Source organism: Lissotriton helveticus, chromosome 9 (genome assembly GCF_964261635.1).
Source record: "Lissotriton helveticus chromosome 9, aLisHel1.1, whole genome shotgun sequence".
In the NCBI taxonomy this organism is placed as follows: domain Eukaryota; kingdom Metazoa; phylum Chordata; class Amphibia; order Caudata; family Salamandridae; genus Lissotriton; species Lissotriton helveticus.
In genome coordinates, this window is record NC_136070.1 from 400,368,012 (window position 1) to 400,440,100 (window position 72,089).

General features: G+C 45.5%; 1 protein-coding gene across 1 annotated transcript; it reads left to right on the forward strand.

Annotated features, from left to right (window-relative positions):
- The first annotated feature begins 22,298 nt into the window (after window positions 1-22,298).
- LOC144781364 (extracellular tyrosine-protein kinase PKDCC-like) lies at window positions 22,299-58,332 on the forward strand. Its single transcript, XM_078660154.1, has 7 exons — window positions 22,299-22,919; window positions 27,625-27,747; window positions 32,915-33,186; window positions 49,104-49,183; window positions 49,276-49,380; window positions 52,349-52,525; window positions 57,184-58,332. The coding sequence occupies exons 1-7, from the start codon at window positions 22,368-22,370 to the stop codon at window positions 57,285-57,287; spliced, it is 1,413 nt and encodes a 470-aa protein (XP_078516280.1). The 5' UTR covers window positions 22,299-22,367; the 3' UTR covers window positions 57,288-58,332.
- The last annotated feature ends 13,757 nt before the right edge of the window (window positions 58,333-72,089 follow it).

Consider the following 72,089-nt stretch of genomic DNA (forward strand, 5'->3'; position numbering starts at 1 on the left):
TCTATATCCAAACACTCTGTGGAGGTATGGGATCTTATCTCCTCGCAACTACCTGATTTATGTTTTTTTACTGAAACCTGGCTCAAGCCCCACGCAGTGCCCGCTATTACAATGGGGATCCCAGAGGGGTATAAAATGGTTAGATTAGACCGCCCGATCAAGACAGGTGGTGGCATAGCCATAGTTTATAAACGTGGCATTAATGTCTGTGTTTTGGAATAACACTGCACTTCGGAAATGGAACTGATGGTTTTTAAAATTAGCACCTCGTCCAGGAACATTTGGAAGGGAGCTTTGGTATACCGCCACCCCCGGCCCGTGTGCTAACTTCCCTGTTTCACTGATGGAAATACTGGCCCGCATGTACTCCCAGGAAGGGATTTTTTACTTCTGGGTGATTTTAATATTCACAGCGAACGACAGGACATCGCTGAAGCCCAGACATTACTGGTAGATCTCAGTCTCTTGAGTCTCACCCAACAAAATGTAGGCCCCACCCATCGGGCTGGGCATACTTTGGACCTTATTCTTACAAATTCATCAAAGGTTGTATGCCCCCCCCCCCAGGCAGGTTCATTGGACAGATAATTCTGTTTTAAAATTCTTTATGTCCCATTCGGACAAACCTTCTAGTTTACCAGTGACCCTCCCTTTGAGGCGGAGACAATGGCATAAAATCTCCCATGAGACTTTCAAGGAGGCGTTTGTAGAGCCAATCATTACTTCCACTGCAAACATTGACCTTGCCCTCTCCCAATATAATGATGCCATCCAGAAGGCGGTGAACTCAATTGCCCCCTTGAAACTCTATAAACCACGCTCTGCACAAAGGCAGGAAATTTGGTTTTCAGAGCACTTGATGTCCCTGAAACGGGCATGTAGGAAATTGGAAAAAGTATGGAGATCATCTCACCTGGAGGCCGACAGAATTAGTTACTGGACAGCCCTGACCTCTTATCATAAGTCTATAAGAGTTGCTCGCAAAAAGCATATTTCCCTACAATTGGAGGCAGCAGGCAATGCCCCTAAGGTGTTGTATCAGATCTTGCAGACCTTCACTAAACCAGTGGCTTGTGAAAGTCCCGATCTTTCATCACAACAATTATGTGATGATATCTCTCACTACTTTTCCAACAAAATAGACAAAATTTATGAGAAAAAAGCCGTCTCTAATTCTTCTCCCGTCAGTATCCCCAGGACGCTACCTCAGTATAATAAGCCTGATAATTTTGTAATGCTCACTGGGTTCCCTGCCATCTCACTACTTGAGGCGGAGGACCTTATGGGTCAAATTAAGAGTGGCTGTCCATCAGACACTATCCCTGCTAGAGTTATGCCGGTGGTTGGCAAGGTGCTCGGTCCTATGATCCAATGCCTTGTCAACCTCTCGCTTAACGAGGGCCAAGTGCCACTGGAGTGGAAGAAGGCACTAGTGAGGCCCATTCGGAAGAATTCAACCATCCCATGGTCAGATCTGCCCAACCTCAGGCCCATCTCCCTACTCCCGTACTTAAGCAAGCTTACGGAGAAGCACGTTAATAATCATCTTTCGAGCTTCATCGAATGTACGGATAGTTTAGACTACTCTCAGTCCGGTTTCAGGCCTCTTTACAGTACTGAATCGGCTCTGCTATCCGTAACAGACGATCTCCGTCTGTACCAGGATAAAGGACACTCGGTAATCCTGGTACTATTGGACTTATCGGCAGCGTTCGATACCATATCCCATAACATCCTGCTCGAACGTCTTGCCGATATTGGGCTTACGAGTATGGCCTTGGCCTGGATCCGGAGTTTTTTGTCTGATCGAACCCAAAATGTCAACATGGGTTCGTTTCATTCAGCAGAGGTGGAGATTACCAAGGGGGTGCCACAGGGCTCATGTCTGAGCCCCACTCTTTTTAACATATATGTGGCACCCCTGGCTAGGATTATGAGACCCTTTGGTTTCATCCCGGTGTCATACGCTGATGACACTCAGCTTCTCTTTCCCTTTAAATCTCTGACCTCTGAGACAATAAGGTCATTCTCCGAAGGTATGAAGGCGGTCGCACAATGGATGACCTCGAACTTCCTACAGTGCAATGTGGGGAAGACAGAGGTCATGCTGTTCGGTGACGCCAAAATACTATGGACCCCGGACTGGTGGCCTCACGATCTAGGCCCAGTCCCCCCGCCGAAGCAGGTGGTAAAGAATCTTGGGGTTCGACTGGACCAGAATCTGTCCTTTAAAGAGCATGTGAACTGTGCAGTGGGTACCTGCTTCCATGTTTTAGGGCTGCTTCGCAAAGTATTCCCTCTCCTTCCTGATTCAACTAGAAAAACTCTGGTGCAGGCCCTGGTGCTAAGCCGGTTGGATTATTGCAACGGGTTGCTTGCATCAGCCAGTGAGGGGATACTGGGCAGGCTCCAAGTGGTGCAGAACACTGCAGCAAGATTGGTCCTAAATGCTCCCCTGAGATCGCCTTCAAAACCCTTATTAGCAAAATTACACTGGCTTTCCATCCGCCAAAGGGTTAAATTTAAGATCTGTTGTACTGTCCATAAAGGACTGCATGATTTAGGACCTTCCTACTTGGCCGAAAAATGTATCCCCTATAACCCCTCCCGTAATTTCAGGTCCTCCAACCAGCTCCTTTTTCAGGCACCCATTGTAAAGAAGTTCAGACAAGGTGGAAGAGCCCTGTCCTCTGTTGGTCCAGCACTCTGGAACAAAATCCCCTTGGTGCTCAGGCAATGCAGTGATCACTTAGCATTTAGGAAAAAGTTGAAAACCTTTTTATTCCAATGTTAGTAGCTCCCAAATACACTGTCCTCTTGTCTGTAGACCACTCCACAAGGCACATGGCGCGGAGATGCTCCTTTGGGAGTCGGATTCCAGCGCGGTATAAACTCACAAATAAATAAATAAATATGCTTTTATAACTATATCAATTTTGTTTTTAATATTGTATGGTTCAGAAATGTTATGTGATTGATGATTTTGTATTATGTATTTTTATGATGGTTTTTAATCATCGAAATAAAAATTTACTGAACTGAACTGAGTAATCTGTTATGTTCGTGATATGTGAAAAATCAGTAATCCGTGGAGGAAGTATGTCAATAATAGCATTCTATGAACAGTGCCAACCATCCAGACACTACAGGAGGCACCTCACTCCATGCAAACCACACATCAACACAGAGCCATGCAAAGGCACAGACACACACTCACAGTTTGACAGGAATATATATAGATGGAAACATACACACCAACACATGCACAAACACATTTGCGCGCAAATACAAAATAAACAAAAAATAGAGTGGCCTCAGTTTACAGAACTAGGAAATAAGTAAAATGCCCACATTGCTGTCGTCCACACAGCACAGCGTAGCAGCCGCCACATCGTGCAGTTTTAATTTCAATTGCGAGTGCTATAACCCTGATCTCCCCTCCCATTCTCCTTTAAACTGCACAAGGCAGGACATGTGCATGATAGTAAATGGTCAGTAAAGCAATTATGTGCATGAAAAAAAGATTGCACGAGACTCGGTCAGCTCCATTTTTCGTGTCTAATTACACTGAGCATAAACTCGCATTTCCAGGAACAAATATAAAGGGGAAAGGTTAAGGCATGCAAAAAACCCGGAAAAATAAACAAATGGCTATCCTAATGCCCTGAAATATAATTCAAGAGCTAAATTCTAAACCATTATCTTCTCAGTGTTGCTTCTCATGTTTTCACAGGCACATGTAATTTGTAAAATTTAACATCTTGCCAATTGTTACAATTGAAATGGAAAAGTACTCAGGTACTCAGTCCAGCATGTCATCACCCTACTTCGCACCATCAGGGGCTTTCTGCTTGTTCCAGAGGATGGCTGGACACAGTGTAAGATAATTAATTGTGGCTGTGTGGGAATGCAAAGCCAGCTCTCAAGGAGCGAAAATAGCTATTGTAATAATTCCGAGAGAATATGAGCGAACGTCAGCTATCGTTTCTCCGATAAGCACTCTTTGATGACACCCGCTGTTTGATTTTGAAGCCTGGCAATAGTTTGAAAAAATATTGATCATAAAATGTATTGAGAGTCGAGTTTTGAAAAGCATTTTGCTGGTGCGCGCAGTAAGTGTAAAACAAGTTACAGTCAAGCAGATGTGAAACCAAAAGTCGTCCGGAGCTGCTAGCAAAATGAAACTAGCCGAGGAATGATAATTAAAAACAAGGAGGGGGGGCCATCACACGCTGTACAGTGTGATGGCCAAACAAAACGTTCTCTGAGTGAAATCACCAGGGAGGGAACTAAGCATGCAAAGGAGGAGCATTTACACAAATGCACCAATAACAAGCCAGCATTTCTGAATGCCACAGATAATAACCAATGGCAACCAGTGGGTTTGCCAAAATCTCACAGAAGAGATACAACAGGTCAAACCTCGACCTAAAAATGGGCTAAATAGTGGTTTGCAGCACAGAATTAGATAAAAAGCCATAAGCTTTACAGGGACATCAAAAGGTGTAGGTACCAATTAAATTTGGCTTCATAGTATTTTCCTAAATGTATAGACTATTCTGTCAATTTTGTGTTCTACTTTTTTGCATTTTCAAATCCTGACCTTTCGTTATAGTTTACTAGCAGCCCGTCCCGACGTTTTCCGGGTATGAAATAGAATGTGTGTAATGCGTGTATTTGGCAAGGGCAATTTATTTTAAAATCTCGCGGTAGACAACATTTTTTGTTTCATTAGAATAGGGAGGGAGAAGGCCCAGCTGCAGCCCTGGTTGATGTTAGCAGGCGCGTGTAATTGGTGTAGTGATCCGCCGCCTGAGCCCAGCTACAGCCCTGGTTGATGTTAGCAGGCGCGTGTAATGTCGTTGAATGAGAGAGTTATCAGCCGCGGGTAAATCCGTTTAATGAGAGAGTTGAGTGACAGCGAGTAGGAGAGGCTGCAGTAATTGTCCCCGCAGACATGCTCATTTGCGTGTTCCCCCCGCTTGAGGCCCAGATGCAGGCCTGTTGGATGTTAGCAGGCGCGTGTTCCCCCGCTTGAGGCCCAGCTGCAGCCCTGGTTGATGTTATCAGGCACGTGTAATTAGTGTACTGATTCGCCGCCTGAGCCCGGCTAAAGCCCTGGTTGATGGTAGCAGGCGCGTGTAATTTCGTTGAATGAGAGAGTTCAGTAACAGCGCGCAGGAGAGGCGGCAGTAACGTTACTTACCAGGCCTCCAGGTGAACGCGTTTGTCACGCCCTCAGCACACAGCCACAGCAGACGATCTACTGATTAATGTACGACCCACATGGCATGAAGGGCGGAACGTAGCACACGCCCCCAGCGTGCCCCTTGATGCGGCGCAATTGCGTTCACATGACATGAAGGCCGGACATACGCCCCCAGCGTTTCTCACGCCCCCAGCGTGTCACGCCCCCAGCGTGCCCCTTGATGCTGCGCAGCAACGTAATTGGTGCTTGTATGTACGACTCGCATGGCATGAAGGGCGGACACACGCCCCCACCGTTTGTCATGCCCCCAGCGTTTGTTACGCCCCCAGCACACGCCCACAGCCCACAATGTGATGGCTGTACCACAAGCCCCCAGCGTTAGTCACGACCTCAGCCCACAGCACAACGCAGACACGCCCACAAGGGACTACTTTGCTGGCACGGTTCTTTTACCTTTTAAATGTATAGAGGAGTTGGCCTAACGGCTAAGGCGCTCGACCTCGGACCTGGGGATCTGGGTTCGAGTCTTGGTAACGACGCCAAACATCCTGTGATTCTGGGCAAATCACTTAATCTCCCCGTGCCTAACAAAAATGAATGTGTGTCCTCATGTAACGTAACTGGTGCTATGTAAAGCGCTCTGATACCTGATTCAGTTCGGGTCAACTTCGCGCTATATAAAACTCTGCAAAAAAACATATATATATATATATATTCCACAACAACATGGCTCCTGCTGACAACCCCTCGTCTTTGGCTGGGGTGCCTCGATCCGGCGCAGCAGCCGGCAATAATACCCTCGTCCAAACAGCGTTCCTTAACGAGCACTCGGGCAACGATAGTACAAACCACAATCCACAAACAAGTCCAAAAAAGTTGAGTTTATTGCTCCATAAATCAACGTGACGCGTTTCGCGCTCCACAGAGCGCTTGATCACACAAGTTGCTGTCGCCATTGACCATGTTTTATGTTTACATGATCGTCAAAATCAAAAGCAGACTGCCTGTGCGGGTACCGCCCTATCAGTAAGTGTGGATCCCGCCATGTTGGAACAGTATACATATAAGGTCTCAACATAGTAATGCTCTTCTAATTATACACTTATAAAATAGTGCTATAGCTTAAATTATATTATTTCATTTGTCAAGTATGCGTTCACAATAATCATAAAAATTCGCATGATTCTATATGCATCGTAAAGATACTAGTTTACCTTAGAAATACGTATTGTCAAAAGTAATTGTCCTCATAACCAATTCGTAAGGATAAAACCAGCATAGGTCTGCTAGTAGTAACTCAAATTCATTTCTAGGAGCCCGTGCTACCACGCGTAGTCATGGTAACCGGGTCGCCGGAGAAGAGCAGACCGCTCAGCCGGGGGAAAAAATAAAACTCCACCGAACGTAGAGCTGCTGTATTGAGACATAGTGTCTATTTCTAAGAGATTTTGTCATGGGACTTCCGACGTATGTGAGAGACACAAAAGATTTCCTGGACAAAATCAACAAAATTGTCATTGACAGAGAATGTCTTCTAATAACTATGGACGTAAATGCCCTGTATACTATAATTGAACACAAACAGGGAATGGAATCATGTGCTAGATTCTTTAAAGGGAGAGACATCAGATTTTTGGGACATACTACAATGTTACTAGACATGATCAAACACTGCCTAGAAAATAATTTCTTCACGTTCAATGGTAATATCTTTGTACAAGCCCATGGTACTGCGATGGGTACTTCTTTTGCACCGAGCCTGGCAAACCTCTTCATGGGAGCATGAGAGGCTGACATCAAAAATGATGTACAATTCAAAGAGGACTTTGATAAAGTCCAATTATGGCTACGGTACATAGACGATATTTTTGTCATTTGGAAAGGTGGGAAAACACAGGCCTCCGAATTCATAAAGAGGTTGAACAATAATACTAGGAACATCATTCTCACATATAACATCAGTGACAAAGAAGTAGAGTATTTAGACACTAAAGTCCAAATTAGACAGAATACCATCCAAACAGTACTCTTCAGAAAAAGCACAGCAGGCAACTCTCTGCTACATGCAGAGAGTAGTCATCCTGAAAACCTCAAGTGGAGCATCCCCTTTGGGGAGCTACTAAGGGCCAAACGAAACTGTAGTAATAACCAAGATTACCTAGCTGAAGAAAAAGTGATGACACAAAGATTTCTCAACAGATGATATCCTATGTGGGTGATTAAAAAAGCGAGCAAAAAGGTGACAGAAATGAAAAGAGAAGATCTATTATCTGTAAGAGAGAATGATAACAAAGATGAGGACGAAGGAGGCACTACTAGAGTCATTTTAACCTACAATGGTAACTCCAATCAAATCAAGAGAAGCCTGGTTAAAAATTGGAACTTACTAACTAATGATCCCATTATTGGTGATACATTACCCAGCCGACCTAGTATAATGTACAAAAGAGGGCGGACCCTTAGGGATTTACTTGTGCACAATGACATAAGCATAAATGCAACCCCTAGGGGAATCAACCTACAGGGTGTTTATCCATGTGGCCATTGCAAGGCTTGTGCTAATAGCCACATGGTGAAAGAATACTGGAACCCTAGCAACAAAATGATGCAACAGATTAAACAATTTCTAACGTGTACCACCTCCTTTGTCATCTATGCACTGACATGTCCATGTAAACTAATTTACATTGGTAGCACAACACACATGGCGAAAAAAAGAGTACTAGAACATACACGTGCTATAAGTAATCTGGATCAGCAATATCTAATAGCGCGCCACTTCGAAAGTCACCATTTTTCAGACCCCAAAAAATTTGCCTACTATGTATTAGAACAAGTAAATGTAGGCCATAGAGGTGGGAATGGTCTCATGAAATTGAGACAAAAAGAGTCCAAATAAATTATAAGCCTATGTACCCGTTACCCAAAAGGCCATAATATGGATGAGGAATACAATGTACATTTGCAAGAATGATATATGGAATATGTGTGTAATAGGTATAGCTATGTACTGTAAACTTTTTATTTCAATTACATGTATATTGATCTTCCTGATTTCTGTCTCTCTCTCCTTCTTTCCCACAGATACAAAGGGAGGGATGTGTCTAGAGATTCATGACACGAATACCCTAAACCTTTCACTGTGGTCTTCCTCCATCTGGACGAAAGTATTTGGTTTTAAAGTTTTCTCACTTTATTTCACAATGAATGAATCAGTTGCATATGTTGCCTCTCCAACAAAGAGTCGGATTATATAGCATGACAGATTTATATTCGTATTGTCGGTTCTCACATGAATGAATAGAATAATATATACTTATACAAGAGTCCTTAACCGAAACTTAAAGAGTGAAAACCAGCGATGTGTCTCCTTTCCTTCCAATTGACTAGGATTATTGCACTAACAAGGATATGACTATTATGTTTATCGCACTATTTGCGACAAATCCCGAGTCCATGTAATCCCTGGACATGAACCACCTAATTTGGTGTTTCCGAATAGACACTGTGTCTCAATACAGCCGCTCTACGTTCGGTGGAGTTTTATTTTTTCCCCCGGCTGAGTGGTCTGCTCTTCTCCGGCGACCCGGTTACCATGACTACGCGTGGTAGCACGGGCTCCTAGAAATGAATTCGAGTTACTACTAGCAGACCTATGCTGGTTTTATCCTTACGAATTGGTTATGAGGACAATTACTTTTGACAATACGTATTTCTAAGGTAAACTAGTATCTTTACGATGCATATAGAATCATGCGAATTTTTATGATTATTGTGAACGCATACTTGACAAATGAAATAATATAATTTAAGCTATAGCACTATTTTATAAGTGTATAATTAGAAGAGCATTACTATGTTGAGACCTTATATGTATACTGTTCCAACATGGCGGGATCCACACTTACTGATAGGGCGGTACCCGCACAGGCAGTCTGCTTTTGATTTTGACGATCATGTAAACATAAAACATGATCAATGGCGACAGCAACTTGTGTGATCAAGCGCTCTGTGGAGCGCGAAACGCGTCACGTTGATTTATGGAGCAATAAACTCAACTTTTTTGGACTTGTTTGTGGATTGTGGTTTGTACTATCGTTGCCCGAGTGCTCGTTAAGGAACGCCGTTTGGACGAGGATATATATATATATATGTATGGTGGCCGTCTGCATAGCCTATGTCCTTCTGCTGCAACTGCCCTTTCCAACGCTGTATTGGGTGTTGTGATTGGGGCTGTGGTTACTGAGATTACCCGCCTCAAAGGTTTGGGCTCTCTCTTTATAATATTAGTATGGATTAATCATCGTATATGTTTCCAGATATAGTTGGCAGGATCAGGAGGCAGAATTGTAATGGTATGAAGATTTCAAAACCTCAGGCTTTAGGCAGCAGAACTAGCCCACAGGTAAGGCAGAGCTCAGTGTATAGAGAATGCAGAGGCTTAGAAATCACACATATCACTTTTGTCACACAAATCCTACGTTGTTAATTTCACCAGGTATCACTCATATATAATTATAATAATGCCATATAAAGCTGTCAATATACACCATAAACTGCTTTTACACGAGAAATGAACAAACACTCAAAAATGTTTGATTTAAGGAATGTACCATCATTTCATGAGAGTTAAGAAATTGATCTCTTACAAGCAATATACAATGTTCTGAAATTATTGATTTTGATAGAAGATAACTTGTTTTCCATATTTGATAAATAGATTAAATGCCCACAGCATAAATTGGCCATTTTTTGACAATACACCAATTACAGTGTTTATCTTCAAATACTAGTCTTTGGTTGTTGGTAAATAAACATTTTGTCCCAAATTCCCTCCTCACTTGTATGTGAAAAATGTGCTAACTTTATCTTAAATGCCAACTTTTCAATTTTAAACTGTATTGCTTGCCATTCTCTGTAAATATACTTGTTACACCCTTTTAATTTTTTTTCAAATTGATTTATTTATTCCTCTAATATCATCATACATTTCAAAACATATATAGAAAATCCTTGAAATAAGTAAAAACAGTAGTAGTAGAAAACGTTTATTTCTGGCCGATACTTCATAATATACATAAAATAAAGTACAATTCATAAAGCATAGTAATTGTATACAGGGTACAAAATGCACAAGATGTCAGCTCAGTCACATAAAAATACAATTTATCAATCAAAATGGTCGCCCCAATTGTTTCAGATGTATCAATACAGAAAATAAAAATGTACTTAGGTCAGACACGATTAAAGTATTTGTGTCATACCTTAGCACTCGTGGGCCAGCTCATAGTGATGAAACCCCAAATTACAACAAAGGGGCAGTGTCTATTTTCTTCTTGCTGTTGCATAGATAGGGCCAAAGAACAAAACATGTTTAATATTGTCCTCCCTGTTACCACATGCCTTACACAGACTGCTGCTAATAATGCTCCACATCAAAACTTAATATAAAGCATTTTAGCCCTTTAGTAACTATTTCATGTAGATGTGATTCAAAGGTAAGAGCTGATTTAATACACAGAAATCTAGCCAAGAGGCTGCCAATATTTGTATTCATTTGCCATTAATCCACAACATGGAGCCAGTAGGTTTTTTTTTAGGTCTCGCATGTACAGCAAATGCTCTATCTCTTCAAGACATTTTGTTTAATATTAGTGGGCTTGGAGCTCTCCTATTACTGACCATTGGGGGGCTTCAAATCCAGTCCTAATTGCTTGCTTCCTGCTGGTCAGTTCTGCGGTTGGCACTTCCCTCTTCTTGCATGTGACCCTATCCTAGAGCATGGCCAATTATTTGAGTCCTTACACTGCTCGCACTTTTGGGACTTTTTGTTGTTGTTGTTGTTGAGGCACTCTACAGAGTGCATCTTTCCTAGCTGGCTCTGTCATTTGCTTTGTTTTTTAGACTGTCCAGCTTGACTTTGTTTCTCCAATGAATACTCGCTATCAGTAAACCAACTTTTAAATCTTGTTCTTGTCTCATTTGCTGTGCATTCAAAGACAGAGATCAAATGTCAGGCTTTGTATTATGAGGAAACTTGGTGTTTACTTTTCTTTCACTGACTTCAAAGTGAGAGAATTTATGTAACATTCCATCCTGCTAAGTACCCATGTGAGAGGACAGGCTGTAGGATGTTATCTTTTATAGCACAAAACAAAAATTAACTGTGCTGATAGTTCAGAATACATCAGAATGAGAACGGTAGAAATGAAGCACATTTTGGGAATTTTGAAGTTTAGTGGAAACAAATATTTTGATACGATCAAAACAAACCAATACACCTGGTGACGACAGTTCCACACATTATCATTTCTGCATAGTAAAACTGTATTGCTGTGCACATGTAATGGCCATTTTTAATTGCAAATGTGTTGTCTGTATTGGCAGTGCTCTATCACACCATGCATACTCCTCCCTAAGCCACTTCATTTTACAGTACTCCTCTCTACAACACTCTACACCACTTCACTCTACAACACTCAGTTCCACTTTATGCCCTTCCAATCTATGCCATGCCATTACACGCCATGACCCTCCACTGTAAGACCCTCTACGACACGGCTCACAACTCCACTCCACACCCCTCCACTCTATGCCCCTCCACTCCACACCACTCCACCCCCTCCATTCTAACCAACTCCACTCCAATCTACCCCAACCCAATATACCCCAGTCCAATATACCGCACTCCACTTCGCTACAATCTACCCCACTCCACTCCAATCTACCATTCTCTAATCTACCCAATCGATTCCAGTCCAATGTACCCCATTTCACCCTAATCTACCCCCACTCAACTCCAATCTACCTCACTCTACTCCACTTCAATCTACTCCATTTTACTCCAATCTACTGTTAGATTTGAAATGTTATTTCCGTGATGCACAGAACTGAAATGCTCCCTTTGCTATGCCCGAACTCTATTCCCTGTTAAGTTAGCATTCATGGCTCAATCTTTATTGACGCCATCTTGTTCTGTAACCAAGATCGAGTTTCTGTCTAATGATTCTTGCCTCAGCAGAAAGGCTGCCCCTGCGCCTCCAGCTTGTACTTCTCAAGGTTGAAGCTTCACTGCACTAATGAATGTACTATCTATTGTTGCATACCTTTTCTGTGAAATAGACTTGTTCTCACATCTTAGAATGGTAGGCACCGGCCGAACGGCCTTGGGGACGAGATACCATGTACCCAGCCCTATGCCATGGCTCATCCTTGTTGGCCTTCTTTGTTTGCCATGGTCTGAGATGGAAAATTCCAGTTTGAGCGGGACTCTAGAGGTGTTGGAAATGTATATTTGTGTTACCGTATGGACGGGGGTCAGTCCCTTGGCTGCTATTCGATGAGGCTGGTCAGTCCGGACTCCGCTGCAGCGTATTACCAATAAACTAACTGATTTGAATTCTCTACTGTATGACTGACTCTTCATTTACTGGGAAGGCACAAAGGCGGCCTTCGGTGACCCGGGTGACCCTAATTGGGCCACTTCCTTCACTACCCTACTCCACCCAATCTCCCCCAGTCCAATCTACCCTACTCCAATCTGCCCAATCTACCCCACTCCACTCAACCCTACTTCATGCCACCAAATCTACCTCTCTCTACTCCACTCCAATCTAGCCCACTCCACTCTATCTCAATCTACTTCGCTCCGCTCTACCCCGATCTACCCCACTCCACTTCACACCAATCTATCCCACTCCAATCTACCACACTCCACTCCAACCTACCCCACTCCATTCCAATCTACCCTACTGTAATCCACCCAATCTCCCACACTACAAGTACCCCGCTCTACTCCAATCCGACCCATTCCACACCAACCTACCCCACTCCACTCCAATTTACCCCAATCCACCCCACTACAGTCTTCCCCAATCTACCTCATTCCAATCTACCCCAATATACCTCACTTAGCTTCACCCCAATCTACCCGCGATCTACCGCATTCCTATCTACCGCAAGCCTCCAGTCGCTGCCGGCATTAATCTATGCGGGGTTCACATGGGAAGGGGGATGGGGGTAAATGTAATATTTATTTTTTTTAACTGACCTGTCCGCTCGCCGGGCTGGGCCCCGCATTTTCACAGCTCTGGCTCTCCTCTTCTGCCTCCGGCACAGGAAGCAAGCAGCCTTCCTCCCCTCAGACAATCACAATGCTGCCATTGGTGGGGATGCCGCTCAGCCAGGCGCCTATAGGGAGGCCATTCTCTTCATGTACACTGTAGGCTGCTGGGCAGGGGAGGAGTGGGCACACCACTCCTCCCCTGCCCAGACCTGCTAATAGAGCAGCCCCACCTGCCCGCAACTAAACACTTCTGCTTTCTCACAGTGCGAGAGGCAGAAACATAAAATGGTTATACCATTTTATGTTTCTGCTTCTCGCACTGCAAGAAAGCAGTAGGCCGACACTCCTCCACCCTAATGGAGGAGCTTTCCCTGCAAGCCATCCAAATATACTCCTATCTACCCCATCTACCCAAATGTACCCCACTCCAATATACCCTACTTCTTTCCACTACCCCACTCCACTACAATCTACCCCACTACACTACAATCTGCATTATACCACTTGAATCTATCCCTCGCCACTCAATCTACCCCACTCTACACCACTAGAATCTGCCCCACTACAATCTACCCCACTCCACTCTAAACCCATTTACCCTACTCCAAGCTACTCAAATCTACCCCACCCCACTCTAAACCAATCTAACCCACTCCATGCTACCCCAATCTACCCTACTCCAGGCAACTCTAAACCAACCTACCCCACTCCATGCTATCCCAGTCTACCCCACTCCACGCTACTCCAATCTACCAATTTGACTCTAATCTATCCCATTCTAATCTACCCCACCCCACACCATGCTACTAATGTTTAGCCATGCTGGTGTACAACATGGCTGAAACGCATTGCCAATAGTTATCGCATAGGCGAGACCTATTGGCTTTTCCAATGCTTGTTATAGAAACTCTTGCTGTCAATTCATGGGAGTATGGTCAGACCACATTCTTTCCAGCCCCAGAGTGCAAAGCCAATACTTACTATGGCATGACCAATGCAGTTTGTGATCCCTAACTAACCTTAGGATCTCCTTTAGTCCATTCCCAAAAGATTCCAATTCTGGTGTTACCCACAACTCACCCCAGTATGATAACCGCCTAAGCGCAGCTAGATTGTCTGCTCTTTTAAGAGAAGTGTCGAAATAGAGTAAAGGGACTGGAGTACTCTGTAGTAAATTGGGTAGGGATCTAACAAAGTGATTTTCCCTAGTAGTGAACTCTTTGGTGTTATCCATACCCCAAATTCCTGTCCCATAAAGGACTGCCAATTGAGCTGTAGGGTTATAGACCTCTAGTGCTGGGGATACTGATTTAGATAATGTTTATCTCTACAATTTTAAAATAGATGAAGCTCCATGGAGAATTATTGTTCTAATGTTCTCAATGTGCGGAAACCAGGTCAATGCGTTGTCAACTCTTATACCCAAACAAACAATATCCCTCATTTATGGGATCTAATTGCAGTAAACATTTATGTGTATGTGTATTAAAACTCCCATACTTACACCTAAATGCAATTCACATAGGTACAAGTGTCGATCTATACCTACGCCAGTCCTGGCTCTTTAGGGCAGAGTTCTCTGAGGAGACAGAGAACTCCACATACATAGTCTTGCATTTTAGATGTAAATGTGGGAGTAGTGGGAAAATGAGGTATATCTATTACATAGTGAGAGAAGTTAAGCGGAAGAAAATTGACATAGGAAGAGACATGCAAATACACAAACACACTACGTGTAAGTCAGTTAACTAAATTTACATTCACATCTTCTTCAGAAGTACTGCATCCTAAACAGGCTGAAATCTATAACAGTGAAGCTTATGCACCTCAGATGGGTACTCCCTGATACTGCATAAGAATCACACATAAATCAATGCAGGTAGGGAATAATAGTCCCAGCAAAAACTACAAGACTGAAAAAACATGAATTGAAACTGTCATATATATGTTAGATATTGAAAATACCTACACAAATAACATTTTTTTTAAAGAAATAAAAAATGAATAAAACAATGTCAATTGTTGTCAATTGGTCACCTAAACTTCGGCATTGCATACATCCACATTATAAAAATGTGAACAAATTACAGATGCTTATACAACTCTCCATATAAAAATGTAAACATAACATTCTGCACATACATAGAAAATTAAAAGTAAGTAATTTGTTAATAAGTTATTTAGTAAAAACACAGGACTCGTCTTACATCTAACACTACTCTACACAATCTCAAAGGTACATGCCTCACACACATGCACACAAACAACGTAGCATATGTCTGGTGTCCTCAATCTTGCATTACCTCCTCGTCCTGTCTTCCTCGCCACAGTAATATACATATGAGCCTTCGGCTCCACACAGAACTCCAAGTAAAATAAAAGAGCAGCGCTCTAGTCTCCCCTCCCTCCTCCAATATGGCCCCAGAGGCTTCCTCCAATCACATAAAAGGACACATAACAAGCAGCCCAGCCTGTTCTTTTTTTCTGCACTTCTCCGAGTGCTGTGTTCCCTGCTGGTCAGGTGAGTGTTTGTTGTTGTTTTTTGAAGGCTGGGGTCTTGCTTGAGCAGCCCCTTTTTGGCCTTGGGTATTTCGGTGGGGGATGTGATGTCGTTTCTATTGTTTCTGAATCGCTATGTTTCATTTTGTGTTTTACATGCTTTTATTCCCCATTCGTTTGCCTCCGCGCTCCGTGTCCTGCTGTAGCGGACCTTGGGGGCGTTTGTTTGTTTGTGCTCGGTCGCTTTGGACCTCGCGCTTTGTAGGGGCTCCTGTGGTCCTGCTCAGCGGGACCGTTTTCGGGACTGCTCTTTCCCGGCCGCGCGTCATGCTGAGCTGACTTGACGCGGCCGGGTGCGGTGACGGTTCCTCTTCCCCTCCGCTTTCCTTCTGACACGTCTGTGTGTTTTTGCTTGTCGATGGACGGGATGTGCTCAGACGTGTGTTTTGGCTAAAAACATATTGGGGGCGTGTGTTATGGTGATTGGGACGGTTGCCTAGCGACCTAGGGTCCTTTTTTACCGTGCGTGTAGTTTTCACTTTGCCTGTGTTTGTTCGAGTGGACATGGGGCGTGATGCTTCTGCCGTACCTGATCCTGGCTCCTTCTCAGTGGGTTCTCCTTCTGGGCTGGCGTTTCCCTTTATGGGGTTGTTGCAGCGCTTGTTTGGCAATTGCTGTGGCTGCTGCTTTACGGTGTCAGGGGCCGGTTCCTGCGGTGCAGTGGGCCTGTGTTGATGACGCTTTGTGCATGGGGCCGTTCTTGCGTTGGTCCTTGAGCACTTTCACAAGCATTTGGTGTTTTCCTGTATCTGTGTCACCTCTTGCTGATGTTTTATTCTTTCCGTGTCAGCGCCCTGAGCCTGGATCATTGCCCCTACATTCTTCAGTTTTGAGGGTTCTGGAGTTTGTGTGGTTGGTTGTGTACTTGGTTCCTTTCCGTGTTTTTTGTGTTACGGAAACCCCTGCAGGATTTGCTGTGTACTGCCCCTCCTCGTTGAGGGTTGATTCCTTGATGGTCAGCATGTCTTCTCAAGGGACTGTTGTTTCAGTGGTTTCTTCTGCTGTCCCGGTTACCCGTACAGTGGATAGTGCGATGAGGCTATGAATTTTTCTGTCTGGGCTGCTGCCTGTTCATCTTGCACGTTCCAGCCTTTGCTACTGGATTTTCGGTCTGTGGCTATGTGTTGGATCAGGGGGAGGATGCTTCTTCTGATCTGGAACTGCTGGAGCGGCATGTACGCCTGATGTCTGATGTTCCCTTTGATTCATTGGGGGCGGGCGGTTTCGGCTGCTAGGTCTTCTGTCGCTACCAGGCGTCGGTTGTAGACTCGTTCCTGGAAGGCTGACGCTGCGCAGTGGTGTCTCCTGGTGATGATCCCTTTTTCGGGTGTTCTTTTGCTTGGTCCTCCTTTGAATGTCATGGTGATTACTACTGTGTTGGGCCGTAAGCTCATTGCTCCTGAGCGTACTGGTTACTTCCGTGCCTTTTGTTTCCCGGCATGCTTTTGGTCGTTCTGGGAGGGGACGTGCTGGGCTTACAGGTCGTGTCTGGATCGATCCTGGTATTGGTCCGGTAGGGGGTCGCCTCACTTGATTCGTGGGCTCTTGGCATTTGCTGTGTCAGTCCTATGGGTTCTTCAAGTGGTTTCAGGGGGTGTACTTCTTGGGTTTACCCGGCCTCCCCCGGGCTGTTTCAGGTCCGCGACTTGTCCCTGAGCCCCTCTGAGGCGGTTGATGCTTTGGAAGGCATTTGTTTCCCTCATGACCAGTCGTGCGGTGATTCCTGTGCCCTGCGATCTGTTCGGTTGGGCGTGTATTCCTTACTATATTATTGTGTTCGAACGCACCGGGTATCTTCATCCTGTGCTGGGCCTGTGGTAGGTCGGGGTTTTTCGTCCCGCGCCTGTATTTAGTTATGGTTTCACTGCAGTTGATCCTTCCTCTGGTGTCTCAGGGTGTTTCCTGGAGTCTTTGGTCTTGAGAGATGCTTGTATACATGTGCCTGTTTCTTACCGTCTCTCAGCGGTTTTCTCCGGTTTGCGTCCTGGGTCGTCATTACCGGTTCCTGGTATTGCCTTTTGGTTTCTGCTCTTCTCCCGGGTCCTTTACTATGGGTCTGGCTCCTCTTGTTGGACTCTTGGGGGGGGGGCATTTGTGTGTATTCCTTCTCTGGACGACACTTTCATTTCTGCTTCTTCTTTTCTGTGGCAGAGTTTCAGGTCCGGGGTGTGTTCCATGTCCTGGGGCATCTCGGTTTCCTCGTGAAATTGTGTCGGTGTCCTTCCTGGTTCCTACACGGGGATTGGCTTTCGTTGGGGTTCTGTTCAAGACTCATTTGGGGTTGGTGTTACAAATCCCTCCCCGGGTTCTGTCCCTGATGTCTGCTGTTGATCCCCTGTTGTTGGGGGCATTCTCGTCCTGTACACCTGTGGTTGGGGATTCGAGGTGTGATATCGGCCTCTTTATTATCGGTGCCTTGGGTTCGCCTCCACCTGTACCCGGTGGTGTTCCCACATTTGGTCGCGTCAGGTCCCCTGTTCCCTCGTTTTGGGTGTTTTGGTTCACATGTCGGTGGTTGTTCGGGTGGTCCTGAGTTGGTGGTTGGACGGGGTCATCTGTCCGGGGTCCACCCCTTTCTGGTTATTCCCACCCGCGTGGTCACTACCGATGCCCGCCTGCTGGGTTGGGGTGCTGATCTGGGGGATTCGGCGACTCTGGGGGTTTGGCCTCTGTCGGTGTTGTCGTGTTCCTCCATATGCGTGGTGCTGAGGGCCGTCTTTTTTGGTCTGCTGGGTTCTCGGATCTTCTTCGGGGTATCCATGTGCTTGTCCGGACGGACAGTCCGGTGGTGAGGTCTTATGTGGACCGTCGAGGGGGATGCAGGGTTCTTTCCCTCAGTTGCCTCAGCCGTCTGTTTTGTTGTTGGGCGGAGGTGACCCTGGCGTCCCTATCTGCCATTTGCCTGCCGGATCCGGCGACCACTGTGACGGATTTTCTGAACCTGGTGTTACCTTCCATGGTGTCTTTGTCCCTCACACATTTGATGTTCATGGGGTGGCGGTGGTTGTTTGGGTCTCCGTTTGTGGACCTCTTTGCTTCCCGGGCTGTTGCCTGAATCCGCTGCTTTTTGCATGATTATGCCTTGCGAGGATGCTTGGTTGGGGGACGCTCTGTCGTTCCTTCGGCCACGGGCCTGTTGTATGCCTTTCCCCCTGTTCCCCCTGTTTTCCGGCGGTCTTGCAGGGGATCCTTTATACTTCTAATTGCTCCGGATTGGATCCGTCGCACTTGATATCCCCTACTGTTGGGTTTGGCTGTGTCTCCGGGGTGGGCCTTCCCATTCGTGCCTTACCCTCTGTTGGGTCCTCTTCTTCCTCTACCTGTGTTACGTTCCATGGGTCTGTGGGCCTGGCTCTTGTGTGGGATTCTCTGCGGCTTGGTGGTTGTTCTAGGTCTGTGGCTGGCGTCATTCGGCTGTATCGGAGGCCTTCTACTCTGAGGTCCTACGCTAAGCATTGGGATTTCTTTGCCTCTTGAGGTGTGTGTCGCTGGCTGTCGTTGGCTTCCTTGGAACCTGGTCGGATTCTGTGATTCTACTTCATGGTTTCCTTTTGGGCTTGGCCGTTTCCACTCTCGGGGCTCATTGTGCCGCCATTCGGGCATTTCGTGTCCTGCCTTTGGTTTCCATTTCTCCGTTGGTTGCTCGACTTTTTAAGTCTCTTTTTTTCCAGCGCCCCCGTCCTGTCATGTGTCCTCCTCCTTGGGACCTGCCTTTGGTTTTGCGTTCCTTTCAGTTGGCTCCTTTCGAACCTTTGGAGTCTGTGGTCTTGCAGTTTTTGACTCTCAAGGTGGTGTTTCTGGTGGCGATTGCCTCTGCCAGGCGTATGGGTGAGTTGGGTGCTTTCCTTCGTTCTGCCCCGTTTTTGTTGGTTTTGGCGGACCGTGTGGTCTTGCGCCCTCATCCCACTTTTGTTCCTAAAGAGATTCTTTTTTTCACCGGTCTGCCGAGGTGGTTCTTCCGGTTCTGTGTCCTGATCCCTCCTCGGCTGAGGAGTCCCTTTTGCACCTCTTAGATGTTCGGCGTGCCTTGCTGATTTACTTATCTCGCACTACTTCCTTTTGTTGGGTTGACTGCTTGTTTGTGAATTGTGGTTTGTCGCGTCAGGGTATGAAGCCCTCCCTATCCGCGATCAGTCGGTGGATTACGGAAGCCATTCTTTTGGCTTATGCTTCGGTCTCTGTGGTTCCATCTCTTCCTGTTCAGGGTCGTTCCACCGGGTCTGTTGCTGTATCCTGGGCTTCTTTCGAAGGGGTGTCTATGGGGGATGTTTGCAGGGCTGCTACGTGGTCTTCTCCGCATACCTTCATGTCCCATTACCGCCTCCAGATTGGGGGTGGGGGTTCTGTTTTCGTTTGCCTCTTCTGTTTTGACTGCTGGGGTGCCTTAAGAGGTTGTCCATTTTTTGGGTTGTTGTGCCTCTGTATATTGAAGTATGTTTCGCTACACTGTTGGTGTGGTCTGTTTCCTTACATGAAGCTGATTGCTTTGGTATCGGCTCATATGTATATTACTGTGGCGAGGAAGACAGGACGAGGAGGTAATGCCCCGGTTACTTACCGGTAATCTTCATTACTCCGAGTCCATGTCTTCCTCGCCACAGTATAGTTTCCCTTCCCTCCCGGCCCTGGTGGTGGCTTCATGTCTGCGGCTTGGTTTTTCAGGCTGGGCTGCTTGTTATGTGTCCTTTTATGTGATTGGAGGAAGCCTCTGGGGCCATATTGGAGGAGGGAGGGGAGACTAGAGCGCTGCTCTTTTATTTTACTTGGAGTTCTGTGTGGAGCCGAAGGCTCATATGTATATTACTGTGGCGAGGAAGACATGGACTCGGAGTAATGAAGATTACCGGTAAGTAACCGGGGCATTACAAGGAGTACAGGGCAAAGTACAGGGTGTGGGCTCCATGTATTGGCTCCCAGTAGTAATGTTTGTAAGGAGTATATATTCTTTTCATATGATACCTGTTTCCTTGTTCTTTTCAGTTCAACATTCTACATTTCATTGGCAGAAATATCCGCCTACACAATGTTGAACTATATTTTGTAGTTTAAGGTTTAAATTATGACCATTAAGTTGCCTACAGTTGTATTTTGTATTGTATTTGAATGTCCCCAGTCCTCTCATTAAGTGGCAGTTGGTGGTAGTGACACGTGCTCCTACTACTAAGTATAAATCTCCAGCTGGAGTTGCTGAACTATACATCAGCCGGGATTTACACCCAGGTGTAGGCGTAAATCCCTGTTAATGTCCCTGTAAAAATTGTACTACTATTCCTAAAAAAAAATGTGCGACGAACACTAGATTTTCCATACCCAAAACAAATTATGAAAGCCTGCTAGATTGTTTTAAACAAAATACACATGTAGGAACTACGTTAGAATTTCCACATGCAGGACAAATATTGGAATTCCCAAAACAAATATACGTGTAGGCAGTGCATAAGAATATTCCAAGCACGAAGTGTAGGAAGACAAGAGTGAAGTGCATTAGAGTATAGGAAACCACGAATGAAGTATATTAGCATTTCCAAATACGCATAGATGAAGGCCTAGTGTAGTATTTCTAAGAAAAATGTTCCTGTAAGAAGTGTGTTTAAACCCTTAAAGCACGTGCATGCGTTAGGAAAGTACTAAAAGCATGAATATGGCCAGAGCAAAGTGCAAATGTCAGAGGTAGAAATATATTAGAACAACCTAAACAAGCAGGTAAGCCGGAAGACCTCTAAAATATACAAAACAAGTAAACGTCAAGTACTGAAGTTGTGTAATTTTTCCAAAATGTACATGTCTAAACCTGGAAGTGTTCATCAAAACCCCAAACTAGGTACCGGTAGGAAGTATTATAGAACTCTAGACCAATTTCGTCTGCATCAAATATACCCGAATTTCCAACACGATCAAGCGTGTATGAATTCGAAGTAAAATGGAATTCTCTAAAAGCGAAGATGTATCGGATGTGTATTAGAATTCATAAGAGGATTAAGCGTACTGAAAAAATATTTGATTTCCAACAAAGACTCGTGCAACATATAGAAAGTCCATTAGTACTAATTATATTCAAAGCCATTAAATAAATCAACTAATGATGCATTCATAAACTAGAATTTCCAACTCGATTATACGTATAGGAAGTGCACTTTGACTCCTAAAACATGAAAGGGGTCATGTTTTATGAACAGTAAGAGGTGTCAAATTAAGGCCATTTTTGACACCGGGACTCGTTGTTTTATTAAAAGAGTTGTAATGGCCCATTAGTACACTGGTAGTTCGATGTCATCACAGGTGGGATACACATCACGCATGTGTATTCGTTTAGCCACTAGAGGGCAGTGCTGTTCCTCGTTAGCCTAACGCCCAGATAGAACAGCAGTCTGGGTTGAGAGGGGGACACTGATGCTGGTACTCCGTGCTTCTATCTGAGACCCGCCTCGTTGGGCGTGATCTGAAACCTGGACCCCGCCTATTCAAGCCGGCCCTGATAGCTCGAAACAGAAGCCAGAGAGCAGCAATCAATCTTTGGTGCACCGGCGCTGCAGCATGGGAGCGCTGAGTGTTGGTGTGCTCCTGGGCATTGCGCTGTCTGTGGCCGCCCTGGCACTGGTGAAGCTCTCCATGCCCTCCAATGGGACTGGCAATGGGAGGCACAGAACTTTCCTGGACTCCATGCACCAGGGATTGCTAAAGGAGATCGAGAAAAGGCACGCGGACCTGGCACTGTACCACCGAGAATTACAGAGAGGTCAGAGGTCAGGAGGACTGCGGACCCCGGACTATGAAGTGGACCTCCGAAATCTGGATTTGGAAATGCTCCAGGGGCCCGAGACGGACCAAGAGGGTCTGGGCTGCCAGGAACTCAGCGCCTTGACGCAGGTGGACTACCTGGGTGCCGGCTTCACCAAGTTGGTGCTGAAAGCGACGCTGGCCGACGGGCGAGCCGTGGCCCTCAAGTCCGTCCACGGGGAGGGCAGCGACCTGAGGGGGTGCATGCAGCTCTACGGGGACCCGGCGGGCTGCTACCGGCTGGCTACCAACAAGCTGCTGAAGGAGGTGACCCTGCTGAGGGGGCTGCAACATCCGGGCATCATCCAGGCATGTACATACTTTATGCCCTCATGTATCGTATACACTCTCATATATACCTCCCTCATCCCTGTCAGTGCCTTGTCAGTGCCCCATCTCCGTCACACCGCCCCTTCCTTATGCATTTATACAACCTGTCAACTGTCCTCTATTCACGCTCCCCCTGAACCCTGCGTGCACCTATTACCCTCCAATTAACGCCCCATTCTTCGGCGCGTGGCTGAGTACACTCGGTTCTTGTGTATTTCAATCTTGCGAATTCGATCGCTTCTAGGCGCTACTATGCACAGCAGTCTCCCCAGTATATTAGACGTGTATGGCACTGGAGTTTTAGCTCTCTGGCCTTTTGCTAAGCCTTTACTCTTTCAAAGGCATTCATCTAGTGCATGTTGCATCAATGCAATGGCAATATTTCACTTAAATTGATCTGTGTAATTCCCAAAGGCCGCTGTCGATATTTCTTTCCACAGGTTGTGCACCGAGTATTCTCTCTTCTCTTTCTAGTTTTATTCCAGTTCTTCGTGTAAGTGTTTGTTTTCGGCTTACGTCTTGACCTCTTTGGTTCGGAGTTGACTCAAGCAAACACAGACAGACTCCCTTTTATTGTTCAGCACTCCCTTTGTACAGAGAGGTGAAACGTGCATCTGAAGTGAGCAACTGTGACTCGCTGCGTTTCGATTGCCTGGAAACGGCCAATAATATTCCGTTTTTAACGTTCATACTCTGAAGGAGAGGACAGCGAGTAATACGCCCAGGATCACACAATTGCCAGATGAAGTGGCGACACCGGGATTAGTACCTAGGCTACGGGCCAGCCATTTAGACGCCATGGCACACGTTTTCCCTTCTTGCAGACATCCACCACCTCTTTATTCTTTGAACAGACACCTGAGCAGCAATGCTATCGATCGACTCCTCGTCAGGGGTAGTAGGCCCTATATAAATGCAATCACAATACAGGCGTTCCGCCTGCCCCGGCCTGGGAATCCTCCCGGCCCCGTAGGCTGCTGATAGTGACTGCCACCCTCTGAGTTTTCTTAAAGCAGCTGCTATTTTTCACACTTGCCGAATGCTCCCCTTGAATGTTTATGCAATGAGAGCAGGGTTTACAGAAACCGCTGGGGTTCACCCCCCCCCCCCCCAGTGCAAATGTGTTCAGGGTGTGACTGGCCTGGTTCCCCACGCCGTGCTTAAAAACACGTTTGGTAGAAATGTTACACACCGGGCGACAAGTGTTGACTTTGGGGCGCGCCTAGGCCTGGTTTGGCTCAGTGTAATCGTTCGGGGCACACTCGCGCCTGCGCGCGTGGAGATGTGAGCTATCATCAAGCGTCTCGGCGCCTCACATGGGTAGCAAGCGCTATGCAAGACTACAAATAAAGCACATAGTAGCTGGGTTAAAGATATTGTTCCAAACGCTATATAGATATATGCATCTTCTAGTCCAGTCACCCATACTGGCACTGTTGCTCCTCCTGGCCTCCCCTACCCTTGTGAGTGGCGGCACAGTGGCCAGGGCGGCTGATTCCGGAGAATAGGGCTAACGGTTCGATCTCTGGCGCCGCAGTTGACTCTGAGCAATATCTCACTTAATCTTCCCGATGGCCCCCAGCGCCCTGACACCCTTAGGGGTAATTGTTCGCGCTTTACAAATACAGGCATTTCATTAATGCACCTACTGCTGAAACTTGTGTCTGAACCCAATACTCACCAGCTAGAATTCATTTCTCCGTAGCTGACGTCAACACTATTGGCATTTGTGTCAATGTACGTCTTTACCTCTCAGTAGTGCTTAGACGCATTGCTGGGTGGACACGTGCTCTACAGATCTCTTACAAAAAATTATATAGGATATCCCCATTCCGAATTGGATAAGAGATCTCAGCGAGTTACATCCTTGCAGAAAAAAAATGTGAAATTTGCCGTTCACGGGTTCTGACATGGACTGACTCTGCCTTTCATCCTTCTGAGGCCCTCCTTCTATTGGTAGTAAAGAGAGTAGAGCTGTCCAGCAGTATAATAACAGAACTTGCCTTGCCACGACGTGTTCTCAATAGGAGTACAAAGGCTGGCTCAGCATTTTCTCCTTTTACGGTCAGTAAAACAAGTTTCACTGACATGGGGAATAACAACACATGTAATCAATAGCAGCGCAATGACCGACCTCTTAGTTGCTAAAAACTAGAGCCAATAAAAAGGTAATTACTTTTTGTTTAACACTTCTCCAAAGCGGCGTGCCGCTGACAGCAAGCGCTATGTATGCAAAAACAAGATGTCTCCGGGCAGGGATGCCCCGGCGCGCCTTGATCTTCGTCAGTTTTCACTCTGCAGGTGTCGAGTTACCAGTCTTTACTGCCTGGACACACTTTCTACGCGGCCTCGGCTCACATTCAAGATGCTTCAGACGGGGAAAAGCTGGAGAGGGCCAGCTGCACTCAGGCCGTCTAGGGGAAAGCACTTTTTAAGGGTCAACAGCTCCTCAGCAAATCAGAAAGCACTTTTCCACCCCAGAAACCCCACTCACAACAAACTGGGTGGCTTGTGGCTGGCAATTAAAGAAGCCAGCTCGGATGAAGTAGCCAATTAGAGGTCACCTTGTAATTAGAGGCCTGCCCTGGCTTCACCTCCTCACCAGGGTCGCATCCTCACTCCTGGAAAAGCCAGGTACACTTGGCCTCGGCGTTAATGTTCCATTCATTCTGACATCTTTTATGGCCCGAGCAGGAGAATGTTCAAGCTCTTTTCTTCTTCAATGACGGCTGCAGCAGCCGGGCTCTCGCGGGTCGACGCTTGGTCGCTTCTCTCCTGGGCTCTGCTGTTGCTGACTTTAGAAATCCCTTATTTTGAGGCGGCTGCTTCCTTATTTGCAAAAGCGTTTCCTTTCCTTAATTTTAAGAAAGGGAACGAAGTAAAGAACACAGGCTGAACTGACAATGATTATGCATCTTTTTCTATTGATTTGTAGTTATGAAGATTTATGATTTAGGGAAGTATGAACAGAAAGTCAGTCAGCTGCCCGATGGCTCTCAGAGTGGTGTGGCGTTTTTGACTAAAAAAAGATGTAGCGCTTCGAACAACTTGGTGTCAGATCCCGGCTTTCCGCTTGACTCTATGATGTGATCGTAGGCAAATCGCGAATACCATTCACTTACCCCGAAACTCTTTACTCCACAGTATCAGTTCTCTGTCCCAAGTCCCTGCAGTACTCATCCCACCCCTGCCCATCAGTTCAGTTAGTGCTCACTGCTGCTGACATATACTGTGAGCTGCAGAGCACGAGTCCAAGTCTTAGCATGGCCGACTCAGCTTTCCATCCTCCCAGATTGATACATTCTGTACTATTAAATTGAGCTGAGCAATAGTAAGAGCTGTTGCTTACAGCGCTTAGAAACGGCACCAGTCTTTCTAAATGACAAACAAGATATTATCCCCCTCCTTATTAGGCGCACCCTATTAATCCCTTATCTAACTATTCTTCCTGTTCGTGCAAACCCTATCCATTTTCGATCCACGTCACCCTTGATTCCAGCTGCCCTCTGTCTATAAATGCACCTCCTGTTATTCACAGCTGTATTTCTGTTAGCTGTTGCCAGAGCCTTGCTGCTCAGCAACGGGAGCTTCGCCCCCATTATTTATGAAAGAAAGTTGTGTGGCAGTTTTGGGGAATATAGAGTCGCCATCTTTGAATTCTTCATCTTTGAGGGTAACAGTTCATAGTCATTTCATTCCACGCCCGAAAGGGATATAAGGTCATTGAGACCCACTTCTTAATAGGCATATATTATGTCCACAGCTGCGCTCCAAAGAGAGCGATAACGCCAGAGAGAAAGAAAATGAAAGACAGCGAGAGATGAAGTGCTTAATTTGTGGTAAAGAAATAAGTAGGGACCCAAAGTTTTACTTAGGAGCCCGGCCGCCCCCGCTGTTGAATGTAACGTTTGCCTGGTACCAGCGTGTCCTAGTCATGGTTCCACGTCATGCCATTTTTTCAACACCCTGCACTTCCTGTCTATTCATGTCACTCTTACATGTTCTTTTTCATACCTAGTTTCTCTCTTTGCCACTGTTTCCCTGTCTTTCTCTTCCTCATTCGTTCCCTATTGTCTGCCTTTTCCTTTCTTGGCCAAATAATGGTGATGAAAAATAAATCCCTGTCGCCAAACATGAAGGCCTGTGGTAGGCCCTGCGCGGATAAAGAACTGGGGAGGTGGAAGAAGAGAGAGAAAACAGAGAGGGAAAGAAACAAACAGGGACGATAAAGAGATGAGACAAGTGTAAGAGAGAGGAAGACAGAGAATGGAATAGACAGACACAGGGGGAGGAGGGGAGAATTGAGAGAAGAGACAGCGGTAAGAGAGAGAAAGACAGGAGAAGGGGGGAGGGGTGAATAAAGAGAAGAGAGAGGTGAGAAAGACAGCGAGAAGGGATTAGAGCGACAGAGCAAAAGGTAGAGACAGACACAGGGGGAGGATAAAGAGAAGAGAGACAGAGGTTAGAGAGAGAAAGACAGTGTGAAGGGATTAGAGGGTAGGAGAGAGACAGAGCAAAAGGAAGAGAGAGACAGACATCCGTTTCTTGTCAAGCGAGAAACTGACGAATGATCCAGTATCCGCTGTTTTCAATGAGCAGCTCTTTCCTGTGAGTTCATTGGGGTTTATCTGTCAGGCCTGCCTCGCTCCTCACAGAAGCCTTAACGCGCCTCTCTCCTCTGCAGCTGCGGGGCCAGTGCTACGACAACAGCCCGGATGGTGACACCAGGGTCACAGCGATGCTGGAGCTGGGCTGCCCTCTGGAGATGATTAAGCTGCTGCAGACCCCCTGGGAAGAGAGATTTAAGGTAAGAAAACAAAGCAAAGGGAAGCGTACCAGCGACTCTCAGCTCTCCAGCTGAGCAGGCTGAGAGGCCCAAACTCCTGGGTACTGGATATCACGTTTGCCTGAACAAACCCTCCGGATACAGCTTTGTTTACACGCCTATTAATAACTGCAACTTCTCTCTTCATCGAACGCCGTCATGTTTGTGTTCATTTTGCAGGTAATCCCGCGGGTAAAAAGATTTGGAAGTGCAAACAGTGTAAAGTATAATCCTTAATTGCAGGGCCTGGGAGCCACGGCCCGTCTCCGCCCTGTGACGCACGCCTCTTTCAGCAGCGTGGGGGGCTTGTTTTCCTGACGAGATAAGGCGGGCGCTTGTAAACAGAGGCGCCTCAGAAGGCCTGCGCGCGGCGGGGGGGGGGGGGGGGGGGGGGGATGTGCTACTCCCGTAGATAAGCACGAGACCCCTCCTCGTGAGAGTGAGGTGCACAAGTGTTACAATCTCTGTGAAACTCCTCTAAAACGAGAGCTGGCAGCTGGCAAAGGCACGTCCCAAACTTTCTGATGTCCTGCCACGTCACTTTCTGCCAAATGAACCCAGATTATACTCCCCTTGAACGTCGCGTTGAAAGCAAGCCTTAAATACTCAAAAACGTTTCCTGACATATTGATGCAAGTGTTAGAGTTATATTCCTCATTTCCGACCCGAAATGGTAGCCATTTTTTAGGTGACAGTTTGTTCTGTTACTGAGTTACGTGTCAAAGTTGTTGTCGAATAAAAGGTGGATACCTTATATTTTGCCTGATCCCTGGTTGCCATTAATGTCTTCTGAAAATACAACCTGGCTGCTCGTGGGCCAGCATGGCAAGCTGGTTGGAGAGCGAGCAATTGAGTCTTCCATGTTTAACATGCAAAGTGCCACAATTTAGCAGCTTCAGAGCTCTTTGTGACAGATTCTTTGCGAAATATCGAAAATCGGACAAGGATCTGGCCCTCGTGGAACAACGCTGGTCACCCCTGACACAGCAGAGTAGACTGGCCAACAGCCCAGGGAAAATGACCCGTTATCTAAAATGCCGGTGCCTGTCAAAGGTTACTAGGCCTAACGCTCACCAAGCCCTACCAGCTTTCACGCACTAGTCATGTGGTATGTCTCATGATGTCCCCATAAACAAGTCTTTATTGACTTCAAACCGTAGAATTTAATGACCAGGAAGGACTGCCGGGCCCATGTCTCCCCACTAGCCTCTCTGTATTAGCCTCCATGTACTTAGCTCTCAGACATGGCAGGCAGGGCTGACTTTAGCCCAGTCCGACAATCATCTTTGGCGCCCCCACACACCATGACCGCCTCCTTGATTCTCTCACTACCACCAGGCAAACGTGCCCCTCATCTCTCCAATTATGTGTTATTACTAAACACAGCGTCCTCGCTGAGGTCAGCGCCCCCTCCACAGGTCTGCGCCCCCCCCACCCACCCCCCTACAGGTCAGCGCTCGGCTCTGCTGCACCAGTCGCACTGCCCCGATTGTAGGCGTCTGCAGCTTTACACTCGTATACACAATTCTCTAACTATAATACTCTACCTTTCACCAGCCATTTTGCGTTCATGTTCTGTTTATGACTACAATTACTGCAGCTCAGTATTGCCACGAGGCCGAAAAGGTGCAAGCAACCCTTTTGTGTGTGGGTCTGCGGGGGAGGGGCGGGGGGGGGGGGGCTTCCTGAAGGGGTGCGTGAAAATAAAATGTAATGTGGTTTTAATAGCATTTACGTCATTAGAGGTAGCCATTAATTTTACACATGCACATATTTGCTTACAAGTAGTACTAATTACTCAGTGATATGGACATACCTAACTCTAAGGAGTGCTTTGAAAAGAACATTATATTGTGACAGGAGCATGTCAAACATTGTGTTGCATTGTATTATGCTATTTGTATAGCGCTCGCTTCTCCTTTATGGGGTTCGCTGAAGCACTTGCCCGCATAGCTAGCTCGCTACACGGTTGCAGTGTGAAATTGGAACATCATGTGCTGTACATAGAACATTTAGTTTGTGTAGATTTGATTGAAACAAACCCGATTACAGAAACCGGAAATAACCTAGTGTGCGGGTTTAAGTGGGGACAATATTTGACAGCACACTGTTCAGTTGATTTTTGGTCTTAAATTTATGCACATTGTACAAGTTAACAATTTCACGCAAACAGCGATGAAGTGATTGCACCCGAACCACACTATTGTTTGGCTCAGTGCAGAAGGCAGTTTTCTTGTTTTAAACTCAAGAATTTACCAATTAGACAACATAGACAATGAGGTTAGACTGTTCCATGTCTGTTGGGTTGGAAACAAACTTTTAGGTGCTGATCCAGGGAACCCCCTAAGGTAAAGCAAAGTAACACCCATTTGGCCGCTGATACTTCTCTGAGCACTTTTATACTGTTGTTTGGGACTAGGTAGGCCTAAAGCTGAGCTGATGTATTTCTCTGAGGATTTAAGGAGGGTCTTGGAGTCTGAAAGTCTCTGAGTGGACTGCCTGCCTTCAACAGATTCAGGATATTGCCTCCAAGATCTTCATCATGCCCAGGACTCTCTGGACATCAGAATGTGAAGATGCATACAGTTCTGCTGTCAGGAATGGCTTGTTACCACTGGCCGTGTCGATTCTCAGCATTGAAGTACACATGCGGTGCTAAGCACAGCACTACTGACAGAGGGAACTGACAGTTTGTCCAGTGGTGGCTGGCATCTACTTAGGGTGGAGGGTCGGGCAAACATAAGGAAAAAAAGAAAAAAGAGAAACACTTACTGATCATGAGAGACGACGTCCTCCTCACTCCGATGTCTTCTGCTGGGACTGCAACGCAGTCCCCAGCAAACTCCCTCAAGCAATCTAGGACTGCTCACGGGCTGTTAACCAATATGTGAGCAGTGCCCTGATTGGTGGGAGCGGTCTCTGTCGTCTCTCCCGAGGTTACTGGATGCCTGAACTTGATCTCAACCCATCTGTCTTAAGACAGCTGGGTTGAGAGGTTTATAGTGCGCATGTGTGGCTGGCCATCTCAAGAGGGCCGGCCAAAGAGGCATGTGCACTTTAACCCCTTGCATGCTCGTGACGGAACCATTCCGTCACGAGCCACGGTGGTGCTGTGCTGGTGACGGAATGGTTCCATCACGGCCTGGCCGCCGCGCCTGCGCAGCGCTGATTTTGCGCCTGCGCTGAGCGTTCTATTAGGTGGGCTGGGCCGTGATGGAACCATTCCGTCACAAGCACAGCGCCCCGCGGCTCGTGACAGTGTGGTTCCGTCACGAGCATGGCGGCGCCGCGTGGCCCCCCTCCCCCCAAGCACTGCAGCGGAATTACCGCCGCGGTCAAGGGGTTAAACAAGTGCAAAGTAGCCCTCTCCCTACTCACTCAGCAGGCACGCCCCACCCTGTCTCTCGGTTCAGGGCGGGACGATAAAAAAATAAAATGGTAATCAATTACCATCTTACTTTTTATCTCTGGGGCTTTGGGGGCCAGTAAGTGGGGCGATGCTCCTCCGCTCCAAAGGAGGAGCCGCCCCATAGTTTGTCCGAGGCTGCAATCCATTTGTGGGCGCTGTCTAGACTGCTGCTGGGTGTAGAATGCCTCTGGGAGTCGGTATGACATTGTTGGTAAATCACTCAAGTGGGAATTAAGAGACCTGAGCCATTCTGAACTTGCAATCTGATTTCACACTCAACTCTTCACACTGCCCTTTAACTGAACCCAACACAAAACGTCTCAATTAGAGAATTTCAGACACAGTTACTCACCCATCGACTAGACTCTAAGCACCCCTTTCAACGTCTTGATGTATAATTTAATCACAAGTACTTAGACATACAGGAAGAAGACAAATATCACTCTATAAGTGTACCATAGAGTTGGGTAACAGCTTCTAGTAGTTCAGCACCAAGAGGCGCAAGGGTGAACACACACATAATAAATATATGTTATGTTAAAAGCGTGTTATAAATAAATAAATACTTTAGACTTCCTCATGTTTCCGCATTGTTCGATCCTGGGCACATTACATTACATCCCTTATCCTCAGATCCATTATCAGCTTTCATTTGTAGTGTTTAACTAGAGGCCAGATTCCTGCATTACATACTGTATAAAAGCCTGGGCATTTACAGTTCCTTGGCACTTGGACCTACGGGTGTCCAGTGGGCCTCATCAGACCTACAGCTGTAGGGTCTAAAGGTGTCTAGAGGGTTTGAAGTTTCTTTCCTGTGCCATGTGATGTGATGCAGTGCTCCCCTGTTTCCTCACGTTGTAGTGGGAGGACACTATTGGGATTGCACTATCAGCGTCGTGAATACCGAGAACAATCTGGGTTTATTTATTTATAAAATTTTGTGTAGCGCAAACATGACCCTAGTGGGTATCAGAGCGCTTTACACATGTCGAGAAGTAGTGTAACATTTGGCCTGGAAAACAGGAAACACGTGTTTATCACAAGATGAAATAACATTTCTTGCCTTGTGAATTTTGAAAGCTAGTGCAGTTGGAGATACTTTTTATCCTCACAACTACTTAAGTGAGGTATGAAAGTCCTGATTTTAATATAAATAGCTACATGCAGAAAAGTTACGGATCTTAATAGTATAATTTATGAGAATTAAGAAAAGTTCACAAGAGGTAAACTTTGCAGCTTCTCACGTCCCATGTCCTCATGCATGACAAGTAATGCTTAGATTTCCTACCCTCAGGGCCTCAAGCAACTGAAAGATCTCTAGTAATTTTGTAGACTACGTTAGACTAAATTTTTACATTTGAGCAATATTTTCCTTTCATTTCATTATAATGGTGGCATTTCACCAGTTCTGTGGTATGCGCTGAAGCAGTAGTTGCAGCATCAATATTAACACCATTAATGATGATCTGTGAAGTCTATGATTAGCCAGGTTTTTTTTAAATTAAACGTGTTCAGTGTTTCCATTCTTAAGTTTTTTCATTTCCTATCCTTTTGGTTTACCACAATTTAAGACTTTCAATCACTTAATGTTTGTTGTTACTATTATCTTGCTCTCTGGAGATCGGAGATCAATTGTGATGTCAATTATTGTAGACATGCTTTTCATTATTCAGTAAATCATAGGAAGAATGCCGATGGGAATGTGACATTGACGAGGCCAATGGCTCTTATTTTCTCTAGATTTGTCTGAACCTTGTGCAGCTTCTACATTATCTGGCGCAGTCCCCATTGGGCTCGATAGCTCTTCTGGATTTCCAGCCCAGGCAGTTTGTCTTGGTCGACGGAGAGCTGAAAGTGACCGACCTCGACGATGCTAGCACCGAAGAGCTCCCTTGTAGAGAGGACGATGACTGTCGCCTTGACTTCCCAACAAAAACATTTGCCCTCCATTGTTCACCTTGTGGGACTTGTGAAAAGCTAAATGAGAAGAGGAACCTATATAATGCATACAGGTGAGTGGCACTCTTGTTTAATCCGAACAGAGATATCCATGCAGCTCCAGGCGTTCATTTCACTCCCCGCTTTTCCCATGGGTGTCGATTCACCCAAATACAAAGGGAGCAGAAGAGGCATCGTGTGTATATGATGGTGTTTTTATACCGCAAACCTAACTGGAAAGAAACTATGGAGGTATTGGCAGACAATGTAAGATTATGTATCTCATGTGAAAATTTACATATATATATATATATGTTTTACATAGCGCAAACTTGACCCAAAGGTATTAGAGCTCTTTACATGAGCACCAGTTGCATTACAGACGGACCCATTCATTTTTTTGTTAGTCATTGATAGATTAAGTGACTTGCCCAGAATCACAGGATGTTGAGCGTCTTTGCCAAGACTCCAATGACTCGAACCTGGTTCCCCAGCTTCGATGTTGACCGCTCTAGTCGTTAGGCCACATCCTCTCCCCTATATTTGAATTACACAATTACATTTCATGTATTTACATTTTAGTTCCACAGAGATATCAGATTCACACAATTTCAATCAAATGCTTTGGCTGGCATTTGAACCTAGGTGCCCAGATTCCAAAGTCTCAGGCTTTGCCATCAAGCCAAATCTCGTGCTATCACAGGGTTATACCCTTGCTCCACCCTTCACCTTTAAAACCTCCTTCTTGTTGCTGAGAAGCTAGTGTAGCAGCGCAGAGTGGAAACTAGAGAAAGAGAATGGAACTCTTAGCCCTGTTTACTTTCTGTTCCTGCCTCTGCCTCCCTGACCCCGAGACCAGAAAGGTAGTGCCAGGGGTATCAAAGAGCAATCCAGGGACAGTAGCTGCTATACCTGTCTACCCTTAATTTTCATCCTTTTAATATAGTTTTATGATACTGTTTTACTTTTCTATTGATTTACAATGCTGACATTCTGAAACCGAAAAACCGACATGAAGCCGGTGACAATGTTTTGGGTGTCTGACGCAATCAAGGCTTCTTATACAAATTTCATGCATATTTAAAGTGCCTGACTCATCCCCAAGTCCACATGGTAGCAGTATTCTTCCATCTAATTGTTTCTTAAGCACTACCTTATACCATAGCTTGAAATAATTAATGTACCACACAACTCCGTATTGTTTAACTGTATTTGTTCCTGAGTTCGTTTTTCATGTTGATCTGTCGCCCTTATGCGACCATTGTTTTCTCAAACATCGTAATATAAAATAAAAGAAGTGATAAAAGATAATTAGTGGTAAAACTATTTAATTTATTGGCCTCTCTGTTCTCGTAAATAGTCTGTTTTATTTGGCCACTGTCTGAACAGGCAATGTTGCCAAACATATGCGATTACCAGAGGTTTTGGGGGCAGAAACAATTGTTACACATATATTGCTTCCTGCAAATCCATGTTTATTGTTTTGTAGCCTCTGAGAAATACACAATCTTGCTACCGATCTTTAAAAAGTAAGAATTCACAGAGCCTCTGATAGTTTTAGCAGCTGGCTGTTTGTGTCCCTTATTCATCATAATTTATCAGGATAGCAAAGTCTTGAGTTTGCATTAAAATGTGTGTTAGAAGCGGCTGTCTCTAGTTGGCAGAGGTATACACTTCTGACAAATAGGGACACACCTTTTCTAGTCAGGGCAAGGAGATCACACACTTAGATAACCCCTGCTCACCCCCTTGGTAGCTTGGCAAAGCAGACAGGCTTATCTCAGAGGCAGTGCGTTAAGCATTTATGACCACATACAGTAATAAAGTGAATACACTACAAATGGACACGACACAGTAGTATTATAAAAATATGGATTTTTATATAAGGTTTAGCACAAGACCAAATAACGACAAAAATATACCACAATCTTAATAAATACTGTTGGAAGGAAATATAATAGTTCAAGCACGGTTTCTTCTTAGCACAAAAGTCTTTAGTATCAAAAGCAACTCTTCTTCTCTAAAACACAGTTCTTGGCAACAATGTAACCCACACGGGAGTCACACGACGTCGAGGCAAAGTTAATCCAAAGGTTCGGCGTCGACCGCGAGGAGCGCTACGTCGAGCCCGGAGTCGCACAGACCCCAACAACACAGTACCTTGGAAAAAGTGAAGCACTCGATGATCAGCGGCGTCGAGATGTCCGGCGTCGCGTCTTCGGCGTCGATCGGGCCTCGGAGTCGGGGCGATCTGCAGCGGCGTCGACCGAAGTCAGGCGGGAGCAGCGCTCATGGGATGAAGCAGGATACGGCGTCGTCGATGTCGATGTTGCAAGAGTGAGCAGCGCTCACGGCGTCGAGAGGGCTCGAAGTCGATGCGATCAGCAGCGGTGTAGACACGGGGTCACTTGGAGCTGGAGCCGAACTCACTACTCACTGGCGTTGCTGCTGGCGTCGATCGGGCCCGGCGGCCGGCGTCGAGGAAGCGGGACACTGGAGCCGTTACTCACGATGTCGAGCTGGATTCGGCGGCGTCCGTCGGCGTCGAGATTGCTGGATTCTTTCAGAGGTGCTGGATTCACAAACTCCAGCAAATAGTACTTTAAGCAGATGAAGTCCTTTAGCCCTGTGACTTCAACAGGAGACTGGCACTCTTCCAGCCCTTGGAGATTTTCTCAGCAAAGAGTGAGAGTACACACAAAGTTCCTCTCTCCTGGTTCCTTGGCAAAAATAAAGAAGCAATGCAGGATTCCCCCAACAAACAGCACTCTGGCAGAAGGGGTAGGCAGTCCTTAGATCAGCAGGCTTCTTGTCCTTGGTTCAGGTTTCCTTGTCAGAAGTGATCTGATTTCTTGGTTCAGGGGTCCTTCTCTTATACCCCTTTTTGGCTTTGATCCCTTTGTCCATGCAGGGGAAATTCCCCCCATCCTGGGTTTGTGGTGGGTGTTGCCAGGCCAGAGCACCTGGCCTATTCACTGGGCAGGGCAGAGTCCTCAGCCGCTCAGCAGGAGCGGAGCCAGCATTGTCACTGGCAGGGGCAGGGCCATCAGCTGCCCGGCAGGAGGCGGGCCAGGAAAGTCCCAGGCAAGCACAGAGTCATCAGTCGCCTGGCAGGGGGGCGGAGCCAACATTGTATCAGGCAGGGCAGGCTATCAAGAGCTACTCTTCCCCTACTCTCAATGCAAATGCCCCACTCATCCCACACTGACTCATTCAGACTCTCTGGAGCCACCCAGCTCCTGTCACACGCACACCAGAACCAGCAGAGACCGGTAGACAGTTAGACAAGAAAATAGCTACTTTCTAAAAGTGCTATTTTCAAACACAGAGTCCAAAAACCATCCACACAAACGGATGCGTTATTAAACCCTGAGTTCAGGGATACCAAACTCGACATTGCACCATGCTCCCCGAGCCCGCTAGGATTATAGCATTAATAATCCGGGCAGCCCATTCTAACTGATGGAGAGCAGGTTACCTTACAATAGTGAAAAACGACTATGGCTGTAATTCACTATTAGGACATGCCAACCTTGTCAGGCTTGTCCTACCTTATGCTTACAATGCACCCTGCCCGTGGGCCTACCATAGGGGTGACTAACATGAAGTTAAGGGAAGGTTTAGGGACTGGCAAGTAGGTGTACTTGCGCCGTCCTCGTGGCAGTCAGACTGCACGTGGTCTGGCAATGGCAGACCTTCAGACATACTTTTACTAGGCCGCTCTTGTGGGTGGCACAACATGTGCTGCAAGCCCACTAGCAGCATTTGTATTTACAAGCCCTGGCACCCCTGGTGCACTCTACTAGGGACTGACAGTAAACCAAATAAGCCAAACATGGAAGTCAATCAATACAGCAATTTCACATAGGGAGCACTTGCACTGTGGCACTGATCAGCAGTGGCACAGTGCCCAAAGCATATACCAGCAAAAACATCGTAAACAGAGGAGGCAAACAGAAAAAAATGGAGGAGAGACTCATGCCAATGATGCCAGGTCTAACACGTGTCCCCTCCAGCTGAAATGTGGGGAGAACTACCCTTACCCTAGGGAGTCCTCATCACTAAGGCGAAAAAATCTGGACAGACCATCAGCATTGGCGTGATCTGTGCCAGGGCGGTGTTCCACCGTGAAGTCCATCCCCTGTAGGGAAATGGACCACCTCAACAGCTTTGGATTCTCACCCCTCATCTGCATCAACCATCTGAGGGGCCTGTGGTCTGTCTGCACCCGGAAGTGAGTCCCAAACAGGTAGGGTCTTAGCTTCTTTAGCGCCCAGACCACAGCAAAGGCTTCTCTTTCTATCGCACTCCACCTCTGTTCCCTGGGAAGTAACCTCCTGCTGATGAAGGCTACAGGTAAGTCTCGGCCCTCTTCATTCACCTGAGCTAGAACAGCCCCCACGCCATGCTCTGAAGCGTCCGTCTGGACAACAAATTCTTTAGAAAAGTCGGGTGCCTGGAGTATGGGTGCTGTGCACATTGCAGTTTTCAGGGTGTCAAAGGCCGTCTGACAGGCGTCAGTCCAGTTCACAAGTCGTGGCTGCTTCCTGGAAGTCAGCGAAGTCAAGGGGTGCACAATGTTACCATAATCCTTGACAAACCTCCTGTAGTAACCCGTGAGACCCAGGAAGGCTCTCACCTGAGTCTGGGTTTTGGGCGGTGCCCATGCCAGGATGGTATCAATCTTGGGTTGCAGGGGGGCCACCTTGCCGCTCCCTACTTGGTGCCCCAAGTACACCACTGAACCCTGCCCAATCTGGCACTTACTGGCTTTGATTGTGAGGCCTGCTCTGCGCAGGGCCAACAACACTTCCTGGAGGTGGCACAAGTGTTCCTCCCAGCTGGCGCTGAACACTGCGATGTCGTCCAGGTAGGCGGCACTGAAATCCTCCAGTCCAGCCAAGACCTGGTTGACCAACCTCTGGAAGGTGGCAGGGGCATTCTTCATTCCAAAGGGCATAACCCGGAACTGGTAGTGCCCATCTGGTGTGGAGAATGCTGACCTCTCTTTTGCCCCATCGGTCAAGGCGATCTGCCAGTACCCAGACGTTAGATCAAACGTACTAAGGTACCGGGCAGCCCCTAACCGATCGATGAGCTCATCAGCTCTGGGGATGGGGTGCGCGTCAGTCTTGGTGACTGAATTGAGTCCTCGGTAATCCACACAGAACCGAAGTTCCGGTGAAGCACCAGGCGCTGCAGCCTTTGGAACCAAGACCACGGGGCTGGCCCAAGGACTGCTAGAGGACTCAACCACCCCTAGGGCAAACATCTTGGAGACCTCCTCCTTGATGTATGCTCTGACCTTGTCAGTCACTCTGTAAGCCTTGTGCTTGACAGGAGTGCTGTCCCCGGTGTCTACATCATGGACACACCACTGAGTAACACCAGGAATCAAGGAGAACAGATCAGGGAATTGCCCCAACAAATGGCGACAATCCTGCTGCTGTTCAGGGGTCAGTGTGTCAGAGAGGACAACACCATCCACTGACCCATCTTGCTCTTTTGCATACAGGAGGTCAGGAAGAGGCTCACTCTCCTCCTCCATTCCAGCATCTGTAGCTAGGAGCATGCCCACTTCGGACCTTTCTAAGTGGGGCTTCAATCGGTTGACATGCAGGACCCGCAAGGGGTTCCTGGGAGACTTTAAATCCACCAGGTAGGTGACATCGCTCTTCTTCTCCACAACCTCGAATGGTCCAGTCCACCTGTCCTTGAGCGCACAAGGTTCCACAGGGGACATGACCCAAACTTTCTGTCCAGGCTGAAGCTCTACCAGAGTGGCCCTCTGGTCGTACCACCGCTTCATCTCTTCCTGGCTGGCCTCCAGATTTGCCTGAGCAAGATCCCTGAAGCGCCTAGTCTGGTTCCTAAAGGCCAGCATGTAACTGTATACATCCTGGGGAGGTTTCCTGGGAGATTGCTCCCAGCCTTCTTTGACCAGACTTAAAGGTCCTCTTACCGGGTGACCATACAAAAGCTCAAAGGGGCTGAACCCTAGAGACTTCTGTGGCACCTCACGGTAAGCAAACAACAGGCATGGCAAGAGGACGTCCCATTTACGCCTCATTGGTTCTTCAAGACCCATGATCATGCCTTTAAGGGTACGGTTGAATCTTTCAACCAACCCATTACCTTGAGGGTGGTAAGGAGTGGTGAACTTATAAGTTACCCCACACTCCTTCCACAGGGACTTCATATAGTTGGAAATGAAGTTGGTGCCCCGGTCTGACACCACCTCTCTGGGGAACCCCATTCGGGAGAAAACACCCATTAGTGCCCGTCCCACCACGGGGGCAGTCACTGTCCTGAGAGGGATGGCTTCCGGGTACCGTGTGGCATGGTCCACCAAGACCAGGATGAACCTGTTGCCCAGGGCTGTCTTGGGGTCCAGTGGCCCAACAATGTCAATCCCCACCCGGTCAAAGGGGGTACTGACCACGGGAAAAGGTTGGAGGGGAGCCTTCTGCTTCCGCCCGCTTTTCCCACTTGCCTGGCAAGTCTGACAGGTCTTGCACTGGATGTCTACATCCCTTCGCATCTGAGGCCAATAGAAATGGGTGACAAGCCTGTCATAGGTCTTGTCCTGCCCCAGATGTCCAGCTAAAGGAACGTCATGAGCCAAACCCAGTAGGAAGGCTCTGAAGCGCTGGGGTACCACCAGCACACGGGCTGACCCAGGCTCAGCAGCCTTAGGCTCGCTATACAGGAGGTCGTTCTCCCAGTACACAAAATGTGACCCTGACTGATCACCTGAGGTTTGGGCTGAGGCCTGCTGCCTCATACCCACAAGAGAAGGGCACACTTTCTGTTCTGCACAGAATTCCTCCCTGGAGGGACCACCATCCTGCTGCCAATGGGTCAGCTCGGGCAGGTCTCCCAGTTCGGCAACTTGTTCACCTGTGGGTTCCAGGGCATCCCCCTCGAGGTCTGCCTCCTCCTGGACCACGGGAACTACGGGGGACGGTTTCCCGCGCCCCCTGCCTCTTCTCTTCACAGCTGGGTCCTGGGCCCTACTTTCAGGCTCCAGAACCCCATCAACACCCTTACTTGCTGTCATGGATCGAGTGGTTGCACACACCCACTCTGGCACACCCAACATTTTCAAATGTGTCTCCCTCTCCACCTTAGCCCAAGGGGAGTCTTCTAAATCATTGCCCAGGAGACAATCAACAGGCATGGCGGGCCTTACAGCAACTTGAAGAGTACCTGAAACTCCCCCCCATTCAAAGGAAACTTGAGCTACCTCACACTCTTTCTGGGAGTTGTCAGCAGCTATCACAGGGTAGAATGCGTGGGGAACAACCTGCTCTCTGGACACCAAGTGACACTTGACAGCTGTCACACTCGCTCCGGTGTCTCTGAGAGCTTCCACTCTATGGCCATTAATGGTCACCCACTGCCTATATTTCTTAGTGTTACTAGGCAGAGGGGGTGGAGGGACCAATTCCATGTCTCCTAGAGAGACCAGGGACATCTCCGCGGGACCCTCCCCACCATGGGCAACCATCTCCTCCCCTCCCAGAGCTACACTAGCCAACTGACGGGGTGGTGCACTGGGTAGTGCACCAGACTTCTTCAAGGGACACTGAGGGTCATAAAAACGGTGTCCTACCTGCTTACAAACGAAGCAGGTCAGTGGGCCCCTATGACCAGGTTTACCTGGCGGGGCCTCTGATTTCTTCACAGGGGGAGGCTGGGAACCTTTCCCTTGGTTCCCTTGGGGATTACTTTGGGGCCCTTTCTGGGACTCCTTCTGTTTACCCTTGTCCCCCCCACTCTTCTGCTGGGGACCCTGCCCACCTTTGGCTGAGTCTCCCACTGGACCCTTGTGGACCCTGGTACTGACCCAGCGGTCCGCCTCTTCAGCAAGTTTTCTAGGGTTAGATATCTTGCTATCAATAAGGTGCTGGCGCAGCTCTGGAAAACAGTTATTAGACAAGTGCTCCCAAGCAAACAAATCATAAAGAGCATCATAACTTTCCACTTTGCTGCCCTTTACCCAACCATCCATGGCTCTGCAAAAATATGACACATACTCCACCCACGTGGTACCAGGCAACTTCTTACATTCTCTAAAGGCCTGTCTGTACTTTTCTGGGGTTAGGCCATACCTTAACATTAAAGCATCTTTCATATGAGCATAAGACGTCCTATTCTCAACAGGCATGTCTAACAGGGTATCTCTTCCCTCATTCACAAAGCGACCCCACAACCCCGCTCCCCAATCCTTCTCAGGGACCCGGTGGGCCAACAATGCTAACTCATATGCTTTAAACCACTGACCAATATCCTCATTCTTCTGAAAATCTTTGATCACATCTTTGGGAAAATAAAACCTACTTTCTGCAGGCACAGATGGGACGCTGCCACCAGAGGGATTCAATTCTAACTCCTTAGCTTTGAGCTCCATGTCCCTCACCATTTTCTCGCGCTCAAAAGCTAACTTCTCTCTTTCAAACTCTAATCTTTTGATCTCCAAATCAGCTTCTCTCCTGCCTCTTGCATTCTCTATCTCCAACTGCCCATTTATCTTAAGTTTTGCCATTTCCACGTTGTAGGCTCGCTCCTTCGCCCTTTCTTCTCTTTCTTCAGGGGAAAGACCTTTGGAGGAAACACTGCTGCCAGGAGGGGATACAGGCCCAGTCACGGGCACTTCTTCCTCCCCTTCCTCTGTTGGTCCCCCCACCGGATCAGAGGGGTCTCTGGCCTCTAACCAGGCTTCCAATGCTTTGCGAAATTCTGGTTTGTTTTTGCAGCCTGTGGTAGGAACTTTAAATTGCTTGCAAAGGGATTTCAGCTCCCTTAAGGAATAATCACTTATCTTACTCCTATCAAATTCCTCCTCAACAACAACAAGGGGAGTGACTCCGGCGTCACTCATGGTCAAAACTGGCAGTTTCAAAAATCAAGCTTCAGGAAAAGCGGAGAACAAAAATAGAATATCCAACCAAAACAGATTGTGGCTGCGCTATGGTCTGCTTTCACTATGTAGCGCACACTAATCACTGCACATGGGTCATAAATGCAAAGTTCAAAATCCCACCGCTGCCACCAATGTTAGAAGCGGCTGTCTCTAGTTGGCAGAGGTATACACTTCTGACAAATAGGGACACACCTTTTCTAGTCAGGGCAAGGAGATCACACACTTAGATAACCCCTGCTCACCCCCTTGGTAGCTTGGCAAAGCAGACAGGCTTATCTCAGAGGCAGTGCGTTAAGCATTTATGACCACATACAGTAATAAAGTGAATACACTACAAATGGACACGACACAGTAGTATTATAAAAATATGGATTTTTATATAAGGTTTAGCACAAGACCAAATAACGACAAAAATATACCACAATCTTAATAAATACTGTTGGAAGGAAATATAATAGTTCAAGCACGGTTTCTTCTTAGCACAAAAGTCTTTAGTATCAAAAGCAACTCTTCTTCTCTAAAACACAGTTCTTGGCAACAATGTAACCCACACGGGAGTCACACGACGTCGAGGCAAAGTTAATCCAAAGGTTCGGCGTCGACCGCGAGGAGCGCTACGTCGAGCCCGGAGTCGCACAGACCCCAACAACACAGTACCTTGGAAAAAGTGAAGCACTCGATGATCAGCGGCGTCGAGATGTCCGGCGTCGCGTCTTCGGCGTCGATCGGGCCTCGGAGTCGGGGCGATCTGCAGCGGCGTCGACCGAAGTCAGGCGGGAGCAGCGCTCATGGGATGAAGCAGGATACGGCGTCGTCGATGTCGATGTTGCAAGAGTGAGCAGCGCTCACGGCGTCGAGAGGGCTCGAAGTCGATGCGATCAGCAGCGGTGTAGACACGGGGTCACTTGGAGCTGGAGCCGAACTCACTACTCACTGGCGTTGCTGCTGGCGTCGATCGGGCCCGGCGGCCGGCGTCGAGGAAGCGGGACACTGGAGCCGTTACTCACGATGTCGAGCTGGATTCGGCGGCGTCCGTCGGCGTCGAGATTGCTGGATTCTTTCAGAGGTGCTGGATTCACAAACTCCAGCAAATAGTACTTTAAGCAGATGAAGTCCTTTAGCCCTGTGACTTCAACAGGAGACTGGCACTCTTCCAGCCCTTGGAGATTTTCTCAGCAAAGAGTGAGAGTACACACAAAGTTCCTCTCTCCTGGTTCCTTGGCAAAAATAAAGAAGCAATGCAGGATTCCCCCAACAAACAGCACTCTGGCAGAAGGGGTAGGCAGTCCTTAGATCAGCAGGCTTCTTGTCCTTGGTTCAGGTTTCCTTGTCAGAAGTGATCTGATTTCTTGGTTCAGGGGTCCTTCTCTTATACCCCTTTTTGGCTTTGATCCCTTTATCCATGCAGGGGAAATTCCCCCCATCCTGGGTTTGTGGTGGGTGTTGCCAGGCCAGAGCACCTGGCCTATTCACTGGGCAGGGCAGAGTCCTCAGCCGCTCAGCAGGAGCGGAGCCAGCATTGTCACTGGCAGGGGCAGGGCCATCAGCTGCCCGGCAGGAGGCGGGCCAGGAAAGTCCCAGGCAAGCACAGAGTCATCAGTCGCCTGGCAGGGGGGCGGAGCCAACATTGTATCAGGCAGGGCAGGCTATCAAGAGCTACTCTTCCCCTACTCTCAATGCAAATGCCCCACTCATCCCACACTGACTCATTCAGACTCTCTGGAGCCACCCAGCTCCTGTCACACGCACACCAGAACCAGCAGAGACCGGTAGACAGTTAGACAAGAAAATAGCTACTTTCTAAAAGTGCTATTTTCAAACACAGAGTCCAAAAACCATCCACACAAACGGATGCGTTATTAAACCCTGAGTTCAGGGATACCAAACTCGACATTGCACCATGCTCCCCGAGCCCGCTAGGATTATAGCATTAATAATCCGGGCAGCCCATTCTAACTGATGGAGAGCAGGTTACCTTACAATAGTGAAAAACGACTATGGCTGTAATTCACTATTAGGACATGCCAACCTTGTCAGGCTTGTCCTACCTTATGCTTACAATGCACCCTGCCCGTGGGCCTACCATAGGGGTGACTAACATGAAGTTAAGGGAAGGTTTAGGGACTGGCAAGTAGGTGTACTTGCGCCGTCCTCGTGGCAGTCAGACTGCACGTGGTCTGGCAATGGCAGACCTTCAGACATACTTTTACTAGGCCGCTCTTGTGGGTGGCACAACATGTGCTGCAAGCCCACTAGCAGCATTTGTATTTACAAGCCCTGGCACCCCTGGTGCACTCTACTAGGGACTGACAGTAAACCAAATAAGCCAAACATGGAAGTCAATCAATACAGCAATTTCACATAGGGAGCACTTGCACTGTGGCACTGATCAGCAGTGGCACAGTGCCCAAAGCATATACCAGCAAAAACATCGTAAACAGAGGAGGCAAACAGAAAAAAATGGAGGAGAGACTCATGCCAATGATGCCAGGTCTAACAATGTGGTTTGAAAAAGTACAGAGTGGCCAGTTTATTGGATCAAAGATTGAGCAATGGCAATTCTTCTGATATCAGGGGGGAACAAAGCAAAATATTTTTCATTCTGACAGGTTGATGGTTTTAGTGAAACTTTGATCATTGCAGCCTGGTTGATTCCTGTACTCATCTAACTATGTGTTAGCTAAGATTAGCTTTACTGGAACAAACAGGCTTACTTCTATAAACTGTGGCGTAGCAAGGTCAGGTGGTACCCAGTGCGGAAAATGAAAAAAGGGCAAAAATATGTGTTTAAAACACATATTTTTGCCTTATGTCACCCCCCTCCGTGATGACACCTGTGGTGGCCTGCACCCACCGCACCCCCCTTCCTACGCCACTGTGTATAAACTTATGGATACCTGAAAAATACTCAAAGCCAGGTTGGTGAACCCTGATAAAAAATCTCAAGCTGCTGAAACTAGGCTAACTAAAGCCAATTCTGGTAAAAAAAAAAGCCAGGCTGTCCAATCCACATTTTCAGGGGAAAAGGATACAAAAAGATAACAGACCTGACATTGCGTCTGGGGTTCAGAGTCAATAGTTCTTTGCTTTAAAAAAATATAAAAAAATAAAAGCTTAAAACGTACCACTTCCCCTAAAATATTGGGGATAGAAAGGTAAACAAAAACAGCATGAAAAGAGCTTTGTAAAGCTAAAAAAAAAGTTGTAGTAGTCAGTCTAATATTTTGTGTATCAACCAGGGCTAAAGGAAAAACGAGGACAAGAAGCAAACAGGTAAGCGTAGACCCCAAAGAAAACTTAGGAAACGAAAGTTAAACGGGGGAAAAGCAGGGATAGATAAGGTGAAAATGCATAATGGCCACTTGAAAAATAAAAAAGAGAAGAAACAGCATTGTAGACTACAAAAGAATATATAGGCGGTGAGGCGAGGGCAAAGTTGGTTCTTGTGGATATAAGGGAAAGAGGAAGCGGCAGGTAGGAGGAATGAAAGGTGTTGGTGACTTCTTCAAAACACCCCTCTCCGAAGACTAAGACACATAAGAAAGAGGGAGGCCCAGAAGGAGTTAGCAAGAGTGGGCACACGAGAGGAAAGTTGAAGGGTTGGGAACAAACAAATTCAGTTTGATACAAACATACTTTTGGAGTCAGAAAGATAAAAAGTAATATTCAGTATCATCTGCTGAGAGAGAAATATTCCTCTGGGCTGACACAAGATGTGATAGACAAAGTCTCAGACTAATGGCTGAAAGTTGCGGGTCTAAAGAAGGCCAATGTTTGAAAGGTGTGAACGCAGCCCACTCTTATTTGAAAACTATACTGTCAAAACCAAGACATTAAAAACGGAGTAGTTCTAGACAAATGATCTCAAGGAAGAATGTCATTTTTTCAAGATAAAAGACGTATCTCGTTTGGGTTCATCAACCCGAGGAATTCTGTTCATTTTGAAAGGTTATTATTTAAGATTCAGCAAAACAAGTTTCCTTAAAAAGCTTTTCTTCAAGAATGCAAGCAATCCAAAGCTAGGGAGCTTATGTTAAAATTAACAAGCAAAACACAAGAAAAATCTTGGGGTGAGGGAAAACACAGTTGTTTGATTTCCAATTGGAAAGCCTGAAGAGTTGCACCTGTGTGGAACTTTTTCACCATCTGGTTTTCATGCTAATGTTCTGCAGTATAGCTCAGCATAGAGGGGTAAAGGACCCCAATGAGACCCCAAAGTCTGTGAATCATGATTCTTTGTTGTTAGTGTCACTTTACGATGAAAGGTTTCTCACCAGCCGTCCTATTCTTCTACCCAACTCTCTTCGGTTATTTAGACTTATCATTCCAATCACAACTTAGCCTGCACCATCTTTAGTGGTTGAAGAAACAGTTCAATGTGGATAAGACCTTTAAATCATGGCCTCAGCCTCTGGATCTAACAACATTGCATGCTTAAGTCGATACCAGCCAGCTTTTTGAATGGGCAATTACCAAATGTGCCGGGTGCTAGATGACGAAGAAGCTGCCCCTGAATACTTCTGTAACAGTAACCATTAGTAGTTAGTATTTAGCGAACTGTTCTTTCCTTGGCGCTTGTGCCATGAAACTAAATAGCAGGAATAGAAAGTTGCCTTCTTTTATCCACCTGTACAAATTTTATTCATCTAAAGTTGCTGAAAGCCTCTTAAATGCAGCACTTTTCTTATAAGACTCTGATTTTCTTCCTTGTTACAGTCTCCACAGTCCAAGCTGTATCACATTTTTGTATTCATGGGTGTGGAAGAGTGGCACTCCTTCCTGAGTCAGGGCATGTTAAGCTAAATAGCTGAGCATCAGTTATTTTTCATCTTTCTATGTCTGGAGCTCCAGTCTCCAGCGCTTGAAAGATTTGCTTTTTATTCTCTACATGTGGTATATGTTTGAAGAATAAGCAGTGTTGCGCCCGTCTCATACTAATACTAATCTTAGGACTGTGATTGGTGTTTGGGAAGTGCATGTCCACAGGTATGTGCATAGGTGTGTGTGTGTATGTGTGTGTGTGTGTGTGTGTGTGTGTGTGTGTGGTTATAAAGTTTTGTGAAAACCTTCTTCTAATTCCTTCAAAGCTGGATAAGGAGGGGAGGACTATTTTGATTGTTATGATCGATTTTAAATTGAAGATTCCACAACATTTATTCTGCACACACAATTTAGGCATTCTAGAAATTAAACGTGATCTTGGAGAAGGTATGCAGAATCTAGCCATGGATCAGAATAGGGGTGACTCAAGAAACAATTGCACCATTGTTTTTCCAGTTCTTTATAGGCCAGCGCTTCGAGATCGGCAAACCTGTTGCCATATTTTGCAAGGTAAACTTTAAAATCAAAGTTTCGGTCTCCAAGCGGTGGATGCCATTGAAGAGCAAGTTCGTACACAGCGAGGAGCTTGTTTTCAAGTAGGCGTGTATCCCCAGGGCATCAACATTACAACCGTTTGATATTTCTGCTGGCTCATCTTTCTAAACAACATATATGGAGGTAAAGAGACGAAAGAGTGAACTTACACATCTCCTGAAATTTCCAAGCAAAATGGAAGTTACACGTTTTCCAAGTTTTGGAGTTAAAGGAATGCACTGGTAACACGTGTTACAAATAAATCACCTATCTTCCTTTTAGCCACTCATAAAACAACTGCTTAAAAATCTGAAGAGACACTGTAAACAGTAGAAAAATAAAATATACACTAGTGGTTTTGGCAGCCATTGGGGTGCAGTTTAGAAAGAATGGCCTTGTTGATGTAGTACAACACTGAAGGAATTTATTGTGGTAGTTCCTAACGGTGTTGACATTGAAAATATCAACACAGAATGGGCATTTTGATCCAGCTTAGTACAACGTTTATATTTTTATGATCAAGTTCAATACAGTACTCTCATTATATTTGGATGATGAAGGTAAATAAAGAATAAGAAAGTTGGTATGATGAACTTTAATTCAGAATTTGAAATTACAATTCAGAATTGATATCTTGATGAAGTTCAAACTAGAATGGGTATTTTGATGCAACAGAATACAGAAGCTCTAATTTTATGATGAAGTTCAATACTTAGGGCCTCATTACGATGTCGGGCGGACGTCGTGGTGGATTGGGAAGGGACCGACCTCAGGTTGGCAGTTCCGATTTTATTATTTGGATCCGACCACACACATCCATTTTCCCATGGGAGCTTGTGGGGTGGGCAGAACACGGCAGCAGCATAAACTCCCACAGAACAATGGAGGTTTCCAAACAACCCTGGACCGTGTAGCAGGCACCTCACGGTGCCTGCCACACAGAGTAGGGGTATTTAGGGGGGCAGCACAGGTGCCCCCCAGGACCAAATGTGTAGGTCTTGGAAGAACGGGGGCCCTGCTTTCCGACAGCAATTCCATGACAGGAAGGCCGACATCGAATTGCTGTCGGAAACCGACATCAAAATCCTGATGTCCGAAACTCCCTCCTTAAGGGATTATGGTGAGTTTCCGACTTAAAGCATCGGTCAGTCCCTCCGACTGCTGCCCCTGACTGCACGCATCATAATCCGTTGGTCGTACTGCAGCAGGAGATGGCAGTCAGATCGCAACCGACGAGCCGTCAGTTGTGGTCCAACCGCTATCGCAATGATGCCTCTAACATATTGTTTTAATAATAAAGTTAATTAGAGAATGGACATTTTGTTATGCAAACATTTAATACAGAATGGATGTTTAAAAGTTCAGTTCAGAATTGATATCTTGCTGAAATTCAACATAGAATGGACATTTTCATGCAGATTAATACAGAAGCTCTATATACGATGATGATCGATACAAAATGGATATATTGTTTTAATCATGAAATTAATTAGGGAATAGAAAGTTTAGTGCAGGAAACTTTATTACAGAATGGATAGTTGATAGAGGTCCATATAGATTTTATATTTTGAGGGATCTCGATACAGAATTGAGGTTTTGATGGAGTTCAACACAATAGAGAATTGCCAAATAGATGTTCAATACAAAATATATATGTTGATGCAGCCTAGAACAGAAGGGCAAATAAATAATGCTTTTTTACTCTTGCAGATATTTTTTCACATACCTCCTGCCTCATTCGGCCCCGCCAGCTCTCCAGCCACTCCTCTATGATATCATGAATGCTACAGGTACCAGCACACCTTCTATATGTTTTTTTTACAGTATAAAAAGAAGTCTTCATAGCAGCTCACTTAACAATATCATCTTTCCTCCCGCTCAGGCGATTTACGATATGGGATAAACGACACCCTGGAAGCTTTTGAAAACGTTTTCCATCTGTACAAGTCTGGACTGTATCTACATAAAAGGCCTCGCTATTTGAAAGGTATAGTTGATAGCATGCTTTGGGATATATTTTAATTAACACTCGGGCTGCCTGACTGCATGTGTTGATTAAGTGTCTCCGCTAAGTATTCTTTATGCCATTTGATACCCCAGATGCGTTGTCGAGAGGGCGGGAGGCAGTGGGAACATGCATTGAGACTAGTCATTTTCTGGAGCCACGTGGATACTTTAAGATTAAATGAGAACAGGGAGGGGCAGCCCCCCCAACTTAGCCCCAGGCAGATTCCTCCCAGGTTTCCTTGATCTCACTTCTGTTCAGTTCATTTGCAGTGGAGGAGTAATTATGGTATGTGTAATCCACCTCCATTTTGTAAAACCGCACTTTTCAGATTCTCACACTCTCCTGCAGCTGCCGGCGTCACCCACAACAGTGTTGTTAGAAGATACTTGCAATACGAAGAGCTAGCTCAATGGGTTGAGCAGCCGCTGCAGAGAGGCTTGCCACCTGGTCTGCTGTGTTTACAGGTCCTGCAGGTCAGGGAAAAAATGCTTAGCCATGGCTGACTCTGCCTTTTATCCTTCTGATGGCAATGAAAGGAGTACTATTGATATATGGAATGATATCCCCTCTTGTTAACTGCTAAGAGACACAGAAATTCTGTGGTGAGAGCTTAATAATGATTAATGTACTGTCTGAGGACATTAGCAAGCTGGGAGCTCCATTGATCATCTCTTGTAGCTCAGGTCTATAATTCATGGACTTGCAGATAGCGAATGATATCGCCATCGGCTATGGACTATTATACTTTATTATATACACAATGAGTCAGATTTACTAATATCTCATGCAACTGAGTACAGTAACCAAAATGTATGTGCTGTGTTGCTTGCAAGGGAGAGAGCAGGATAGCGACATATGGGAAACATCCTTTACAACGTAAGTGGTACAACGCGGTACCGTTACGACACAGCTTTAACAACGAAAGTCGTTACAACGACTTACACTGGAGGGCGCTCTAGGATAGGGGATGGTTTAATTTACTATCCAACACCTTCCCTACTATCCACGGGGACTGGTGTTGGAATAGTAAATTAAACTATTCACTATCAGCGCCCCCCCAACGCAAGTCGTTGTAACGACTTGCGTTGTTAAAACTGCGTCGTAAAGGGACGCGTTGTAACGGTACGCATTGTACCGTCATACATCCGCGACATATCTACTAAGATACAGTGCTGATGTTCTTTTTCCAAGTGCTGGCTCACAATTTGGCTACCTTGCACTTTCCACCATAGCATTTGTTTGCTAATTGCATACTGTGTATATACCCAGGAAAGATGTGCAAAATAGTAATGTGCTTGGTTGTTCTGGAATACTAACCTTACTTGCACTGAATCTTGTCAAAATAGGTGCTTCCTGGGAAATGTGAATGATATAATTTCTCTCCCTGATTTAAAGTTAGAAATGAAATCCAGCACACCAACGCTCATGACATGCATGAGCATTTATGTTCTGTTCTTAGAAAACAGGTTGGGGACATTTTTGTACCCAGTCTGCTTTTTACCTGGCCCTGCACGCTTCCTGTGGCAGATGGAGACTCACTGAGTGAAAGGGGAACCTTGGGGGAAAGAGCACATGTGAGTGAGGGATGAGCCTCTGTCCGTGCGTGCCACACTCCAATGTTGCAAATACCCAAACAGTCTGTAGAAGTGGTTGTGAGCACATACACCAGATTATGTGTGCATGCAAATTCATGTTATGACTTTGTCCATGCACAACATGCACTCTTTTCCATTATGGTGATTTGGGTTCATAATGTGGCCATGTCCTACAACCTTCACTGCATATTTTGCGGGTTGTGTAGGTTGCAAGGAGCATTTCAACAGCCCTGAGTAACGTGCATCAAAAGATGGGTTGAGGCAGTAGAAGAATGGTCATTGGGGAAATTTTGGGATTGGATTTCTCAGAGCATAAAACACACTGGGCAGTAGGCAACCTGAGCTGTTTTCATTTCTCAAATCATAAAGCCCTCTTTGTTGTAAAAAGGAGCTGGTGGAAAAATTCCTGGAATCAGGTTTTCCCGGTCTGTGTAACCCCTTCTATCCATTATGGGTGTTTTGTATACAATACTAGAAGATACTCGGTGCAGTTTTGGAATTCATGACACCGTTATTCAGTTCCCTTACATTCAACTATAGCCCACTGAACAGTATTAATGTTGGGAAACTAAGTTGTACTAATTTGATCGACCAACCACTTTCAAAAGATGAGATGCCATTTTTCGAATCTGGGGATTAACATATTGTTTTTATGAATAGCAAAATGTATGCCTTCAAAATATAGGCCAACCCACCATCAGAACATCCCTACTCAAGCTGGTGGGAAAAATATACTTATATAATAAAAGAAATCCATGGGTTTATATCTAACAAACCATTTAAGCTACCCGACAGTAAATTGTGCAGCCAAAAAGCAGTTTTTCTTGCGGCAGTGCATATGGCCTGATTAGTGTGACATCACGAATGCAACTCTCCTGCAACATTGCCGAATGAAGTGAACTGTGGGGGATCCTTTGATTTTTTTATCCAAGGTTATCGGACTTTACCATCTCGGAAATGGCTGCTGCTTTCTGATTATCTGTGGGAACCTCCCTTTTGTCATGTTAACATTTTTGTACTTACAGCATGTATCATTCTAATAAGGAAGTGGATTTTGTTAGAGGGGGCTTATATGTATATACTCGTCTTCCCCTTCATCATAAGATTATAGGGTAAGCAAGGAAGACATCGCAGGGAGTTAAGTCCTCGCAAAGTGAGCTGTGTGTGGCGTGGAAATTGCAGGTTCAAATCATGGAAAGCATGACTCAGCATTTCAACTTAATAATGTAGTATCTGCAGAGTGCTCTATCTAAAGGAGAAGTTATTCTCCTTGGCAGCGATCTGGTTACAACTGCTGATGAGTGTCTGCTGTTAGTCATATGTAATAACACCTGGGTTGTGATATTTTTCAGATTACACACTCTTGAAGGGATTTCGAATCAAGGAGACACAGGATTACAAATGCTGGCCTTCGTTTAGCCACCTCGGATGCTTACTCTCCGTTCACAATGCTGAGGAAGCGGGCGCCATCTGCAATTCCCATCCGCAGTGCCAGAGCTTCGTTATCGGCGAGGCAACAACGTGGACAGGTGAGATGACGCTCTCTTTATTGAAGCAAATTTCAGGGATTTATTTCTTCAGTGGTTATTCAGTGAATCGAAGGGAGGATACGGATAAAGTGGATACTGTGAAACTGTAGGCTTGAGTTTTAGCCCCGGATTGCCTTCCTCACTGTATTCTACGATTCAACAGAATGAGAACCTTCCTCCGTGACTTAGTTCCCCTATGAGCTCTTTGAGTTGCATAGCTTTGGTCTAAAACAGTCAGATTAAAATCTATTATGAGCGGGACCTGCTGCGATACAGAGCGCGGCCCCAGAAGCACTTCAAGTACATCTGGTGCCATCTACTCCCAAAGGATCCAATCACGGCTTGACTTATGGGAGGCAGCAGAGCACTTACGCCACCAACCTCAATACCTAGGTCCGGCGAGACCGCCATACGTGCGGCTTCCCCGAGCTGGGGAGCCTTTGCCATATGGCCTGGTATCGCTGAGGCTACCCCATAAATAGGCACTTCATCCACCCCTAACAACAGATCCTCCCTGCCCCCTCATAGGTAGACTCTACAAACTCCATTCATCTTTGTGTTAGTGGTCGTGAATCCCCGGCCATATTTATTTAAAAAACACAAAAAATTACAGTTAAGAACACACAACTCTTCCATAATTATACACTGTAAACCATCATAATGTACAACTTTATTTACATTTGTTTGATGACTAGCCTTAACAGAGGCGCTAATATGTTACAGTTCCTACGCATATCTAAACTTATTCCTGCGTATTCCTAAATTGGCCTGTCGAGTGACATCATGACTGGTCCCAGTGGTGTCCCTTTCTCTGAAACCTCCTTCCCCGCTAAAGGAACCTAGATGGGTCCAACCTTAGGGGAGGGACCCACACGCCTGCATCCCCTCCCCTAACTCTTCTGCAGTGGGTCTATCAGCGTGCAAGGAACCTACCTCGTGCATTCCCTACACCCATCATTATCTCCCCCAAGAGCTTGAGAGGGTTTTGGCCAGAAGGACCTGATGGTAACGTTCACTCTTAACCCCCGCACCTTTTCAACCTCTATGTGACTCGCTGCAAGCCCCCCTTGGAGAGCCCCGTGACACAGCTATTATGTTTATCCGAAAGGAAAAGGATGCCTTAAATGCACCCGAACTGCGCCACCAATCATGACCTCATCCAGCAAGGCTACAGAATATTACAATAAATATGACATAGTGATCAAGCTGCAAAAGAAAAAAATTAGTTAACACGACAAACAATCAAGGACAAGACACTCTCCCCAAGGACACGTCATAAAATAGAACTCTAAAGCCAAGGAAATTGTCAATTACCCCATCGCTACTCATGGACAAACCCAGATAACAACATTTTAGAGGGATGCGCCCGTAACAGCATTTGAGTGGGTTAAATGGCAATGTTGCATTTTAAATACAAATTCTGTCAACGAGGCCGGTTAACAGTGGGATTTGGTATTGCTGTTTCTGGGTCATTCAGTAGCAAATTGTCAATTTTAAAGGACATTTCACCATTTGCGTAAATCATCAATAAACTTTAAAAGCAACGTTTCCAAGGGATTTGTATTCCTTCTTCCCCAGAGTGATTTTAGGAAAATATTGCATACACTTTGCTTTAATCAATGTTATTTTTTACATTGTTTGTAACACTTTATTCCCTGTGCTAAGATTCAGTGTTAGCACAAAAGACAACTGAGTTGCTACCAGGTTGAGGGTGCTTTATTTTATAGGTATTCCTCTAAGCACTAGAACTGATAGGGTGTTCATTCTATGAAATGTCCTCCAGTGTTGCAACTCTACGAGTACATACCATAAACAATTATTGTCACTTAATAGACCTTTCAATTCAGTCAATGTGATTTAAAATTAATCATTTTTAACCAGTTGCTTAACAGTTCAAAGGTGCGAATGGTCACATTACATTTTATAGTTCTTTTTAAATGGAGAGCCCATTTACGGATTAGAATAAACACGGTTGGCATAGGGAAGAGGTTGGGACCAGGCAGAGTGGTTAGGTACAAAGTTACAAAAGACAGAGCCTAGCCAGGCATCAGGCAGACAACTGAGAAGTTTTGCAGTTTGGGAAAAGACCAGCAAACCCAAAGACTGTAGAGTAGGGTGACTCTGGGAGATTTCACCACCCCCAAAGACAATGGACATCTGGGAAATATGGCAAGGGGTAGTAGTTCAAATAGCAAAGGTCAAAGATAGCTTGCGCAATGAGCATTTAGACCAATGTCCTTGAACTGCCTAGCACACATTCTTTATAGACCTTTTTAGTAAAAAATGTCTACCACTTTGACCTTCATACAACACAATAAATTGAACTTCGGGCCAAATTTGGAATCCCAGTAATTACAGGATAAAACCGAATCCCATCCCAGGGCCAAAATATGCCCTCGATTTTCCAAGACCTTCCACCATCAGGAAGTTTTAAGTGGGAGGGTTTCTACTGTCACGTTGAAACATGATAGACACAACACATTTTGAAGATTAACAAATTGATATCAACATAATTAAATGAGCAGATTCGTAGGTCTTGCTCCCAAAAGCGGGTCAGGTGTTATTTTATGTCAAATTACATTATTGGCATTACTATTGCTCCCAATCAGCTATTGGTGTGGTATTCCAGTACTTTCAGTTTTCCAGGGATAACTTTCCAAATGATACACACGTTTCCATCACAGATGTGCTTCCTTACGGCACTCATCTAATAAAATTGAGGAACAAACACATTTACAATTGTATGTACATAGGATAGGAAACCTTTACAATCTGATATCATCATGCTAAAATCATTGAAGTCATACAATTATAATTAGGGCTCCTGGTTTTATGGTATTTATGTTTTTTAACAATTCCGTCTGTATTTATCCATATTTCTTTTTTGCCCATCTTATTGGTATTTATCCATATTTATATTGTGTTTTGCAATTATATGGAGTAAAAAAATAGTATATTTCCACTTTTATTTAACTGATAAACATGCACTCATACTTAGCTGCTTGTCGCGTATTTGCAAATTAAACAGCCAAATATAGCAAAACACTACACTTACAGGTAAATATGAGCATTATAATAAAAATATGTTACTATACACCTGCATTTAGGGAAATCTCAACCAATTTTTAACTTCCCATGCTGCCTATCTGCTCAGCTGTCGTCCTAAAAATCACAAAAAAAAGCATGGAGAGTCACCCACAAGAAGAACAATTTTCTGTATTTTTCCGCTTTTAAAAATAAATACAGACAGGAACACTTTGTTTTCTGTCTGTATTTATCTGTATTTATCTGTAAAAACTGAAAACCGAGAGCCTTAATCATAATGGAGCCTCCATTCTTTAATCATCCGACACTAAGGTCCAGTCAACCTTCACCCCAAGGAGAACCACACAGGTATGCCTCACCTGCATCCCTGAGGGGCGGTCTCCAGTCCCCTAATCCTTGTATAAAACCCCAGGGGCCTGCCCTCTGACACCAGGCTGTCTGTGGGGTTCATAGAGTGTGACCAGGAGCTAGAGCCCCATGCCCTACGTTGTCTTCACTGTGCGCCCTTGCCCCAAGCCAGTGCGAACATTGTTCTTCAGGATTCAGATGGCTGTCTTCCACCTCAGTGCTGCCCTAGGAAGGGAGTTGGAGAACTCCCCCGCAGTTGTAAAGCGAGTTTGGGGTTCACATTTCTGCTATATGGGACCGGGTGGGTGTGCCACCCTACTCTGTCCCATTGTTGAAATGCTGCTGTAATAAAAAGAAGGGAGCCAGGTCCCACACACCCTAAATAGACCCAGCTATTGCGATGGCGGGAGCGGAAGTGATGCGCAAACCGTGCACCACCCTACATTGTATTCTCCCATAAATAGGTGAAGGCAGCCTCAGCTGACCTGGTAGCAAGCACACATCCCCTTTCCCCTATGGCCAGAGAGTCGCAGGGTGAGCAAAGAGGCGAGGCGCTATGTTCAAAATATCTGTGCTGTGCTGTATGTGAGTGCAATGTTCTACCTAAAGATTAATGCTGGGAGGTGCATATGTGATGTGTGATTAGAGATGTATGCTATAGTATGCACATTGGTAGATAACTAGTGCTGCCAAGAGACGACCCTCTCCACCGGGTGGTATGCATTGCATAAATACCTAGGGAGAGAGAGAGCTATGGCACATTAGCACTGTATTATATGCGTGCTCAATGTGTGCTTAGTGACTTTCTCATGTACAGTATTTGCATAGGAATATAGAAAAACAGTTTTCCATTCCACATCTCCTGGTCGCCATCTGTAATATATAGGTCAATGTTTAGCTTGGATATATATTTTTAAGAACACAGGAGCTTAATTATGCATATTCCTTCCTGTAGAGGCACAGTTATTTTAGATATCTGATATTTTAGCAGGGACAATCTCTTCATTTCCATTGCCATGCTTGGGAGCAAAGTTGCTTGTCAAGTAAATCAAGATAATGTGTTATAGTCCCACCCACTGATATTCTTAGAGGGCTGTGCAAGAGTCAGTCATATAATCTAAAATCCCAGGGAGATCAGTGAGCCCCTCAGGTATAAGTGAGCCTTATTAAATCCACCTTTCTAATTGATTGTGTCTACTTGGTTGGTGCCTATAATCTGGGGTGAATGGGACACCTTTTAAAGCTGTATTGTGTTTCCTTTACAGGCCGCCACCTAGCCTCGTTTCGAAGCACTTTCACTGAACTGGTACCGGATGTTAATTCTGTGGTCTACATTAAACGATCCGGGAATTTGAGGGAAAAGCTATAGAGGACGACAAGACACGAAAAAAGAACCCTTTGGAAAGATCTTTGAAGGCAGTTTCATCTCTAAGGAGAGTTCTCGCCCAGGAGTTTGATTTAGAGGCCAGCAAAGGCTGAGTCAAGCATTCCAGCCTTTTTGGCTCGTAGCAAAGACGTTGCACAGCGGCAGAAAAACCACAGGATTGCCTTTTCTTCATTCGTGAACACTCAACGACAGCACATCAAAAGATACAGGCAAAGTTCTGCCTTTTCCCTTCAAGGAAAGATTGTATGGACCGAGGAAGACATTTTGTGGTGGCGAAAAAGCCATTTGTGTGATATAGACGAAGGACTACTTTCAAAGTTATTTACCATTTACCTATAGCTGACTCATATCATGTGCGAGACTTCTGGCTACTCTGTTTATGTTTTAGCATATGCACTTTGGATGCTGGGATTTATAGGTCCGCACTTATAAGAGTGAAACTACTAGTCCCATAATGCACGCAGCAAATTACCCAAAAAGTCTAAACAGACAAGGTATGTCTCATAACAAAGGTATACTGTCATACTCATTTAATATGGCGTGTGGTGCAATGTCAGGCGTGGCACCTGCAGGCAAATTAGGCTTATAGCCTATGTGCATTTGTATTTTTGTTCTTAACTTTCCTTTACCGATTACAAATCTTGCGATTTTTTTTTTTGAAGAGACTCAAATCTAAATGTGCAGTGGGCAAACAACCCCTGTCAGCCATCTTTGATTCTACTCAGTGTCTATATATATGGATACAGATTTCCCTTTCAGTCAGCAGCGTTTCCCAGGCCCTCGGGAAAGCCGTCTGTTCCTGTTGTACTAGCACAGCAGTTAGTGGAGAAAAGTCAATAAGGGTAAACGCCGCCAGCGGCTAACAAATATCAAACAACTATGATAGCTTGAACCTTGAAACAAATGTCAAAAGCCTTATAGGTTTTCAGTGTACTTTCAGTGAAAGTTGATCTTGATAGGTAGGTGCTTAATTTATTTGAATACAAAAATGTATGTTTTGAAAAAATAAACATTTTCTTTCTAAAAACGCGTTTACGGCAAATATATTTTTTCTCGAATCCTGTTGCAAAGCAAAGAAATCACAAAGGCCAGTTTGAGAGTGACACGACATTAGTAAAACTTCGGAATCATAATAAATTGTGAAAAATTCATGGTTCTTCTTAAATTAGGTGCGCATGCGCCAGTTTATCTGTTTCATTGATAAAGCTCAACTTCGGAATAATTACCTCTAAGTTAATGTGTACCTATTACATTCCATTAGGGGCCCGTTCTCATGCAGCGCACAGTAAATGCATTAACCTAAACAATGAGAGGCGGCAGCATAGCCAATTAACGGAATCATCATTTATCATGACAATACCACTCCCAGAACGAGAAACTATTGTTTATCGCTCAAGAAAAACAGTGGGATCCCTATCTCCCTCTGGATTGAGAGGTGAAGGCATAAGAATACACGGTGGGGGAAGGCTAGTGGGGGGAGGTATGGGGGATTAAGGCAGGCTTTGTTTCTGACCTGAGGCCTCTGAATTTTATTCTGACATCATCTGGATTGTGGAGCCGGGAACTGACCAGGCATAGTTTAACTGTATTATATAACGTAGAAATGGAAGAGATACTATGACGTGGTACGGGACTAAAGCAGCAGACAGGTATGCAGAACAACAACATGTCTTGAAAAAGATGTCAAACACTTTTATTTATGTTCGGAGGATTTACGAAAAACTAAAACCGAAATCGGTTAAGGGAGGAGCGCCTTTCCTTCCTCTCGCCACCTGGTATACTTTTAGAAAGCTACTCTAAAATTAAAAAATATTGCCTCAGACACTGGAATGTGGATTTAGTGGAACTACAGATTTCAGATGGGGTGTAAGTGGGAACAGAACATTTACAGGAGGCGAGGCAAAGGAAGCAGAAAGTAATGGATCATTTGTGGGTTTTTTTGTGGACATGTAAGAGTGAGGGCAGTTATCAACACAGTGTGCCGCTGAAAAGTCACAAAAAAATGATATAAAGTGGCGCAAAGTGTTGATAATGTATTTACTTTCCGGCTCAAAACCTTTTTTGCACTGGAAAGTAGCTCCTAATGTAATGCAAATAACGCCTTGCACTGTTTTGCGCTGCTTTGTGCTACTTTACACCAAGGGAGCATGCCATTGGTGGTATATGGGCGTTTCCATGCTACCACCTATGGATTATAACACAAAGTCCCATCTACTGAAATTGGTAGGTAGGCTTTATAAAAAAAAATGCCCCCCTGAGGTGGGCATTAAGTAGGAGAACTCTTTGAATTTCTTCTAACTTTACTCACATAGCATGCAAATTGCACTGTTCAGCCCACATCCAATGCTTGAAAAGTTTAACAATTTGCCTAAGCACATTATGTTTTTTACTGGAAGGGTAAGCTTCCAGTAGAAAACCTATGCTAGACATCAAGCATACATTTTTCTACTTTAGTACACATGTGTGTGTGTGGCACCAGGCAGCCTGTGTGTGTGCTTGATCCGTGAAGAGAGGACATTTGTCATAGGTAATGAGGGGCTGGAATGGATACAATAAACTTGTTGATTCAAAAAGTGCAGATAAAATCACATTTTGAAGTGCGAAATGAGAAGGTATTTTAACAAATTCATATTTGGAGTCCCACAGGGCCCCTAGGAATTTTAATGTAAGAATTAGACCATTGCACAACTTGCTGGAAACCTGATGGGTAGGATTTCATATTTATGCAGATGAAGCATAACAGTTTTCCCTCTGAAGGGGGATTATTAGATTCCTGGGGCGCTGAAGTCTGGTTGATGAGACCTAGGGGAGGATGAGCAAGAGCAGACTCGCCCTCAGCACAAGTAAAGCAGACTTGATGGCCCAGTTACTTGTACTTTGAGCTCAGGTCTTCCTCGTCACAGCCCTTACTGGGTGAGATGGTTTAATTACCAAAGAAAAAACCACAATAAACTGAAAAGGTGGCTGCCTTCCTCTGCCTACGTTAATCACATGTAAAGGAAGGGGTCGGAATATACTTCCTGGAAATATCAAGCAGAAAACTCTTCCTAAAAAAACATATATTAACCATTTTGTGGTTGGCTCCCAACACCGGGCAAGCGTAGAACTGTGACAAGGAAAAGCTGAACTTGGATTAAGAAGGATTGCCAATAAGTAACGTGCCTTTATCTCTTTGTCTGTCTTTCTTGTCCCAGTCTTTATTGGATGAGATCATACCAAAGCCAATAAAAGCACCCAGAAAAAACATCAGCATTTTAAATCATGCTGAAGCGGTCTATTTAATGCAAATCTAGAAAGTAAAGAATTATGCAGGACAGCATCCAAACCCTTTACGCAAAAAACAGCAGAGACTCCACCTCCCATCAGTAGATGATAGTGTTTCATGAAGGTGTTTGGAAATTACCAAAGGGCTGCTATATACATATCCTTCATCAAACACTTTTGAGCAAAGCCCAGAAGGGAGACATGCCGCGGGTTGACCTTCTTTGTACCTAACCTGTTAGTAACTCATTTTCTTTCTTATAAGCCAAAGTAATTGTCTTTTTCAACCATCCCCAAAGATGACTGTAATCCTGGTCCAGAAGTACCAAATATTGCAAAAAGAGATTGCACCTTCATAAATGTTATGTTATGTTATTAGAATTTTTAAGCGCAACAGCTGCCCCAGCAAAGGGGCGTCCCGGCGCTGCCAAATCATGAAACAAACGCAAAGGCCATCTAGGGAGCATAAGGAGGAAGACTATGCTGACGGAAATAGAAAGGTTTTAATGGCCTTCCGGAATTGCAGCATATTCTCAATGCCGCGAATAGAATTCGGCAGAGAGTTCCATAATTTAGCTGCCATCACCTGGAGAGAGCGGCCGCCCATGCGGCATAGTTTAAAGCGCGGCACCTTAGCCAAGTGTTGCCCCAGCGAACGTAGAGCGCGCTGCGGGACATACCAAGTCAGCAGTGGGCGTAGTAGGGCCGGGCTCTCTGTTTTAAGAATCTTGAAGGCCATCACCAGGGCTTTGAACTGGATCCGAGATAAAATCGGTAGCCAGTGAAGTTTTTTCATTGTCGCTCTCACCGAGCACCAACGAGGAAGCCCTATCAGTATTCTTGCGGCCATATTTTGAACTCTTTGCAGTCGTAGGATCTCGGATTTATTAGCACCCAGAAGCAACACGCTGGCATAATCCAAGCGTGAAGATATCAATGCTTGCATGATGATCTGCCACACAGTTGGTTCAAAATATTTGAGGATGGGCTTAAGGCCTCTCAACAGACCCACACAAGTAGCTGCCACTCTCTTAGTATGGGTCTGGAAGGTTAGGGAAGAGTCCATCCAGGCTCCCAAGTTCTTAACAAGAGTCGTTGGTATTGGCATTTCGCCCAGCGATGCCGGCCACCAGTGCTCGTTCCATAGGGCGGTGTTCTTCCCTGCCAGCAGAACCTCGGTTTTACTGGCATTTAGTTGCAAATAGTTATCCGTCATCCACTGGGCAACAGCTGTCATTCCATCTCTAAACCTGGTGGCCGAGTCAGATGGCCCTTCAGATAAAGTGATGACCAGCTGGGTATCGTCTGCATACGATACCAGCGTAAGGCCCCACTTTTTTGCTACGTCGGCCAGGGGTCGCACGTAAAGGTTGAAGAGTGATGGACTAAGTGCAGAGCCCTGCGGGACCCACTGACCGATGTAATGAGGTTTAGAAATGAATGGTGGGGCTGAGACCCGAAAAGATCTCTCCTCAAGGAATGATCGAAACCACTCTAAGGCGGCTCCTGTGATCCCTATCGCTTCCAGCCGAGACAAAAGGATGTCATGGGATACCGTGTCGAAGGCAGCACTGAGGTCTAATAGAATCAGAGCTGCACTTCGACCGGCGTCAAGGATCATCCTAAGATGTTCAGCTGTAGCAAGTAGGGCAGACTCGGTGCTGTGACCCGGCCTGAACCCGTTTTGAGACGGGTCCAGGATATCGTTGTTATTCAGATATTGGGACAGCACTTCACTCACGTGGGCTTCCGCGATCTTTGCGGCCCACGGCAGGAGAGATATAGGCCTGTAATTTGCTGACATAAAAGGGTCTAAAGAGGGCTTTTTAAGAATGGGAGAAATCCAAGCTTGCTTCCAGGCTCTAGGTACTTTAGCAGAAGAGAAAGATAGATTAATAATGTCACCAAGCGGTTGTTGGAAATGCACCAATGACTCTAGGAATTGTGCTGGCCTCATAGGATCTGCTGGGGAACCTGATTTCACCGTCCTGCAAAGTTTACCTAGCTCCGCATCCGACATTTTAGGCATAACTTCCAAGATGGGATCATCCGCCCTGACTTCACCAGAGATTTGAGGACTTAGTACGTGCTGTGGGAAGGACTTATAAATCTTTTGCACTTTCTCAATAAAGAAGGTGGCTAATTCCTCACAGTGCTGTGTTGAGGATATTTTAGATGCCGTGCTTCTGGGTTTTTTAATTCTTGCAAGATTTTGAAGATGCATTTAGTAGGGTTTGGACTGGATTGAATTTCCTCCGCATAGAATAAGGCCCGAGCAGAACAGATTGCTTTATGATACACCTTCAACTTAGCCAAGTAGATGGCTTTGTCCCCCTCCTTATAGTCTTTCCTCCAGGACCGTTCAGCTCTCTTGCAGTCCTTCCTCAAAGCTCTTAGAGCATCATCGTACCATGGGTTCGTGGTGGATCTACATCCCTTTGTATATTTCATAGGAATACAGGCGTCCAGGCCTTTAGTAATCCATTCACAGAAGGCGGTGTACGCCATGTCCAGATCTGCCATATTTCCCAGGGAGAACCTTCCAAGGAATGTATGGAAGTCCTTTATATTAAGCTTGTGCCAGGGTCTTTTCAGGGCCCTCTTTGCTTCCTCCACCTTAAAAGGAGCCGAGATCTCCAAGGTTGCTTTTATCAAAAAGTGATCAGTCCACCCCATGGGTTTCGGGATAGCTGCAGACAGTTCTGGGACATTGGAAAAGACAGGGTCGAGGGTATGACCGGCAAGATGCGTAGCCCCATGCACCAGTGGGTTCAACTGTAGTGCCGCTAGGTCTGCCAAAAAAGTATGAATTGTTGGGTCCTGAGCAAGATCAAAATGCAGGTTCAGGTCTCCAAGAATTGTAAAGTTGGCAGACCTCGCCACGAGTGAGTTAGCTGTGTCTAGCACGGCTTCGATGAACTTAGCGGCAGGCCCTGGTGGGCGGTAAATATAGAGTCCAGAGAGAGTGAAATGTGCATTGATGGTAATCTTCAAACGCGCACATTCCCCTCCACCTATCTCTTCCTTAATAAAGGAACAGGGATATTGGATTTTATGGATTACCGCGATACCACCGCCTCTAGTCTCCCTATTTAGTGCCTTCATTAAGTAGCCTACCGGGAGGGTGAGGTTAACTATCCCTGTCATGTCATCGTCTCGCAGCCATGTTTCACATATGAAAAGTATATCCGGAGAATCCTCGTTAATAAGAGTCTGGACTTCTAGATAGTATTTACTAAGCGATCTCACATTTAACTGGAGGATCGATATCGAGGTCAAAGTACCTGATTTTATCTCCGATCGCACTCGGCCAGGGATGGGGATTTTGAATTGACACACAGCGCATTCCGAGCAGGCTTCACCCATCTGTGACAAGGAATTCGTGCATCTCTCCCCGCCTTTATTCAAGGACAAAAGTACCTCTCTCTCATAGGACAGGGCGTCCAGTGTGAATCGGCCAGCGATCCTGGCGAGAGGCGATGACCTGGCGATGACGGGCGCAGACGGGCTTGCCTTTGGCGCGCCCGCTGCGCGGACGACTGTTAGTTGCCATATATAGGGGGGAGGAAGAGGGCGGGGATCTCCCAACAACTAGACCCTCACCCCCGACTGGTCTACGTATGGCGCCTGGGTTCGCGGTGACAGTGCAGAAGAGAGAAGCACCGCGTGGGGCGAGTGTAAGTTAAAAGGAATGACACAGTTCAACTCACAATATAAAACAGTTTAAAATGAGCACTTAAAAAAATTAGCAGTCAATTCTTAAAAATACGCGCAAAACTCCTTGCTTTCCCGGCTGTGCCTCAGGAAGCGTTTCTATTAATCTGGCTAGCGCGCGAGGGCTCGTCGCGGTTAAAATAGCTTCTACTCCAGGGGGCGGGATCTCCCAACAACTAGACCGTCACCCCCGACTGGTCTACGTATGGCGCCTGGGTTCGCGGTGGCAGTGCAGAAGAGAGAAGCACCGCGTGGGGCGAGTGTAAGTTAAAAGGAATGACACAGTACAACTCACAATATAAAACAGTTTAAAATGAGCACTTTTAAAAATTAGCAGTCAATTCGTAAAAATACGCGTGAAACTCCTTGCTTTCCCGGCTGTGCCTCAGGAAGCGTTTCTATTAATCTGGCTGGTCTTGCCTCATAAGTCAATAACGCTCTATGTAGGTCAAGTGTATGGAGTCTTTTCTCTTCTGGAGGGAATAGGAATGGAAAATAGACTGGAAACACCAAGATATGAGAACAATTAAAGTCAGACAGTCCTTTGGGTACAAAGGAAGGATTCAGTCTCAAAGTTATCGGGAAGAAAATGTAGAAAAGTATCAGCACACAGCAGTGCCCCCCGCCCCCCAATTCTGCAGAAAATAAAGCCACTAAAAATAACACCTTATAAGAAAGAAATTTCTACTCATTCTAAGTGCTCAAAGATAGGATCCTGAAGGTTTCTAGAAATAATGGAAAATTCCGGGAAAGCATAGGGGAATAAACAACAGGCCTCTTAAAAAAAACTCCTTAAAATCTTAAACATCCTGAACGTCTGGAGCGCTGATTGCTCACCACACAGTGTAGAGACTGTTATCTCCAACACACACCCATCCCCCCCAAATCAAAATCCTCATAGGATCATTTAAGGAAGGGACTATGACCTTGCTAAACACCAAGTTGTAAAAGACATCCAATGTCTAGCGTAGCTTGAGGTTGGGACTGTTGAATTGAGTAAGCAACCTCATCTAAAATCCCGGGGTCTGAAGATTTAATATTTCCAGCTCCAGGACCCCAACTGTAGGTAGGCTAAGGTTGATTTGCTGAGGGATGGGGACATGGAGGGGTACAGACTCAGAAGAAGCAACCAATGAGGGGGATACTGATAGCTGGAGGAGGAGGAGAAACCAATTCCCTCTGGCCCAACAAGGAATGACTAGAAAAACGTTAACTTGATCCATCAAAATCTTCTGCAGAATGTTACAATCATGGGAATTAGAGGACAAGCATTTAGAAACCCCTGGGCCAGATTACTGAGAATGCATTCAGTGTGAAATCATTGGCTGTCCTCCGTGGAGGCGAACAGATCCAACCATCGGGACATGAAACTCACAACTATCTGCTGGAAACCCACGGAGACAGTACTATCAAAGTTGAGAAAGGAAATAAGCGACCAAGATGGACGGCAAGAATATTCTTCTTCCCAGGAAAATAGACTACATATAATTTGTGAAAATGATTGTCCACCCATAAGCAAATCACTTAAGTCAAGTTATCTAGAGAGGAGGATCCTACCCCCATTGGTGATTCACATGGCTTCTGACCACTTGATTGTCTGAATCATGACTGATTGATTGACTGGGATCAGAGCAAATGACAACAGCCATAATCACTTTTAGAGAGCAGTGAAGGAAAGGGGATGTATGACATTACAACGCATGCTTTTACCACGCATGCCTTTACAACGCTGTTTTTACAACGCATGCCTTTACAACGCATAGTGCTTTGGGGCGCTGGATAGTGAATAGTTTAATTTACTATTCCAACTCCAGTCCCCGTGGATAGTAGGGAAGGTGTTGGATAGTAAATTAAACCTATTCCCTATCCTAGAGCGCCCCCCCAGCGCAATGCGTTGTAATGGTTTGCGTTGTAAAAGTTGCGTCGTAAAGGCACTGCGTGGTAAAAGTTGCATTGTAAAGGATGTTTCCCAAGGAAAGGGAATCCCTGGACAAGGTGACTGGCTGTAGCCACCAATGAAGAACCTTGGGCGATTTGAGGTTGAATTGGAACAAGGCAACTGTAATCCAGAGAGAAAGGATCCAATGGTTTAATAAATGACGAGTAGGGGTTATATGGACCGGGGCCCACCAAACCATAGATATGGTTGACGCCATATCCCTTTCAACCATAAACCCCTCCCTGGCTGATGTCATTAGTTTTGCCAGCAGAATTCTCAAATGAGATTGTAGTTTGGTTCTTCTGTGTTTATACAGGAAAATCTTCTCCACAAAAGTGTGTGTTAAATCTGACCCTGATGGAACTGAATTTCTACATGTTCAGAAGCAGAGTGGAATGTAGAGGGATCGAGTTGGATCCTGGATCTAGTAGCTGCCACTGAGCCTGATCCAGGTTCCGTCTTGCACCATGCTGAATTTGTCCCAGTATAATTTGCCAACACTGAGACATAATTCAGCAGTGCCTGCACATTGTCGTCTTTCTGGTCGGAATAGCAAAGAACAGGCATTGTGGGGGCTTTCTTATTTTAGATTCCAGTGGACCCACAAATAAAGGTTACATTTAAAGAGCCTTCAACCATTCTTTTGCATGAGTATAATTCTAGTTGGGAGCTATCTGAACCTAACACCTAGACACCAGTACAATAAAGGGGAAATAAATCACACCGTTTATCACTTCACGAGTACTTTAGAGGAACTACACTTTGAGGGAAACTTCTGACGTTGCTCAATCCCTGTATATGCAGTGTTCAAGCACTGAAAGAATTTAAGATGTATTGAACTCTACAGGTATTTACAAGCAGTGGCAGCTGGTGAACTTTGAAAGTGGAGAGCCATTACGTTTATCGGAGCAGACTTTACATTTGGCAGCCGTAGAAGAGTGATGACAAGTGCCAGGCCTCTAAGGCAGCTTGACAGACAAGGCATTGTTTTCAGCTTGGTGTTTCTCCCCGAGGTGTCTCTTGGGCCTGGCTGCAATTGGTGAAGGAAGGAGGGAAATACAAACCCAGCACTGGCTGAGGGAAGCAGTACTTTAAATCCCACCTCCTATTTTCATAGGCTGGTCAGTCAGATGAGGAGGAGTAGTCCTAGAAGAATGTTCTGAGCTACATCATAGATCCAGGGTAGCCAAGTATTCAACCGAAACCCTGGAAAAACTGCTGCTTTATGCAGCATCTGCTTGCCCTCACCACTGCCTCAAAGATGCACACTGGGCATGCAGGATTTGGGCGGTATTGAAGTCGTCCACCTCATTTGCGCTGCATGTGTATAGACTGCACAGTATAAACCCTGCATTCGCACCCTCAGTCCAGTCTTTCTATCATCTTTTTCCATCTTCTGAGACTGATGGTGCTCCAACCCCTACGTCCTCATGCAAGAACCACCCCTGTTTATATGTATAAAAATGTAAATAGCACTTACTCATTTCTTTTTTTTTTTTAAATCATAGTGCTACTCATCCCAATGTAGGGTGTCAGAGTGCTTTACATCACAGGCACACTTTATAGATTGATAATAATAAATACCACAAGTATGTAAATCAGTGTACAGGATGTTAAATATGACAATGAGGGTTTCAAGTTATACAAGTACTACATCAGCTTTACTGATAGGAATTACATCTTAAGAGCACATGGCTAGGAGAAACTCAAAGTTAGCATTTAAAACATAACACAGTGCTCGGGGTTATCTGTACTATTAAGACTTTATTGCTACCCAAAGCAACCTTTTTAAGCAGCCCTAATATCAACAAATCAAGAAAAAAATATAAGGTTTTAACCCATGCCTTCCAGTCTGCATGCAAGTCCTTGATGCCAGGTCATGCCACACTGTACGATATTAAAAGGATTGCAATATATGAAATGCAAGTAATAAAATGATCTCTGTGTCATAAACAATAACCCACTTACCTATGTACCATACAATAAACACCTGTCACTTCCATGTTACACAATTTCTATGCTACTTTATAAGTTAAAACTGTAACTGGACAAAATACCGATCTCTCCAGCAAGTGCATTAACCACCAGAGTTATCTTAGCACTATTTCTGTTCCCTGTGATATACTGGGCACACAAGGTTCCCTGCAGCTGTTCCTATCCTAGACTGGATCAAGAATCTTGACACTCTTAACTGCTCTCTCTCCTTCTAATTCAGTTGGTCCCTGGGCATCACCCTGGGCAAAAACATGACCATGGAGGAACACATCAACAACTCTGCTAAAGGAGCGCTCTATACACTCAGACATCTCAAGAAAGTAAAGCTGTTTCTTCCTCCTGATGATCATAAGATCGTAGTGCAATCTCTTGTCATCTCAAAACTTGACTACAGCAATTCTCTCCTCACAGGAACTCTTAAATGTCACCGGGCGCCGCTTAAAGCTGCTCTTCATGCTGCTGCCAGACGCATCACAGGTACTAATTAATTCGATCATATCTTTTCTGCCCTCAATAGTCTTAAATGGCTTCCCATCGACGGATGGTGCTTTTTCAAGACAGCCTACATCACCCAAAACGTGTGTCATTCAAAGACCCCCGAATACCTAGAAACCAGAATTTCAAGAGTGGGAAGAGTCTGACCTCTGAGATGCTCCGCATTCCCCCCAACTTCAAGAAGGAATCATCCCAGGCTCGCTCCTTCTCAGGTAATGGTCCAAAGATCTGGAACTCGATATCCAAAGTCCTCGGCTGCAATTCCTCCTTTCCCTCCTTCAAACAGGACCTCAAATCTCTACTCCTCAACAACTACGTCAACATGCACACTAACTGTTATATGTTTCCCTCATTGATTAATGCCGTCTAGATGGTCTAATGACTTGCTAAACCACCTTTTAACCTTGGTGAGGTTCACCTCCATGTGCCCTGTGTTTATACTTTCTGACTGTCTAACAACATAGCCCTGAACCGTCTTATAACTTTGTCATTATGACAACCTTCTTTTGCCACTTGTAAAGGTATTAACATATTCCCATAACCTGTAAAGCGCTCTGATACCCCCGGGTCCTGCTAGTGCTATATAAAACTCAAAAATAAATAAATAAACCCTATGAGGCCTCTGCAACCAATTAAGTCAGAACATATTTACTGTCACGTTACTTCTTGTTGCTAATTTCTTTGGTACCGGGTTTAAAAGAATAAATGTATGAATTAACTGTCTGGCTACCACTGTTCCCTGTAAGGAGCGCGCATGCGCGCCTATATCGCCTAGAGCGCGCAGTGGGGTGTGTGAATCGCGCACAACGGCAGTTAAATTAAGCAGCAAATGCCTCCTGAACTTGCTGTATTTCTTTTGTTAAAAGGGCATGACCGGGCTGTAGATTGTATGCCTTTGTAAAAGGATTCATGGTAATCGCAGCACCCGTCATGCGCTGAAATTAACATGATTACTTTCACAAAGGCACACAATCTGCCCCGGAGCTGCGTGCTTTTAACAAAAGAAATTCAGCAATGCCCCTCCCCCAAGGTAAGAGATTGACTTGGTTTGCACTTTAAATACGGGCAAGGATGCCTCTCTCAGTCTTGAGCTGTTTTTTTTTGCACGTAAACGTTCTCTCGGATAAATAATCATTCTCTTTTCATTCTGCATACCACACTCAAGCCATAAATAAGTTTTCACCCTTTTCTACAGCTCTCCACTCGGGTTCAACACTTCATTCCACTCTCATCCCAGTGCAGCTGGCATTCTTCCTCCTGAACCCCTGCTCTATTTTCCACATAGTCGTCCTTTGTATGCCTTCTCTAGCAAGTTTGCTTATGGTCGGACTGGCCTGGTTTTTCACCAACTGCTGGACTGATAGTTCAATATGTGAGGCATTTTACGGACTGTTTGTGGACCGTTTTTTTGGTTCTGGTGGGCCACGATTTACTGCTGCTTTTCCAGTTAGTACCACAAAAATTGCATGCAGCATGCAAAAACGAAAGCTGGTCCCATACCTATACAAATGGCTAAACTAGATAAAAACTGCCCGATGTACTACTCTGGGCCAAGTTTTTAGCTGCTAATTAATGGGGCCACTTTAATTTTACTGACTGGGCCTATTTTCTGTTCAAGTTCGACCCTGCGTCCACTCTACAAACTGTACATCCTCCAGACACTTGGTCTCCATTCTCTGCATGCGCTCTCTGCTCACCACATGCCGAGCGCGAGCATCTGTAGTGTAGTTCCTATTATCCCAATAGGCTCTGCGCATTGGAATAATATCTTCAATAGTATAGACCTAGGGCAGAGGTTAACTAGGTCTTCTACCGACGATATTAGACTTAAAGTTTTGTGTTTGCCAGCTAGCTCAGAGTTCACTAGAAACTTTCTCGAATAGGCAGGGAAGATTTTAACCTCCCTGGATAGACAAGAAGGGATTTAGTTTCTGACAACCATAGAACATGACAACTTTGCTCTCCCCTAATCAAGAGTGTATCTCTAGAGTCGTGTGAAAACAATAGACAACTTATTTTACTCAGTCAGTTCAGTGCATTCTTATTTTCACCAGATTGTAGAGAAAGGAAGAGACGGGCGTGTTCAATAAAAGATGTTATTTATTGATCAGTCTCTTTTCTCATACAAGAGAAATGAATCGCTATTATTGTAATACTTATAGTTAAGTAAAGTGCATACAGTAGAGACAGAATTATACAATAATACTGTAAAAGCATTGATATGGTTTCTGAGCCATATGATACTTTAAAATGGATAAAATAGATACATACATATATACATTTGACTAATCATACTCAACTGGTGCTTCTAACCACGCCTACCCCAGTGTACCTGACCTAAGCCTAATACGTGGGCGGGAGTAGATAAGTAGCAGTTTAAGTTAAGTTTGTTTTGCCAAGGGACTGACTCGAGAATTCTCTGCAAGGGGTTATTCAGTTCTGTACCTGGGATCTAGAATGATGGAGGGCTGGTATCTCTTATCCCAGGTCTTGATATTCCAGCTGCCTGCGAGGGCTGCTTGGAAGCGCCGGAGCTGGATTTCTCAGCAGGAGAAAGGCAGCATCTCGTTCTCAGCGCGTCAGGAAGGCGGGGCAGCGGCTGTGGGCTTCGCTCTCTGCTGGGCTCCTCGGCACGTCTCGCTGCTCCGATCTCGTCACCACCGCATGTGTTTGCTTAAGGCAATGTCGGTAATATTTATACCTGAAAGGTGCCGAGATTGACGTAAGGATGGACATATATACGTCAATAAGGATGTCATAGGAACGGGCTCGTTCGCACATTCTTTTGCTGAAGTTCTCAGTGAAATCAAAACAATGGTTATGGGAATTTCCCAGGTCGCTGTAGGTTTGATTTGTTTTGAGAACTCCGTATGCCTTATCAGGGGCTGGAGGAATATCGCTTGTCTAATTAGATGGCATGCGTTATGACCTAATCAGATAACGCGCTTCTGTGCCGTGGTGTGGCTTAATCAGATAACGGTTTTTGCACCGTTAGATGGCTGCTAGTTAATTATTAACCAGACCAGGGTCAGGAATAGGGGAATCGATACAGTACCTATAGGAATACATCACACCCACTCCACGTAGACTATGTCCATATTTACAAATCTAGGCATAGTGAAACCAGTAGCGTTTGTGTATACCGTACCACCCCAAAATACATTCATATGTATTCTAAAATTGGAATCATGAAATATACGAAACACAATCACATGTACTATCACATGTACTATATGCACAAGCAGTCTAATAATGCTAAACATATAACGCATATTTTAAATTCAGCATGAATAAATGCGAAAACCACACTTGAAATGGCTCTTAATACAGAAAAAAAGTGCGAGACCATTTCATCACAACAATCATAAAGTTTTGTTTGA

What these genes read in the sequence shown, in the direction of transcription:
- LOC144781364 (XM_078660154.1), top strand. Translation starts at nt 22,368, where the DNA reads ATGGGAGCGCTGAGTGTTGGTGTGCTCCTGGGCATTGCGCTGTCTGTG. An exon ending in TGATATCATGAATGCTACAG is followed by an intron (nt 49,184 to 49,275) that starts GTACCAGCACAC and finishes CCTCCCGCTCAG; the next exon opens with GCGATTTACGATATGGGATA. An exon ending in AAGGCCTCGCTATTTGAAAG is followed by an intron (nt 49,381 to 52,348) that starts GTATAGTTGATA and finishes GATATTTTTCAG; the next exon opens with ATTACACACTCTTGAAGGGA.